The following is a 72,089-nucleotide window of genomic DNA, read 5'->3' as shown; positions in this document are numbered from 1 at the left end:
GTAACTTCGACGTGGTTGAGAAGTTCCGCCACTTGGCTGTGACCGCTCCGTGTGCGAGCGTACTTCTCGGGTTGGAAGCATCAGATGTCGTCAACGAGCTGTTAGAAAAGATTAAAGAAGCACAAGTTCAGAGAGAGTGTCTGGATTATGTGAAGAACCAAGACGGTGTGTCTTGGAATGATGATGGATTGCTTTTGTTCCAACGGAGGATTGTGGTTCCTCGAGGTCCGTTGATAGAAGAGGTTATGGCAGAAGGCCATAAGGGTCAGTTTTCTATCCACCCTGGTGCTACTAAGATGTATCAAGACTTGAAGAAGAACTTCTGGTGGCCGGGCATGAAGAAAGATGTTGCTATCTTTGTGTCCAAGTGTTTGGTTTGCCAGAAGGTGAAGATTGAACACCAGAAGCCGTCTGGTAAACTTCAACCTCTTAAGATTCCGGAGTGGAAATGGGAGAGCATTTCCATGGACTTCGTTGTGGGTTTGCCGAAGACTCAGGTTGGCTGTGACTCGATATGGGTCATTGTGGACAGACTGACGAAGTCTGCCCATTTTCTTCCAGTGAAGGTGAGCTTCACTACAGAGCAGTTGGCCAGATTGTATGTTCGCGAGATTGTGAGGCTTCACGGGGTGCCCGTGAGTATCATCAGTGATAGGGACCCGAAGTTCACATCTCGGTTCTGGGAGGCGCTGCAGGGAGCTTTTGGTACGCAGTTGAGATTGAGTACCGCTTATCACCCTCAGACTGATGGACAGACTGAGCGGACTATCCAGACCTTGGAGGACATGTTGCGGGCTTGCACGTTGGAGCAGGGCTCGGCATGGGATAGGTACCTTCCATTGGTGGAGTTTTCGTATAACAACAGTTTCCATGCTAGCCTGGGCATTGCACCCTACGAGGCGCTCTACGGTAGGAGGTGTCGTACACCTACCTGTTGGTCGTAGGTTGGGGATCGTGAGTTGTTTGGCTTGGATTTTGTCCAAGATACCACCCTGCAGATCCAGATGATCAGGGAAAAGCTGAAGCAGGCGCAGAATCGTCAGAAGAGCTACTACGATGTCAAGCATCGTCCACTGGAGTTCAGTGAGGGTGAGCACGTGTTTGTGAGACTTTCACTTGTCACCGGTGTTGGACGGGCACTCGGAGTGAGGAAGCTGAGCCCGCGGTTTATTGGGCCATACCAGATCCTTGGTAGAGTAGGACCTGTTGCCTTGCCTCTGAACCTGGCCAACATCCACGACGTGTTTCACGTGTCTCAGCTTCGGAGGTACATAGCAGATCCTTCGCACGTGGTGCAACCGGATGATGTGGAAGTTCAGGAGAACTTAAAGACTCCCGTAGGACCATTAAAGATTCTCGATCGTGGCGAGAAGCAGCTGAGGAACAAGATCATTCTGATGGTCAAGGTGCAGTGGACCGGAAGGACTCCTGAGGAGTGTACTTGGGATCGAGAGGACGAGCTTCTCCGGCAGTACCCCGAGTTTCGACCAGGTATGTTTCTGATTTTGAGGTCAAAATCCTAAAAAGGTGGGGTGAATGTAAGAACTCGCACCGTTAATTAAGGTATTTAACTAATTAATTATGCAAAATTAGGAAATGATTCCATAATTGACCCTAATAATTATTTATGAGGCTTAGAAATCGTAATAAGTGATTAAGAATGCTGAAAGTCACTTTTCGGAAGAAAAGTGCAGATACCGGTTCTGCTAGTCGGTATAAATGCGTGCCGAAAAAGTATCCCGGAAAATTAATGTAAGTGCATGATAATTACTAGAATGATATGTAGGACTTGTAAAACGAGTTTCAAGTCCAGATAATGAGAACTGGTGCTGAAAACCGGTACTGGCTTGGAAAAGCTCTTACCGGAAAAGTGCTCAGAAAATTATAAGAAAAATATGATAAATCTTAGAAAATTATGTAGTTTCATAATCCAAAGTTTGGGATTAAAATGCTATGCGTAGCAATTAAAGTTAATACTGTGTGATTTATGGCTAAATGGTTATAAATACCCTTGTTAAGGGCACAAAGCCCTAGGTTTTCTGTTGCTACGTGAATGCTGGAGTGGCTGGTCGGTTGCTATTGTTCCATTGAGCTTTCTTCACCATTTTGGAGATCAAGTGTCAATTTTGCTTGGTTTCTTCACCTCCAAACACTTGAGCCTTGTGTGAGTGGTCATTGTGAGTGTGAAAGGAGCACCTTTTTCTGAGTTGTGGTGGTTGTGGGAGCTGAGGTGTTTTCTGGTTTGGTGGCATTCTTGTTGAGGAGTATTGTGCTTGGCTTGTGAGGCTTCAAGGAGCTTCATTTGTGAAGAAAGATTCTTGCTTGGGTGGTATTTTTGTACACCCTTGAAGTCAGCACCTTGGGAGCTGATTGTGAGCTCCAAGAGCACCTCCAACCTCTGTCTTGAGCTTTGGTAAGCCTTGTCACCTTTGGTCTTGAGTCTTTGAACTTAAAAATGAAAGCTTGATTCATGTCAAGGCTTAAAGATGATAACTTGTTGTGTGGTAATGTTGAACACACCTAGAAATGCATGTTTAGGTGTTTAAAATTGGTAAAAACCCAACCTTGGAAGGATATCTTCACGAAAATGCAGAAACAGCATTCTGTCGTGAAATATCCGGATATCGGCCCGTGGAATATCCGGATATGGGATATCCGGATATGATATCCGGATATGGGATATCCGGATATGATATCCGGATATGTGTATTCGGATATGGGGTTTTGGGATATCTGGATACTAGATATCCGGATATGGGATTCTGGATATCCGGATATTGCATATCCGGATATGTCCAGTGAGATATCCGTATATTGCATATCCGGATATGGTCTCGAGGAATATCCGGATATTCTGGGATTTCGTAGAACAGTAGTTGTGCTGTGTGTACAGTAGGCTATTGGGGTTTGTGGTCCCTAGATTGATAAAGTTGAACTTCTGTATTTAATGGATTAAGCCAGAATCATGGGATTAAGGGCTTGTGGCTTTGTTAGAAGCTTTAAGACTTGAAAATGTAATGAAAAGGCGTTGTCTTAATATTGTATGCTTGTGGTGCATGTTGTTGATGTATTGTTGGTCCATAACAGATTGTGAATCTGCTTTGTTTGGACTTTGAGCTGTGGAATCTTGGCTTTTGGAGTTAGCTTGCAAGGTAAGCTTTTGTGTCCTCGGTTTAGCCATGTTATGGTTCCACCATGTCCCATGGGGGTATGGTTTATGCATGCTGTGTACATGCTTTTGGATATTTGATATGTTGATTGAACTTTACGTGTAATGGCTATGCATGTGTTGTTTCATCTTGACGGGAAGCCTGAGTATGTAGCACCATACAAGACGGTGTACCGGGGTGAATGCAAGTGGTACTTGCACGGTGTGTAGGTGATAGACGTATACCTGCACTGTCTCTGGCCAGTAGATTAGTATTGACACACATGGCATGATTATCTGCTGCATTGCTTTGTTTTTGAAATGATAAATGATAAACTGCTTTTGAACTTATATTGCACATGTAAGTGAGCTTGGGGTGGAAGATCCTTGAGGACTCACTGACTTACTGAGATTTCTAGATTAGAGATCTTACCCCACGTTTGGGGAATGCTTATTTCAGGATCAGGTAGTATGGGTACTGATGCCTCAGGCGGCGGGAGGCCGGAGCTTAGCTGATTTTGTTGTTTCTGCTTATTTGTTAGCATGACTGGATTTGGATGTTGTTTATGTCTTCCGCTATTTATGATGTGTTGTTGTTGAGACTGATGTTGGGCATGTTGCCTTATTTGAGTGAGCATGGGGATTGTCCATGACACTCTCTGTTAGTACTTGTAGTTTGGAGTTGTATAAACTGTTAGATGGTCCGGTCTACGTTGTTGTAGTTCCGTGACTAGAGCCACATTTATATTATTTATGTTATGAGGTATTTCAGTTAGCTGTTTTATTGCAATTACATACAGGCGATGTTTTATTAATTGATTATTAAGAAAGTTGGTAATGTTAATGACATCATAATTGAAAAGAAAAAGTAATTCCGCATTTTAATTAAGCGTAGCTTAATACGATATTATGATAACATTACCGGATATATACGGGGTGTTACACATATCATCCACAAACCAGTGGTCTCGTTGAAGTCTCTAACCGAGAAGTTAAGAGGATTTTAGAGAAGGTAGTCAATCCTTCTCGAAAAGACTGGTCTCTCAAGTTAGATGAAGCATTATGGGCTTACAGAACTACATATAGAACACCCTTAGGATGTTCTCCATACAAATTATTATTTGGAAAAGCATGCCATCTTCCCCTCGAACTGGAACACAAAGCTTACTGGGCAGTATATGCCCTCAACATGGATGAAAAGGCAGCAGGAGAAAAGAGACTGCTACAACTTGAAGAGTTGGAGGAATTCAGAGGGAACACGTATGAAAATCATAAATTGTACAAAGAGAAGATGAAGAAGTGGTACGATAAAAGGATCAGAAACAGAGATATAAAAATTGGCCAGAAAGTGCTACTCTTCAATTCCAGACTCAGACTGTTCCTAGGAAAACTCAAATCAAGATGGACTGGGCCATATTAAATTGTGAATGATGCAGGAAATGGAGCTTTTGAGATCCAAGGATCTGAACATGGCCGTTCCTTCAAAGTGAATGGACACAGGTTGAAACTATACAATGATGAAACCTTCAATGAAAAAGAGGAAAGTATACCTCTTTCTGAATCCACCTGAGAGGTAAGTACCATGTCTAGCTAAAGACACTAAACTAAGCGCTGACTGGGAGGCAACCCAGTGGATACATTTGCTCTTTAATAAAGAGCAAAGTTTTGGGGTGGTTACTCTTAACCACATAGCTCCCAAAAGGAGGGAACGTCTGATGTTCCACTCCAAAGTCCAAATAAGATACGTTCCATTCTAGGAACGTAGTTTTGGGGTAGTTACTGACCACACAATCCCAATCTTCTTTAAAAAAAAGGAGAAAACCCTCCTAGTGTTAAAATCTAGTTTATTTTCAGTATTGTTTATTTTAATTCCTTTTTCTTTTTCCGTTCCCTTGTAAATATTCTTTTTGCAATGAAAAAGACCCCTTTTTTTTTATCAAACTGCTTAGTACATACATTTCAGTTATAGTATTAAGGCTGTACAATTTTGAATGGCCAACAACATGAAACACAAAGTCACTGACTAATCATTCTTATTCTTCCTCTGAGTGCTTGAAATAGGAAAAGTGCAGGGAATTTAATCTTCAGATTTTTTAGGGAAGCTGATATGTGTGAACTAAAGCTGGTAAGGAACGGAAAAAGGCCAAACACTTACTTATGAGAGCGTTCCTGAGGTGTAACCACAATGAAACTTCTAAACTTGCCTTGATGCTGTAAGTACTGCTGAAGAACAGATGGATTCCACTGCCAACTCCCTCTCATGCAAACAAAAACAGAACCACACACTCACCTTCATTCCATCTATACTCACCAATACATCTTCAGGTCAATCAAAAAAGGGAAAGGAACAGATCCAAAAATGAACAAAAAGGACAGAAGAAAGAAAAGCAAAGGAAAAGGAACAGCCATTCAAAATAATTCAGAAGAAAATACCAGAAAACCTTCCTTCAAGGGAAGAAAAGGTGTTCCCTCAAACAGAAAAAGTCTAGTTCAAAGGCACAAAAGTAAACGTTCCTTGAACACATACTGAGAAAGAAACTTCCATAAGGAAGGGATTTCAGACAGCTTAGCCATTGGGGGAAGGTAGTGTTATGGCAAAAATACTATTGGTCACCTTAGGAATAAGGGGCCACTTCGTCCACTTTAAGGTTCTGTACTAAGTACCTGTTGGAGTCAAGGGAGCCATAGGAATATGAAAACTCGTGAGCCATCTAGTCCATGAGCTGAGGAATCAGAGTTGGCAGATAAGAAACTGGGACAAAGCCAAAAAGTGCTAAGTCTTGAGCATAGAAAATAACGGCAGATAAGAAACTGGGACAAAGCCAAAAAGTGCTAAGTCTTGAGCAAAGAAAATAACTATTTAAGAATGGATCAGTGAATCCGTTCCTTCTGTTAAACTGTTTTTAAAACCATCAACCTTGTTGTCTCTTGATTATAGTTATCGTTGTTTTATTATTTTTGCTTTATTCAATCTTGCATCTATAAAACTCCAATGATTATTATCACACCTTCTTTTAAACAGGAAGGATCACATATATAACGCAGCGAGCAATTGTTTGCCATCAGACTGAACTTACTGTTCCTGAGGAATGTTGTCAAGACAGTAGGGAACGTTTGACCAGACAATTCATTCACTAACTTTTTTTCTCATTTTCATTCTTTATAAAATAGCTTAAGACATTGTCTAGAGTTCTATCCTCGTGGGAACGATAATTTGGACCTTAATACACCCATTATTACTTGATGCGTGCACTTGCGCACTTGGGTTGGAAGTAAGGGAACGAATCTGTGTTCTATTGTTAATTAAAAATGGTACATTTTCTATCATTATGAATGATATTGTTTATGGTACTGCTACCTTAATAAATGGATTGTATGTTCTGGAAATGGGAACTGAAGTGCTCAAAATAGATGTGAAACGACCTAGGATGGATAATCAATCATATCTTTGGCACTATAGACTAGGGCACACAAATGAAACAAGAATGTCTAGAATGCATGCTAATGGATACCTAGATTCCTTGGATTTGGAATCCTATGGACAATGTGAATCTTGTCTAACTGGGAAAATGACTTGTCACACGCCCAAAGGGCTAGTGAGTTATTAGAACTCATTCACTCTGATGTATGTGGCCCAATGTCTATTGAGGCTAGAGGAGGATACTCCTATTTCATTACCTTTACGGATGACAAATCAAGATTTGGGTATGTGTACCTGATAAGATATAAATCCGAAGCTTTTGAAAAGTTCAAAGAGTTTAGGAATAAAGCAGAGAAACAGCGTGGCAAGATAATTAAGACATTACGATCAGACCGTGGTGGTGAATATTTGAGCCATGAGTTTCAGGATTATCTAAGAGAGAATGGAATTCTCTCGCAGTTTACTGCTCCTTACACACCACACCAAAATGGTGTCTCCGAAAGGAGAAACAAGACCTTGTTAGACATGGTTAGGTCTATGATGAGTGAGACTCAACTTCCAAAATCGTTTTGGGGATATGCCTTAGACACAACGGTATACCTTCTAAATAGGATACCGTCTAAATCTGTTCAGACCACACCATATGAGATATGGAATGGTAAGAGACCCAACCTGAGTTATCTCAGGGTTTGGGGATCGCCAGCTTATGTCAAGACATTGGCATCAGACAAGCTTAGTGCTAAGAGTACTAAATGTCTTTTTGTGGGGTATCCTAAAGGATACTACTTTTACTCTATGGATGAACACAAAGTGTTTGTATCCAAGAATGCTGAGTTCCTTGAGAAGGATTTGATCTCTCAAGGAGCCAGTGGGAGTAAGATTGATCTTGAAGAAGTTCAAGAACCACATGAACAGATTGAGGAACCCAAGTCTGATCAGCAGGCGACGTTCTCCGATGGAGAAGTAAACACACAACTCTGTAGGTCTACGAGGGTCATCCATCCACCTGAGAGGTATGGATTTGTGATTGAGAATCAACAAACCGTTGAGGATAATGAACCGAATAACTACGAGGAGGCAGTCAAGGATGTTGACTCTTCTAGTTGGCTTGAAGCCATGGAATCTGATATCGATTCGATGTATCAGAACAAGGTATGGACCTTGGTTCCTAAACCGCAAGGAATAGTTCCTATCGGTAACAAATGAGTCTTTAAAAGAAAGACTGATGCAAATGGCAACGTTCAAACCTACAAAGCTAGGTTGGTGGCGAAAGGATATCGTCAAAGACAAGGAGTTGACTATGATGAAACTTTCTCACCAGTTGCCATGATCAAATCTATAAGGATCATGCTTGCGATAGCAGCATATCACGACTATGAAATTTGGCAAATGGATGTCAAGACCGCCTTCTTGAAGGAGGAAGTGTACATGACACAACCTGAAGGCTTTATAATCAAAGATCATGAGAATATGGTATGCAAACTTCAAAGGTCGATATATGGGCTAAAGCAAGCATCAAGGAGTTGGAATATTCGTTTTGATGAGGTCGTTAGGAGTAACGGTTTCATCAAGAACGAGGATGAACCTTGTGTTTATAGGAAGGTTAGTGGGAGTAATGTTGTCTTCCCCGTGCTTTATGTAGATGACATATTGCTTATAGGAAATGACATCCCCACATTACAAACAACGAAAGAATGGCTTTCAGAAAGCTTCACCATGAAGGATTTGGGAGAGGCGGCCTTTATACTTGGTATAAAGATCTATAGAGATAGATCAAACAGGCTGCTGGGTTTATCTCAATCCACGTATATTGACAAGATGCTAAAAAGGTTTAGCATGGAAGGGTCGAAAAGGGGTTTTCTACCTGTCAGTCATGGGATACATCTTTCAAAGGCTATGTGTCCTAAGTCACAGCCTGAGAAGTAGGGGTGTAAATGGGCCAGGCTGGCCCAGCCCAGCCTACGGCCCGGCCTACATTGAGCCCAGCCCAGGCTCAGCCTTTCAGAAAAGTAGAGTAGGCTTAGGCTTATAAAAAAGATTTTTTAATAAATAGGCCATAGGCCAATTTTGTCAAGGCCGGCCTACAGCCTTGTAGGCTGGCCTATTTAATTTATTATAATAAAATAATAAAATAATATTTATTTTATGTGGCAAAGACACAAAGTACCAAATACCAATATCTCTTACTTTTTGTGCTATTTTATTTTATGAAAGGAAAACTTGTCTAATGTCTCCAAATTTTACATGCTGTTGTAGCTTAATACCATGGAGCAATGGGTACCTTGTTGGATTATGATGTTACTAATGAAGATCTTTCAATAATACTCTTCTTTCCCTTGTCTTGATGGTGGTTTAAAGATTTTTAGATGAATGACATTCTCTTGTAGACTTTATTTCAGCATCCAGTAATTGTATTTTTCTTATTTTTCCCATTTGTTGGACTCTATTCCTCTATGATATACATTCTAGACCTGAGGTATTATGTTGACTCTTTCTTGTTTGTCATTTTTTGCTTATGAGAAGTACTAGTGCGTGCATGAATGGAACTTTCTTTGCACTATACAATTATTTTTTTTTGCTTAGTATATATAGTGGGAGGCCTACAAGGCCTATAGGCCATGTCAGACTTTCTTATTTTTGAAAATAGACGGGGCTTGGCCTACAAATAAAGCCTTTAATAGGCCAGTAGGCCAGATAGGCTGAATTTTTTTTTACGTAGGTTTGGGCCAGGATGGCCAAAGCCCAGCCCAGCCCATTTACACCCCTACTGAGAAGGATCGCATGAGTGGAATTCCATACGCTTCGGCTATTGGGTCCATCATGTATGCCATGATATGTACGAGACCAGATGTCTCATATGCTTTAAGCATTACGAGCAGATACCAGTCTGACCCTGGAGAGGGTCACTGGATGGCAGACAAGACCATCCTTAAATACTTGAGAAGAACTAAGGATGCGTTTTTGGTCTATGGTGGGGTTAATGAGCTTACAGTGAAAGGGTTCACTGATGTCAGCTTTCAGAGTGACAAAGATGACTGCAAGTCACAGTCAGGGTTCGTATTCACCTTAAATGGTGGGGCAGTGTCTTGGAAGAGTTCCAAGCAGGAGACAACAGCAGATTCAACGACAGAAGCTGAATACATAGCTGCTTCGGAAGCGGCTAAGGAGGCCGTGTGGATCAAGAAGTTCATAACTGAACTAAGGGTGGTTCCAAGCGTGGATGAACCCATACAGTTGTTGTGCGACAACACTGGAGCCATTGCGCAGTTAAAGGAACCTAGGTCTCATCAAAGATCTAAACACGTGCTCCGCAGATATCACCTGATTAGAGAAATCATTGATAGGATGGATGTAAAGATGGATTATGTTCCCACAGATGATAACCTGACCGATTCTCTGACAAAGGCTGTTTCTCAGAGAAAACATGATAGTCATTATGAGGCTTTAGGTATACGACTTAGGTCTGATTGGCTCTAGGCCAAGTGGGAGCTTGTTAGTATTTGGGTTTCCTAGAGACAATCTTATGATTAAATAAGGACATAGATGTAGACCTTTTTAATATTGTCGCAAATAAATAAAAGCACTATTTATCTTGTTTCATAATTATGTCTCGATATTAATGTTAATATATTATGAATAACTTGATAAACCCCGTGGAATAAAATATGTATCTCTTGAGTATCTGTGATGAGATCACAATCATGAGGATTCAAGAATACCGGATGTTTATTCCTAATTTTATGTTCCTAGTCTAGAGATACTGAGAATGGGGTCAGTAATCTCGGGTAAGACTAGCACGACTTATCTACTTGTATATGGATACAAGGTATAGACCTCATGTGCTACAGATATGGAGATGTCTTAGCTAAAGTCGTGGGTGGACCTATAAGGGTATAGCTCGCACTGAACGGACCCTCAAAGAGACTCTATGAGGAAATCTCACAGATAGTATCATTAGAGTAGTCTCTATATATTTGGGTATGTCTTTCCTTAGACCAGAAGTTATCACTTAGACTGTGTTTGAGAAGGCATGCCTTGATTGTATACCTCGTCTACCTGAAACATGGAGACTCATAGGTATGCTCTTGGGCTTGTCCTGATAGGGCACATGGCTAGGGTAATAAGCTGAAGGAATTCGTCAAATCTCTGTGAGAGATTAGGTTATCCTTAAATCGGAGAAATCGGGATGACAATTACAGTGACTCGGGAATCTATGCATAGTAAAAGAGATCATAAGATGATATGCCTTTAGAGTCAGTAAATTGAAGACTCCCTATTTCATAAAAAGCTAACCCTAAACCGCAAGGGATGATACATTTCTTTACCCTAGGTTTTATGGGAAGGTAACCGAGACGAAGGGACAAACATACGGCAACCAAATATGTTTAATAGGATGATTAAATCATTAATCTAACTAGTTCTGTGGCAACAAAGCATTGCTAGTGCTCTGTGTTGTCATTAGATGGGTTGTGGGCTTATTGGGCCCAGGCTCATTTATGTCAGTGGCTATGTTGGACCTAATGGGTCACACGCAAACACCTAATTGTCTAGATACTCTAGCATTAAAGGTATTGGGCCTAATAATAGTTATTAGCCCAAGAAGTTGTTTGGAACTCCACCTAAAGGGGTGGAGGGCGCATGGATCGTTGTAATGGGCTTGGATAGTCCAAGTCATTACTAATTAATTTAATTAGTTAAATTAATTATCAAACATTTAAATTTTTAATTTTGGAATTGAAAATTTGAATTTTGAATTTTGAATTTTGAATTTTGAATTTGAATTTTGAAATTCGAATTTTGAATTTGAAATTTGAAATTTGAATTTAGAATTTTGAAATTTGAAATTTGAAATTTGAATTTTGAAATTTGAATTTGAATTTAGAATTTGAATTTGAATTTAAAATTTAAGTGTTTGAAAGTTTGAATTCAAATGTTTGAAATTCGAATTTGAATTGGCTATGAAAAGTTGTTTCATAACAAAAGGATAAGATGAGATCTTGTTGGAACATATCAAGAGGAAATCTTTTGGACATAATCTAAGAAGATTTGAGGTGCTGATTTGGCTGTTGGTTAGTCATCAGAATCAGCTCCAGAAGATACGATCTGTTGGGAGAATATTTGAGTGATTTGATTCAAGTTTGAATGCAACTACTCAAATGTATATGGTCATTATTTAGGCTATATGGGGCGCACCATATAACTGATTATATGATGATTTATGATCAGATATTTGATTAGGTTTTGAACCTAATATATCATAAAGATATGATAGGATGTTGTTGGCAAGATTTGATGAGATTTGATTTGCAACAAATCATATTCTCTCTCTATTTGATAGAGCGCCCTTTTGGAAGGGATTTTTATTGATTAAAAATCTGATTTGTTTTTAACAAATAGGCTCCTCTTGTGCGCCTCTTTATATATGTTCCTTCTAGGGTTTTTAGAAAACCAACCAAGTCATTCTCTTCTCCTCTCCTGCGCCACTTTTGTGAAGATTTCACATTGAAAGCTTCACTCTTTCAAACACTTTTACCTAGCCTTTCTCTTCACACAGTGTGCGCTTAGCAAGCCTCATTGTAGTGATCACTTGGCGGTTTCACAAGAAGGAGTTCTTGCACCTAGACGCAGTGGGTGGTGTGGATCAACGTTAGAGGGTCTGAACCCTTCAGACCTACCTTGATCATCATGAGTTTTCACGAACAAGGTAACATCATGCTTTCCTAAAGCATGATCTTGAATGCATGTGTGTTCCGCAATGAAAAAGTTTTGTTTTTCCCTCCAGCATGCATCGGCCTTCAAGGCCATTTCCAGCTATCACAAGATAGCATCAATGTGATCCTCTAAATTAGCTGGTGAACCACAGGAAGCTAGGGAATCTACAATTTTCTTGATCTGTAGTAAGTATTTGGATACTTCACCTTCTTTCTTGGTGTTCTTTAGTTGTAATTTGAGTTGCTTGACCTTTGCTCGTGTTTGTGATGAAAAAAATTCTTCAAGTTTGCTCCAAACTTGGAATGAATTCGAACAACCAACCATACGTGTGTATATTGATTTTGACATGGATGCTAGCAACCGTGACAGAAGCAGCTGGTCTTGTTGAGCATTGTGTGCTTTCTGAATATCTGAGGATGGAACTACCTTCTGCATTTTCTCCAGTGGAATTTACTCCAGCAGGTACAATATCTTGAATTTCTTGTGTGATGAATTTGGTTAAGTCATAGCCTTTAATTGTGGTTAGAGCTTACTGTTTGCAGGGCAAAAAATTGTCTTCATCCAGTTTGAAAGAGACTGGATTAGAAAAGGTATGGATAGAGTTTAGCGCAGATCTGTTTGTCTACATGGATCAAGAAGCTCTGATACCATAAAAGGTATCAACATCAAGAAGAGAAAGAAAGAAAGTAACAAGAAGGGGAAGAAGATGACAGAGAGAAAAGGATTCTATTCTCTTTCTTTTGATTGTAAAAATGACTTGATGATTTACAAAGTGAGACTCAATCTTTATTTATAGATTGGTCCACTGCTAAGTGACTTATTACAAGTTTCTTAGAAACAATAACTAACTCTATTTTGTTAAATCTCCTAATTGAATTTATTGGGCCATTCATTGGCCACTGGCTTTCAATAAGCATGGAACAATTTTAATTTGTTAAAAATACACAAGATTCCGATAGGGATGAGAATTGACTGCATGTAACTTTACCTTGCATTTTATTTTTAAGAAAAAAATTAAAGGCATTTTATAGGATTAAGGGCGCCATACTACGATTTTTTTTTATCATTTTAATAGTCCACTTTCAGTTGATTTTTCCTTGCTGTTTTATGAGCATCAAGCGCATGTAAAATAAAAATTTCTTGAGTTTAAAAGCAATTTATGCTAATTTTTACTGAAGTTTCTGTAACATTTCTTAGTTGTTCTAGCAAAAAAATTTATTTATTGTAATTTAATTAAATAATTACGTAAATATGACAGTTTAGAGAATATTTACAGATCTATTATACACTGTGATGCATTTTTTGGACGTCACATGTGACGTCCCAGTGAGGTGTCTTTCATGAAAAAGAAGACGCTCCAATAGAATGTCACATGTGACGCCCAAAAAAGACATGAGAGTTATCTTAGGCGTCACCATTTTACACTAATAAGATTGTGATCGATGATGTTGATTGGCAACCTAAAAAGTCTAATCAATGTAAGAATGCGTACTGCTGCAAAGCTTCTATGTAAATGTGAAGATATTTGCATATTTTTCCATGTCTACTTTAAATTCCTCGTTAAAATTTTTTCTGCTTTCCGTATAACTTCCTCTTATGCATATCTTATTCTTTATAATTTATTAGTTTTATGTAATTTTATCATCTATTCATTTGATTTTTTTTTTTTTTTTTGATAACACATTTGATTTTTTTAGTTTGTTTTATTTGTTACCTTAATTATTTTATTTCTGGTTTATGCAAAATACCATTAACCACTCGTTAATTACAATTTCATCCAGACATAGAAAAGATAACAATTAGAATCTTATAATTATTTGTGAATTAATTGTTTGCCTATTTGCGTGAGATCTGTTTCACACAAGCATTGGAGCATGTTGATATGGAGGTGATATATAAAACAGTTTTTTTTTTTTTTTTTCAATTAATGAACTGAGTTGATTTTTCAAAAAAAAAAAAACTTTACTTTATTGTTCGTACACGATTGTTGTATAAAAGAAAAATAAGAAACAAAAATTAAGGGTATTTTGATAATTTCATTCACATTCCCATCAATATTTTACCATCAATCAAACATAGCATCAGTCAAATTAACTCAACTTTTTCTGCAAAATTTTGTCCAACCAAACACTTTTTTGTAACTTAACCTGAATAAAAAAATTTCTACTAAATCCCTAACAATCTTTTTTTCTCGGTTAAAATAAATATCTCTCGTACGAAACGCCTCCTAAAAATATATCATACCCCACACTCGAAAGGAAAAAAACAGAGTTCAGAGTGTGCGACACTGTGCGTCCTGATTTTCTTTAATGAACTGAATTGAATTGGAAAACATAATTTAACTTAGAGAACTGAATTGATTTAATTTTTCGAATCAGTTTATAAAATTAGTTATAAACTAGTCCAAATTAGTTGAAACAGATCGTAACTTACACTGAATTGATTTAATTGATTTTATACAACAATCGTGTACGAACAATAAAGTAAAGTTTTTTTTTTTTTTTTAAAAATCAACTCAGTTCATTAATTGAAAAAAAAAAAAACAGTTTTATATATCACCTCCATATCGACATACTCCAATGCTTGTGTGAAACAGATCTCACGCAAATAGGCAAACAATTAATTCACAAATAATTATAAGATTCTAATTGTTATCTTTTCTATGTCTGGATGAAATTGTAATTAACGAGTGGTTAATGATATTTTGCATAAACCAAAAATAAAATAATTAAGGTAACAAATTAAAACAAACTAAAAAAATCAAATGAATAGATGATAAAATGACATAAAACTAATAAATTATAAAGAATAATATATGCATAAGAGGAAGTTATACGGAAAGCAGAAAAATTTTAACGAGGAATTTAAAGTTGACGAATGGAAAAATATGCAAATATCTTCTCACATTTACGTAGAAGCTTTGCAGTAGTACGCATTCTTACATTCATTAGACTTTTTAGGTTGCCAATCAACATCATCGATCACAGTCTTATTAGTGTAAAATGGTGACGCCCAAGTAACTCTGACGTCTCTTTTGTGCGTCACATGTGACGCTTTATTGAGACGTCTTCTCTTTCACGAGAGATGCCTCACTGAGGCGTCACATGTGACGTCCAAAAAATACATCACAGTGTGTAATATATCTGTTAATATTTCTCAAATTGTCATATTTGCATAATTATTTAATTAAATTGCAATAATTAAATTTTTTTGCCCAGTTGTTGTAGTGCCAAATTACTAAACTAATTTTTACATCCTAATTCGTTTATACAAAATTCTGTACAGATGGTGGTTGAACAAGTTTTCTTCATCATTTTGTAGTTCATCCTGTAATAGAAATTGGATTCTCTGCATCAAGAAGAGTCAAGACTTGGGTATGATTGAAAAAAATGAAAAAGAAAAAAAAATACATCAATAACAGGGAAACAGAAAATTATTTTCTCTCGTGATTATTTATTCACACTCTTTATTAAATAGTAATAATAATAATAATTTATATTATTTTCATTTAATTAATTTTATTCATATAGAATTTTAATTAATTGTATTTTATAAACAAATTGTAATTATTGTAAAAAGTAAATAGTTATTATTAATTATAACAATAATAATAAGGGTTTAATATTTCTGTTTTTTTGCTAAAAAAAATTGTCACACTCGTATAAAGGTAAGTGAGTCTCATTGTAAAGAGAAGTGAAAGAAAAAATTACTATAATCTATTTACTTTTATGTGAGAATGACAGAAATTTTTTTTATAAAAAATAAATAAATATTTTTAACTTAATAATAATTAAGGGAATAACATCTGTCATCTTAAAGTATATGAGCTTATATCATTTTAGATTCTAATCGTTGATTTTCGTTCATCGATGGTTACAATTTATTGGATCAAAATTATTAATTAATAATAAATTTGGCCCATTAAATTTGACCTAATAAATTATAACCGTTGATGGACAAAAATTAACAGTTAAGATCTAAAATGATATAAGCTTATATACTTTAAAATACATATGTTTTTTCCAATAATTAATAGTAGTGACAAAAAATGTGATGTTTTCAATTGGGCCTGGGTTATATGTTCTGTAAAGTGGCCCAATAGATCTCTTGCTTAGGGAAGAAAAAAGCGAAATGGAATGCGATTCTCCAAAAGTGAGAGTCATCATCGTTTATCTCAGTTTGCGACTTTCGTATTGATTTGTGCTGTGAGGTGAAAAATCTCAGGTTCTTGTTTACTTCTTTGTTCCAAATCATTAGTTTCTCTTGATTTGTTCTTTGTTTCTGATACCTAACATGAATTTTTAATTTCCAGGTTCATATTGATGGGTTGGGATTGCAATTTTTTTTTTTTTTAAATTCTTTTTGAAGTATTAACAGTTACTGACACCTAGAAAGCCTTGTTTTTTTGGGATAGCTAGATGATTATTAATTTGTCTTAGTTGAGTTAGCAATTATGATAATGTCCTGGTATGTTAGTATAATTCTTTTAGTTTGCTTTAAAATCCTGTAAATAGTTAAGCTTTCACTTGTGTTGTTCTTGTGTCAGCTATTTCCTTGTTTTAGGCCACCCTTGGTTAAACACTTTAACTGAGAATGAGAAGGTGTGAAATTTAGACAGGTTGAGCCATTTTCGCTTCCACCATGTGTAGCCTTAGTGTGTATGTGTAACTGTGTGTGTTTGTTAGTTTGATAGATATAACTAGATTCATTTCTGTTATGCACGTTAGGAGAAATGTGTTTGTCTGGAACTCTTGAATTCAATTTCTGTATTGTGTGGGGTTATGGTCTTTACGAATTACCAATGCAAGTGTCTTTATTCAGAATTTCCTACCCCCTTCATCTTTTTGGCATAGATGGGATAGAGTTGTTTCCTATGATTCAATGTGGGTGCAGCAGATGGATTATTATTACTGTTTTTCTTTTGTTGGGGGGTTGGGTATCTTTTGAGCTAATTTACTCTCACTCTCTTTCTTTCTTTTTTCATTTCTTCTTTTGTGATTTCTATAGGGTAGATTTCTTATCCCCCATTTTTGTACTTCTTTCTCTTAATATATCCTTTGTTTTATCCCAAAAATATTAAAATGAAATTCCAATCAGCATATGTGGCACTATATGTAATTCTGGTGGAATTTCTAGAATTATATTTATTACTTCACTTTGGTTGTTTGTATCATCCTTGTTGATTTGTTTATATTTAGTTTCCATTTGTCATGACTTTTACTGGTTCACTTTTGTAATCTATAAATGTTTGCTTTGCTTATTCAGTGGAAACCATTAAGTTGTGAGAACCATGGGAAAAGACGCAAAGTCAAAGGAGGCTGGAGGGAAGGGAAAGGGAAAACAGGCAGCAAGTGGAAGTGATGAAAATGCTTCTAAGGGCAAAGGAAAAGGTGCGAAAGGTGCAGATGGGCTTGGTACTTGCACCTATGTCAAAGGTAGAAAATTTTCCCCATCCATGGTAACGCTATCATTATATGATCAGTTTCTTACATTGTTCCTGTATTGGAATGGCAATTTTTTTATTATTTTTTTTGGCTTTTTATTCTGCACAGCAAGGCATATCTTATGTGAGAAACAAGGTAAGATCAACGAGGCATACAAGAAGCTGCAGGATGGTTGGCTTGAAAATGGAGATAAGGTCCCACCAGCTGAGTTTGCAAAGGTATTTTTCTTTTGGAAGTCATGCATTGATTTTTGTTCTTCTTTCTCTTTTAAAATCCTTATTTGGTTTCCTATTTATAGTGGGGGTTATTTGCCCCCCACAACCCTTTGTCAGTAACGTGAAGTTTGATCAATGGGATTTTGTTGGAAAGGAGGAGAAATAAGAATCTGTTCACTTAAAATAAATCTAGAGATATAAACATCTTGTCTTTTCAGTTGTTTATCATCAGTAATATTATTTCACTGACCTCGCAGGTAGCGCAAGAGTATTCTGAATGTCCATCAGGAAAGAAGGGTGGAGACCTAGGATGGTTTCCACGAGGAAAGATGGCTGGGCCCTTTCAGGATGTTGCCTTCAACACACCTATTGGAGCTACTAGTGCTCCTTTTAAATCAACGTATTTCTCTTGCTCTCTAATTCTTATTATCCCAATTCATAATCCTCACATTAGAACCTGTGCCCCTTCTCTTCTCCATTTAGGTAGGCCTGCTAATGTTTGCTTGGATGATGTTGCAGGCATGGCTACCATATTATCTTATCTGAAGGAAGAAAGAACTGACCACTGAATAAGAATGAAGTTGTATTTCAATGGCATTAGAGCACATAACTATTGTCTGCTTAAATGATTGCATGTTGCTTCCCTTCCTTTAGTGGTTGTGGTTGATAATTTAAATATACAGTTTACCATATGTACACTGATCTGGCTTTCTAATATTTCGATAATTGAGAGCATTGTATGTGAATGTGGATGGTTTTACTACATTTATGACGTTTATTAAACCCCCACTCTAGTCCTATTTTTAATCTATGGCGGACATGTGTAGTTTTTGGGGATGCATTCGCAAAGACTAATGCCTCTGTTTATGAGGGACGGAGTTCGGGTTTGTTTGAATAATTTCTATCCGGGTAAAGTTTTTTTTTTGTTATTTTGTACAAAGGAATCAAACCCTAGACTTCTTCCTCAACTCTACCTATTCAACTGTACTTGACTGCCAACAGTAAATTTATACAATATGAAAGGGGGGGAAAAAGGTGTGTGGTGGGTTCTTGAGAAGAAAAGGGTACTGGTAAAGTATCTGGAGGTAATAAAAAACGTGTGATGGGGTTATTCATTTAGGAAGGCTGAAGGCTTGTAATGGAACATCAAATTTTTTTCCAATCAATGAAGATTTTCATCAAGGTTTTGCATTGAGTTTATATTTTCTTGCTCTAATTATGAATGAACTAATAAAAGATATGGAGGAAGAGGTGTCATGGTGTATGTTATTTACATATGATATTGTGTTATTAGAATTGTGGTGAAGTGTATTAGAGTCCAAAAGATTTATGTTAAGTCAAAGTAAGATTGAGTATAAGAAATGTGAGTTTATTACAGGTAGATGGGAAGATTGAGATTTTGTGCATATGCTATAATAAGAGATACCTAAGAAGATTGATTTTAAATATCTGGCATCAATATTACAAATAGGGAAAGAGATCAATGAGGATGTAAATTATAAAATTAGAGGAGATCAGATGAAATGACGAGATGTATTAGGATTTTTGTGTGATCTCAAGATACCATTGAACCTTAAAGGAAGCTCTTATTGAACAACAATAAGACCTGCAGTTGAATTTTGGCCACCAAATAAGAAGCATAAGTATAAAATGAGAGTAGGAGAAATGAGAAGGTTAAGGTGGATGTATGGTCGTACAAGAATTAATAAGATAGAAATAAAGATATCTAACAAAAGATAGGAGTAATATTGGTGGATAAAAAGATCAACATCAACAAGACCTTTATTCCAAATTAATTGAGATCGGTGGTAGATGATCCAAATGAAAGATACAAAAAGATTGAAAAAAAGAAACATAAAAATAAAAATAAATAAATAAATAGTAATATATATATATATATATATATATATATATATATATATATATATATATATATAAAGTAAAAAAGAAAGGGAAAAGAAGAAGAGGACATCTACTTTGAATACCCCTTCATGCTCCTATGTGAGATTATTTGGGCATCTACTTTGAATACCTCTTCATGCTCCTATTTGAATAGAAGTTTGTTACTAAGAACATCAAGCTAAAAGAGGAAGAGGTCAACCAAAATTTCGTTGTGGAGGAGTTGGAGAACAAGACTTAATATTTTTTTTCTCAATTTTTGTTTTTGCTTTTTATTCAAGTTTATTGCGGGCTAATCTTAATTAATTTGAAATAAAGATAATGTTATGTTGATGTAGAAAGAAAATATTTCAACGACCTGATATAAGGTTCTTAGGTAAATTTCAACATAAAGATTGAGGATAATGTAAACAACCGTATCTTTTTGTATGAAGTTTACTACCAATTATTGACTAGAACAGAAGTGCTCAATCAAAAGATACTAAACCTCTTTTATTTAAATAAGTTAGATTAAAAAAAGTGGTAGGACATATTATGAAGAGCAACATATATTCAATTTCTAGATGATAAATTGTTAATGCAATTTTATGTTTTGAAATTTGTCTTTGTTGACAACCAAGCGTATAAACAATTTGAAATTTGAATAAGCTGGTTTAGTTGGTGACCAATTTGCCCCTCATGTCCAGGTAAACCATTTTATTATTATATGGATAAAGCGCAATAATAATAATAACGATAATAATCTCAGAAGTCACCTAACTACAATACCAAAAAATTAAAATAAAATGATGAATGTTCAATATTATTTGTAACATGAGAAAGCAATCAAGCATTTCAACATACTGCTTGATTTGAAAATACCTAAAAATAAAAAAATTACTTTTAAAGGAACTTTGACAAATCCATTATATTTCATTATCCCTTTTTTTACCTTATCTAAAAACGATTTGTTTAATTTTATTACGCAATTTAAGTCGGACCGTTGTTTATCAAAAGAGTAAAGATCCAAATTGGTCCCTGACAAAAAACTCAGTGCCCAAATTAATCTCTCACAAAAATAAATTTGTTAGATAGTCCCCAACAAAGTGAAACAGGACCCACATTAGTCCTTCTGTCAATCCAAAACTCACGGTGTCAATGACAGTGATGATGTGTCACTTTAAGTGACATGCTGGAGGCCACGTGGGTTGAGGAACGACGTCGTTTTGAGAGACTCATACACGTTGGTCAGTATGGTCCCTAACAGTTTTAACAAAGGGGACCTGTATGGTCCCTAACATTTTTATCGGGTTCCTTTTTAGTCCCTGCTAAAGTTCTGTTAACACCATTGCCACCATTTGCTATTAACACACCAGCAATGTCATTTCCCCTTGTACATGCTGATATTAGTCATGCATAACACAATCAACTTCTGCATAATTCACACCATGACATTCTTAGTTTAGTCTTTATACATTGTTCTCATTCCTTTTTTTTATCTCCATCGAGTTAATACAACATTTTGTGCCAATAAACATAACTTCAAATACATAAGCCATGCTACATACATTGCATGAACAACAATTCATTACACCAGCAAATCTCAACAGAACCACATTTTAAATTTCACTCCAGCCTACTTGCAAGATATATACATACTAGAAACACAACAATAATGGATCCAACAAACACCCTAGCACACCTACACACATGCATCATTTCCTTCTCAACCCTTTCAAAGTCTACCTGCATCTTCAATGATATGTCTTCAATCTTTATACAGTGCTCATTAATCTTCTTTTTGTGGTCATTCACCTCCAGCTGCAGTTCATCATTGAGCTTCATGTCCAAAAAGTTCAACTTGAACTCCATTTCAGCTACATTCAACTCCAGCTTGTTAATTGTCCAATCTTTCAGCTCCATGGTATCAGATGTAGCATCATCCACCCATGTAAAAAAGTTACAGTGTGACTTCTTTTCCTAAACCATATTCAACTATACAATTAATAACATTGACATTACAAAAATAACGCATGAAAAAATCAACCTCACCTTGAAGTTGGGGCACCCAAAAAATAATCCATTAGGGTTTCTAAGTGTCTTAGAGGTTGAATTTGGTTCAGGCTACTGTTAGAAAATCTCAACCAGCCAAAACAACTGGCAAACTACTGTTATTTCTAACAGATGTATGATTGAACCCAAATGAGAAAAACATGCTCTTTCTTCGTAGGTTCTTAAACATTATAAGCCAAACCATGCCACATACATCCAGCCCAACCAATCAATCAATTATTTTTTTATTGGGTCCAAGTTAATCTTTTCCATTTAAAATAAAATAAAATTGAAGGGATTTATTTCTTCAGTTGGGTATTCATTGTTTGTTCAAAAATAAGTATTTGGCATCATCAAAGAAATTGAAATAAAAATTGTGCTGTATTAATGAGCGATATTTTTAACTTTTTGATTTTCTGTTGAGATTCAAGTAACAATATATGTAGGATTTAGAAGTAAGATAAGCAATTTTCCAGTCTATAAAATAATATTCACACGATCTAATAATACCATAACCTACGATGAGTTAAGAAACCTTAAACATAAATATGCGAGGTATATTCTGATTACATTGAAAAGCAATACGTATGCTATAAACGGAATGAAAATTGTAATGTACTGTTTTGAATTTATTTCGAATCAAACATACGTACTTTTTGTCGATAATGAAATTTGAAGGCTCTGCGTGTCTTTGTGTCTTTCCCGCTTGAACGTACTAAGAGCAAGTAGTTATTTTTGTAATGTCAATGTTATTAACTGTATAGTTGAATTTGGTTAATAACATTGACAAAAAGTATATTTATGTACAAGGGGAAATGGGAACAATGTATAAAGACTATGTTATGCATGACTAATATCAGCATGTACAAGGGGAAATGACATTGCTGGTGTGTTAATAGCAAATGTTGGCACTGGTGTTAACAGAACTTTAGCAGGGACTAAAAAGGAACCCGATAAAAATGTTAGGGACCATACGGGTCCCCTTTGTTAAAACTGTTAGGGACCATACTGACCAACGTGTATGAGTCTCTCAAAACGACGTCGTTCCTCAACCACGTGGCCTCCAGCATGTCACTTAATGTGACACATCATCACCATCATTGACACCGTGAGTTTTGGATTGACAGAAGGACTAACGTGGGTCCTGTTTCACTTTGTTGGGGACTATCTAACGAGTTTATTTTTGTGAGGGATTAATTTAGACACCGAATTTTTTGTCAGGGACCAATTTGGGTCTTTACTCTTATCAAAATTTGTTTCACAAGTCACGATTTCACAAGTCACGAAGGCATTGACATTAAGAATTAAGAGTCCTTTTGGCCAGCTTCTTTACCTTAAACTAGTGTAACACCTGTGTATTGTACGGGAAAAAAAGAAATCGGCATTTTGGTCTCGTAAAAGTTAACGCAATTTTAAAATAAATTTTATCAATAAAATTTTGTATGACATAAACACCTAATTGTATCACGTAAGATATAAATAATAATCAGACACTTTAAAAATGGCAAAGTAATTTTTTTTTAAGATAAAATGAGCTCTCAATTACTTATGAAAGTCAACATAGGTTAGACAATGAGAGTTATTTCTGACAAATCAATTATCTAATAACAGCATAAATTGATGGATCCAATATTTAGTTATTTACCAACTTACGGAGTTATACCAAACCATTCCACTTTTGATTGTAAAAGCTTCAAGGCTATAACCTTTTATGCTCCAAAAAGCAACGACAGATTAAGATGGGTTATTAAGATGTGTTTGTTACCATCATCCACATTGATAAAAAGCAATCATTATAGACGCGACTATGTATTTGAGAGTTGGAAAATGTGTATTCTATATGAATTTAGCAATACATTTTTTTGGTTAAACAATTTGGTGTGAGTAGGCCCATTACAATAAGCATCAATAGGCCCATCAAAGCTATAAAAAGCCCAGAGCAAGATGAATGGTTTTCAATCTATAATAATTTGTAAATGGTTTTAGAGTAAATATCATTTTTCGTCCTAGCAAATTTCACGATGTCCAATGTAGTCTCTAGCAAAAAAAGGCCATTCGTAGTCCCTACTTTTTCAAATTAGGTCCATGTTAATCCTTCTGTTAGTTGAGCTATGACGGCGTCACTGGTGTCACTAACGTTTCTCACATGTACCGTTCAGTGGCTGACTCACGTTCCACGTAGGACCAAAAACCAAAAACGACGTCGTTGAGGACTTGTGATTTTTTTTCTTGTTCTTCTCTCTCATGCAAGTTCTTCCACTTGCAGCACCAAAAGCTGATGCGAGCTTGGGAGATGACGATTTATTCGTGGATTTGGTTCGTCCTGATGCGGTGCCTGACCTTAGAGAGATCATTGATCGAATGGTTAGGTCTGGTTACGAAAGGGAGTTCCTTCAGGTTTATAGCAGTGTTCGTCGTGACGCTTTGGATGAGTGTTTGGCTATTCTTGGTGTTGAGAGGCTTAGTTCTTGTTCTTCTTCTTGAGGATCCCTACTTTGAGACCAAATATACTATCCAAGACTAAAAAAGCCTAACTCAGCAACTCGACGGAGAACCCACCGGAGACAGGTATACCTGACTCTGTATCACGATTTTTCCGATCTTGAAACCCGGCACCACCGTAAAACCCACCCGGAGCTCACCAGAGTTAAAATCAGTGGCTTCCCCTGAGGTTGAAAGCAGTTGTTGTTCAACTGCACATTCCATGTACACCTCAGAGAACCTAGTGTTCTTCTTTACCTGAAAAATGGTAACCTCTTCTTCAAATGAAAATGCCAAACAATGTAAAGCCCACACGCACTTGGCCATCTCTGCAAAAGCCATGAAGAACTCAGAGTCTGGGACACCCCCATTGTTGAGTAGCTTCCTCTGGTTGAAGTTGCCAACCAAGGAGCACTCCATTTTAAACTTGTCAAAGTAGAGTTGTTGGCTATGGTGGTGGGGTTTCTCAAGTGACTAACTAGGCACAGTTAAGTTTGGATAGTTGAAGCCTTCAAACATTGTTATGCAAACAAAGGATTCAAATGCTAAGTATTGATGGTTTGGTGTGGAAAAAATTGCATCTGGGTGGATGAATCTAACGGCAGCTTCAAGATCCCATTGAGCAGATTCCATTTCACAAATCATCAACTTAACGAAAGTCTTGATTGATCTTAACGTGCGGTGGAGGAACTGGACGAAATGGAATGTCTTGGCCAATTTATTGCTCTTATTGTTGATTTCTGATTTGGGTTTAATGGTTTCCATCTCATGAGTCATGATGACACAAGGTTTGTTTGAAACATAAGAATTTGAGGGGATTGTGTCACAGTAAAACCAATAAAAGGAAACAACTTGGACTTGTGAGAGAAAATGTTTGCACCAAAAAGATTTTGGTTGGAAAACAGGCACAAATCTTTGACTATATGAATCTGAACTTTAAGGCTAGCATGGAATTATTTGGTCTCAAAGTAGGGATCCTCACGCGATTTGTTACACGCTCCGTCGAGATCATATTTTCTTCTTCTTGTTCTTGTTCTTGTTGTTCTTCTGGTTCTTGCCATAGGAATTTTTCTCTTTGGGAACCCAATTTGAGGGACTATTTACCTTGAATTTGTTCAAAGAAGCTTGGTCTGGGGCTGTTCTTCTTCTTTTTTTCTTTGTTGATTCTAAAGTTACCTTCACTTGTTGGGTGTCAACTTGAGCTGTCTGGTTCGAACAAGGTGGCTTTGGGGTTGGAAAACCAGAAGATGGTAGAAAATGGTAGTTGACTGATAAATTAGGATATGTTCCAGTGAGTCTGTTAAGGGTGAAGTTTTGGATCAGAAAGGAGGAAATGGGTGGAAGAAGTACCAGTGAGGTGGTGCTCATTACAGGAGATGGTGGTGGTGGTGAACTGTAATTGAATAGGTGGTGGTGGTGGTGAGGACCTATATTGGAAAGAAGAAGAAGAAAGAAAGAAAAAATAAAATAAATTAAAAGGTACTTAAATGACTCGTTTTTTATTCAGGTGAATTTCTCCATCGTGAGTCAGCCACTTAACGGTACACGTTAGAAATGTTAGTGACGTCGTCATAGCTCAACTAACAGAAGGACTAACGTGGCCTAATTTGAAAAAAATTAGGCATTACGAATGGCCTTTTTTTCTAGAGACTAAATCAGGTATAGTAAAATTTGTTGAGGACCAAAAAGAATATTTACTCGTGGTTTTATTATAAAAAATGAGCTCTTAATTACTTATGAAAACCAACATAGGTTAGGCAATGAGAAATATTTCTAACAAATCAATTATCTAAGAACAACATAAATTGATGGATCCAATATTCACCAACCTTCGAAGTTATACCAAACCATTCCACTTTCGATTGTAAATAGGAAGATTTAGTTTTTGAGGTAGAAAGCTCCATGATTAAGATGGATTATTACATAGGTGTTTGTTACTATTGTTTAAAAGCAATCATTATAGACGCGGCTATGTATTTAAGAGTTGGAAAAGGTGTATTATATATGAAATTAGCAATATTTTATTCGGTTAAACAAATTGGTGTGAGTAGGCCCATTACAATGGGCATCAATTGGCCCATCAAAGCGATAAAAAGGCCTAGAGCAAATGAATGATTTTCAAACTGTAACAATTTGTAAAGGGTTTTATTATGGGATATCCTGTTCTCTGCGAATAAAACAGACAACGATGAAAAAAAAAAGACTTTCATTTTACGTAATGAAGTAATGAGAAAAGCTTCTTGAACCGAAAGAATAGAGTTATGTACAGTTAGATATATCACGAAGCGATTGTCTATTGCAACTAAACTCATTATGTATATTGTTTTTTTCATAAAGTCTGCTTGGTTAAAAAAAATTAATCTCGAGTTAATACCTGTACTAATGAACGTTTACTATGTCATCGTAAATGAATAAATGACGAAAAAAACTTACTTGCCAATAGTGGAGGCAAAAAATGGAGACAGATTTTCTACATAACATTTGATAACATAAATTAGATATGAATATGATTATACGGAGTTTATTGAGGATAGTAATTTTTTCGTACCAGTCGATGGAAAGGATGCATTACAGTTTGTAGGGGAGGAATAAGATAAGATATCACTAAAACGACCTTTATTTCTTCTCCGAAGGAGTTTCTATTTCTGATGGATGTTTACTCAATGACGGTGTGCAAATGAAATCTATGTACATACGAGATGCTTCAACTGGTAGCTTTATAATAGCATTTAATGTATCAGATTATGAAGTATTTTCGTACTAGCAAATACAGCATCGATATACAACAACAAAAAGACAGCGATGAGTGAATTGAACATATGAAAATACCCACGAGTGGAACATTAAATTATTGGAACGAAGTCCAATTACATATTTGTCAACAATATTCCAATGTTACCATCAATAATTTGGTGAAGAAAAAAAAAGCTAACTACTCACTAGGTTGGAAACATCTAATCCTAAATAGCATTAAAACATTATTTTGGTAAAATGTAAGAATGCAAAATAGTCTGTAAAATACTTAATGGCAAACATCTTTTTACCATGCAGAACTTGGATTATTTTTTGCTTGCATGTGTTTAACCTCGAATCAATTGAGATACAATATAATTATATACCAAAATCAGAATACTACCATCTCAAACCATTGCAGAATGTTATGAAGGAAGTATTCCAACACACACTTAGACAGAAAGTGATATTTGTGCATTGGTTTTAGGGGTGTGCATGAAGCGATTCATAACCAGTTTTGACAAAATTCGAACCGAACCGATTTTAAATAGTCTGGTTTTTAAACCGAACTATTTTTTTTTAAACCAGTTTTTATTTATCCAAACCGTTTCAAAACCGGAAACCGGCTTTAATTCAAAACTGGTTATGAACCATAAATCGGTTATAAGTTTAAAACTGGTTTTATAATAACTTCAAAACCGATTTTTGATGAATTGTGCTATTTTTTTAAATAAAATAAAAGATACCTTTATTATTTTTGTTGAAATAAAATAAAAGATACCTTTATTATTTTTGTTGAAATAAAATAAAATACGTCGTGCCATCATCCAATTTAAATTAGATCCAAGATGAGCATTTTTTTTGAAATAAAACAAAAATCCAAGATTTTTGTTGAAAAAAATCTGTCATTTCTATTATTGAAATAAAACAAAAATGGCACCGCAGTTTTTGAACCTCCTCAGGAATGCCATTATTGGAAATTTTGGCATCAGTTTTGGTAAAATATAGTACATGATGCTTTTATTTGAGGAAGAACCTGCATTATGTATACAAGAAGCACATAAAAATGTCATGTTCAAACAAGATTGTTGTTTTCATAAAATGAACCTTCAATCAGTAAGATCAGACATCAGACAACTTACAATATGATAATCATATGACATTTTATTTATTTTAGTATGGTTTACAGTGGGATGTGTTATTCCAACACCAAAGTAGCAAGTTTAGGCCCTTGTTGCAAACAATCACAAATTCTTATTTTATTTTGTGCAGGCTTTTAAAAACAAGGTATATTGAGGTTCAGACTGGACAGTGGATACAAACTCATCATGGGCATGGACAGTAGCGGACCCAGAAAATTTTATTTATGTCTGCACATTTAGTGGGGTTAAATTTTTTTTAAATGCATTAAAAAAAATATATAAACAATAAAAGAAAAGAAAACTTTAAAAAAAATATGGAGAACTTATTTTTTTTAAATGCTTTTGCAAATCTACGTTAAATATGTTAGTTTTTCATCTCAAAACCGAATAAATAAAATAATTAAAGCTTGTTGGTAAGAATGTATTTGAATGCCCAATTTATATCTACATATTTATGTTTCTGTGTTTAGTCTCTACATAAATATTAGTAACAATGTCATATGAATAACAAAAGATTAATTAATAAAAGTGACAACAAAGTCACTCTTTAAATATTAGCAATGGATCAATTTGATGAACTTTAAGAAAATTTATGTCTGCAAGTGCCCACACTTGCAATAGTGTGGGTTCGCCTATGGGCATGGAGTAGTCAGTTGGAGAGTTTGATAGCATGTTTAAGTCTTTAGGCTTTTAAGAATTTAAAAAAAAAAATGAGTAAATACCATTTTTGGTCCCTAACAAAAAACACGGTCCCCACTTTAGTCCCTTACAAAAATAGATTAGTCAGTTAGTCCCTAACAAATTCAAAGTGAACCCATTTAGTTGAAATCGTGGTCCCTCACAAATTCAAAAAAGACCCATATTAGTCCGTCAAAAGGACTAAAATGGTTCACTTTGAATTTATTAGGGACTAACTGACTAATTTATTTTGTAAGGGACTAAAGTGGAGACCATATTTTTTGTTAGGGACCAAAAATGATGTTTACTCAAAAAAAATAATTAAAATAATAATATTTTATTATTTAAATAATTATTTTATTTATTTTATTTATTTTATTTATATAAACAATATAATAGTGAGTCTTGGAGGTGTCAAAATGGGTTAAAACTTGTGGGCCAGCCCCAAAGCCCTATATTTGGCCTGAACCCATTAGGGCTTTTTCGTTGAAAGGCCTCTTTTAGCTTTAACCCTGAAAACCCTATAATTTAGCTGGCTGGGTTAGACTTGGCCCACGGGTCAAACTTTTCCCTTCATCAAAATTTTCATTATTTAAAAAATTAAAAAAATTATAAATTTAAATATTTATAAATATAATAAACTATAAACATAATTTAAGTAAAAATTGTTGTTAATTTGATAGAAAATATAAGAGAAAGTGAAATATGAAAGAAAGAAAAATGAAGGGTAAAAAGAAAATCAAAGAAAGAATAAGATAGAAACAATTATGAGCTCTCGAAGGTAAGAAAATATTATTATATTCTTAATTTACAGTACCACTTTTTTATCTAAGATATGTCCTTATATAGGACTCTGAACATAATTTGGGGAATAATTACAATCCAACACACCATTAGTGTGATGGTTGCAGAATACATCAAAGGTTATAAAAAACAAAGAGTCACATGTTATGAACCATGTAAAAGGTCATACATAATATATTACAACATTCTTCCTTGGATGTATTCTACGATTCAACACACTATTAGTGTGATGGTGTTATAGAATACATCAGAGGTGATGAAAAATAAAGAGTCACATGTTATGAACCATGTGAAAGGTCATCCATAATACATATGAAATGTCATCCATAATATTTTACAACACTCCCCTTGGATGTTTTCTACAATTCAACACACGATTAGTGTGATGGTTATAAAATACATCAAAGGTCATGAAAAACAAAGAGTCACGTCTTATGAATCATGTGACAGGTCATCCATAATTCATGTGAAATGTCACACATAATATTTTACAAGGCGGATGTATTCTACAATTCAACACTCTATTAGTGTGATAGTTATAGAATACATCAAATGTCATGAAAAATAAAGATTTGTGTTATGAACCATGTGAAAGGTCATCCATTATATTTTACAACAAAAATGAATTTTCCAGCAATGGTATGTTTTAACATAGAATTTCATCTGCCCATCAATAAAATTAATAGTTTGTAACGATAGTAGTCGAAAAAAATTAATAGTTTTACTTTCAAATATATAGTATACCAAGAGCAATTATTTAATACTGGTCTTAAGATCATTTTTTCATTGTTACTTTTAGTTTTCTACTAGAGTTGTTGTATTCAATTATGGCTCCTAGTGAGAAAATATTTATTTGATGGCATCCTTTAATAATGAATTTAGTAAATGTAGTAACTAATTTTTTTTTACTTAATATTAAATTTTGTTTACATTTTCACTTGTATATTTGTGTGCAAATATTATTTTACTAAAAAAATTATAATTAGTAGAAAATATGTTAAGAAAGTTTGAAATATTTATTTGATAAAATATTTTTTAATGTATAGAATATGATAAAAAAATTATGAAATTATAATTTTGAATGGCCCACGAACTGGCCCTAACTAATAGAATTTTTAACCTGTGTGGACCTTTATTATTGAGATTTATTTGACCCTAACTGAGTTAGGGCTTAACGAGACTGATTTATCCATTTTAAGAGCTCTTGCGGACGTATAAACTTACATACCAGACATTATAAAAGAAGAAAACTTATGACATATTTTTTAAATTGAAATTTTTTTTTTATGCTTGAGTCTATTATATTTTATTAAAAGTATTAGGCTACGTTTGACCTGACATAACTATGCCCCTGATAAGTTTTCTCACGTATTTAGAACCTATCTACGAGTCAAAAAAATCAGAGACAAGTAAGATTGCTTTTACCACCACGTCACCAAAATTTCAGTGTTAAATATCGTTTTTTTTTTCTTTTTTTTTTAAGCTAGATAGATTTTTGAGTAAACACATTTTTTGGTCCCTAACAACAAATACGATCCCCACTTTAGTCTCTTACAAAAATAAATTAGTCAGTCAGTCTCTAACAAATTCAAAATAGATCCATTTTAGTCCTTTTGAGGGACTAATATGGGTCTTTTTTGAATTTGTGAGGGACCACGATTTCAACTAAATGGGTCCACTTTGAATTTGTTAGAGACTAACTGGCTAATTTATTTTTGTAATGGACTAAAGTGAGGACCGTGTTTTTTGTTAGGGACCAAAAACGGTATTTACTCTAGATTTTTTATTGGAGATAAGTTATTCTATCTTTCTTTTTTTTTTTGCCTACCACTCTAAAAGACCATTAAATGAGAATCTTAATTAACATTTATTTTTCTCTCTTATTTTTAAATTCTGATTTAATGGTGTTGGAGAGTGATATATAAAAATAGACAGAAAAAAGATTAGTAAAATAACTTATCCCTTTCTATTGATATATATTTTGTGTATTCCTTTTTATATAAACAAAAAAAATTGTAAGTTTGATGTTTGTGTGTTTTGTATATCTTTTTAGGGAAAAGATAGTCTTATGTCACCCAAGAGAAGTTTCCTTTCCAGCTGATACATCGATTTGGGTGCATTGTTTTTTTTAATAAATGGCTGGGACCCATGCTTTGTTGTGTCTGTGATAGGAAAATATTTAATATGGTCCAGGACCACTGAATCTTTTGGTGCTCCCTCTCACATCATTACTTTTTTCTTTTCCTTTTTACTCCTGTTATTTTCCCCCTTTTTCAATTTTACCCTCTTATTTACACTACGAGACCAACTAAAAAATGGTGGTCCGGGTTCACTATAAATAATCTCGTATGATAGAAGATAAGATATCTTCTATTAAATGAGACTAATCAATCCCATCTTTTTATTACTCTTTGTTATTTTTATTAAAAATTAATATTTCCCCTGCAAACCGAAAATAAAATTATTTGGTCAACACGTGAGAAAAAATGAGGCCGTAAAAGAGAAGAGAGAGAAAAGTGATCCCACCCACTCCCTTCCCTTTTATTACTACCCAATGTATGAGCTCAGAAGTCACATGCTACTTTCTACTTGATATGTCTATTTTCTTAACCGGTTATCAGTCATTCCCGCAATCCGCAGATGCTAATATATTATCCACTCAATAATTATAAAATAGTGATAGCACTGAGAAAGTTCTATTTCATGGTTTTCGTAGGAAACAACATAAATTTAAAATGAATAATTAATTCTATCGCACAACAAAATTTGCAACAATCTAAGCAAGTTTTGACAGTCATGGGGAACAAGCTAACCATAATTGTCTACAAGCTTAAGACCCCAGCTCATATCCTCACAGTGCCTTACATGTGGAACAAGTGCACCTGTGTCAGTTCCTCTCTTAGCCTTGCAATCATAGAAGGGAGGAGCATGGAAACACGGCTCCATTGACATGGCACGTTGACAAGGAGGATCAGGGGCTGTTTCATTCTCAGGTTTGTAAAGTATCCATGGTTTTAAACCTCCAAGCCCCTGCGCCACATAGCCAAAAGTAGACCATGAGCTAGTGACCAACACATCAGTTAAACTCAAAAGATACATTTCTGCCCAAGCTTTTTGGTTGTGCATCTGCTTCTCTGTTTGTTGATATTCTTCATGGCTTGGCTGATAAATGCCAACAACTTCTCCTGTCACGGTAGGATATTCCCAATACATGTCTCTTACTTTTTCAAAATAACCAGTGCTTAAGGATGTCATCAGCACAGCTTTTGAATTTGGCTTTCCTGATGAACTAATAATATCCTGCTTCCGGTCAACATCAGGCAAAAGATTCTCCTTCAAAATACAAGCTAAGATCTGATCCAATACATGTTGAAATGGCCCAGTTCCAGTGTCAAACACTCTAATCTGGATGCCTACTCTTTCATCAACATTAGCTAAATAAGCTTGATAGTATCTGATAACAAGTCCCCATACTTTGTTCGTGGGGCGGAACAGATATCTACCTAAGAAATGGAAAACTGTTTCCTTGTTTGGAAAGAGTTCACTCAGTTCCCGCTCAAAAGATGGCATCAAGAATAGAGATGGGATAAAGTAATTATCTGTTCTCACCACTAACCAAGGTACTTTCTGGAGAAAATGTTGGTCTTCATCACAGAAGAAAAGCTTATCCTGATCATCATAGTCATGGGCTAGATGAAGGTAGATAAAAGGTGACACAGTGGCATTTGTAATTGATTTATTTTTCAGCATTTTTCCATAACATTGAGCAGATTTCTGATTAAAATTATTTAATTTACTGTTAAGAGGAAAATCAGGAGGAAGAAACCAGGACACATCTGGAAATGGTTCACAAAAGAGATCGATCATATCAACTCCAGGATCAACCAATAGAACACGGTTTGTGAGGAGAGCATAAAGAAATGCAGAAGCTAAGGTCAATATCCTATTTCCTAACCCACTATATGAAATCCATACTACATATTTACAAGTTGAGGACTCACTTAAATGACCAGACCTAAGATCTTTCACCATTTTTTCATAGGATTTAGTAGAAGGTCCACATTCTTTGTGGAGAGCTTCGTATTTTCTTAATCTAGAAATGAGGTAAGAAGAAGGATTTCCTGATAATCCTTTGCGATATGCGACTGAATGATACCTACTTAGACAAGATCTTTCATCAAACCCAGCTGTTAGAAGGCCACCGAGTAGTTTATCATTTAGCAACTCAATAGAATCAGAGGCATTACTGTTCAAACCTACAAGTCAGAGAAGATGAAATCCATTATTAGACCATGAATGGAGAGGAGGAAAAGCAAACATCTAAAACAAAAGGATACAGGAAAAATCAGACAAACAGAAAAAGCAACTTGGTATTATAAAGCTCCCGTTCTGCCCAAGATCCAAGGAAGGGTTATAATATGTAGTCTTATCTTGAATTTGCAAGAGGCTGATCACATGGATCAAACTTATGACCTCCGGATCACATGGCGACAACATTAACTGATGTGCCAAGGCTCCTCTTCGGATCACAAGTTCATGTTTTGATTTTTTTTTTTTTTCTTTTTGTTTATTTGGATTTTTTCCTTGTTGTTTATCTCAAAAAGAAGAAAACAAAAAATGCAAAATATGAAACACAAGTTGATTAAATGCTAGCAAAGAGAATCAATTGCCCAAATTGGAAAACTCGTGCCTAAAATAATAGCCATTCGTTCTCTCAGTTTTCACTTTTATTGTTATTATTTTTATTCTTTATTATTTTGTTGTTGTCATTTAAGTACCAAACTTAAGCCCTAGCTCTCATATTCATTCAATTATGCAATTGCAAATACTATATCAAACAAAACTAAGAGAAAACCAACAAATGCGTAAACAAGAGAGGACAGCACCCAAAAATCAACATCTTACTTCAGTAATAACCAACTCAGGTTGTACATTCGTCATTCATCAGTAACAAATCTAACTTAGCATCAACATGTTCATCGGCACTATGACCATTACATTACATTAAATAAAAAGATAGGGCCACACAGTTACTAGGATCTAAGTTTCAGAAAGTGTGTACCAAATTAAAATCACAAATTAAGACCGAATCAAAGAAAGTCCTGAAGTCAGATCCACAGATCAGAAAAGAAAAAACAGAGAAAGAAAGAAAGAAAGAAAACCTTGTTGAGTTTGTTTGAGTTGCAGAATAGAAGTTGTTGTTGTTGTTGGAGATGAATGGGGCACAGCATCGTGACGAAGAAGGAAGGAGAGTGAGAAAAGAAAGAGAGAAACAAGAAAGAAAGACATGAGGCGCGTCAAACTGAAAAAGGAGCTTTTCCTTATGGAAACTGAGGAGGATCGACTGTCCAAATCTGAGAAGCTTTCGTCGTCGTGATTCCTATGAAGCCTCTTCATGTGAACTGCACTGTCGTTTCACCTCCCAAACCCGCAATGGATTTGGTTGCGATGCTTTGCTCTTCCACCCAAACACGGTCTTATGCACTTGCTATAAGCCTGTAACAGTGTTCAAAAATTGGTGTGACGTGTTCACTTGAGGGTTTTCAGTTACTTTGTTTATTCGGTTTTATACATTAAAAAAATATTAAATATATATTTTATATGAAAAATATAAAAAAATTAAATCAATTTAAAATATACTTAACATAATTTATCTATCTAATTATGTCCACAGGTTAATATTAGATAAGCTAATCAAAGTATAAAAATATAAAACACATAATACAATAAAGTTAGTAGTAAAAAATTATATCATCAAACTTACATCATCTCATTTCACGTATCTACAATAACATGTGAAAGAATATTTCTTACCTAATAGAGAACGGCGGAGGAGAGGCGACAACTCGACGAATCAACAATAGAGAGAGAAGAACCAGCACGGCGAAGGAGAGAGAGAGAGAATGTCGAAGAGTATAGGAGGAACCACTACTACGGCAGAGGAGATCACCGGATCAAGAAGACTGCATCTAAGTCTCGGAGAGAAGAAAGTTTCAGATTTCAAATCTAGTTTAGATTTAGGCAACGCGAGTTTTTATTTTTCTTTGGACACCAAACAATATTTTTCGTGTGTAATTAAAAACAAAAATACAACAACCTCTTCTGATCCCTCTTACCCGGGAGTCACAGATTCAAGGAGAGTCAGGGGGTCAACTTGCATACAGAGTCTAACTACTAAGCTCAATCTTAAATACAAAAAAAGAAAGAAAAGAGGAGGGATCAATGATGGGATCTATCCCATAGTGGGGCGTAGGGCTGTGCATGGGTCAGGTCGGGTCAGGTTTTTGTGCCGACTCGACCCAACTTGGTTATTGTAGGTCAGGTATTTTGATCTGATCCGCTTTAATTTGATCCAAGTCAGGTCTGACTTGGTTTGGATTTTTTTAAACTAGTTCAGAACCGGGTCGGATCTGACCTGAATTGGTTTCTGAAGTGGGTCTGACTTGGTTCCTGAAGTAGGTCAAATCTGACCTAACCTGTTTTTGACTTGGTTTCGTCACAAAATTTCGTCGAAATTTTTACGTTGCAAACGAAAAAAATTTCGTCACAAAATTATTTTTTCGTCAGAATACTTTTTGTCAAAAAAGCGACGGAATTTTTTCTCTAATGCTATCGAAATTTAGTTTACGTCAAAAGTTTTGACGAAAATGATTTCCTCAATCAAATGTTTTAAACGAAAAAAGAATTCAGTCAAAAATTTTGACGGAATATTTTTCGTTCAAAATTTCGAATAGAATGAGTTCTGACGAAAATTTCGACGGAAATTGTTTTGAGGGATATGTTTCATTCGAAACTTTCGACGAAATTTAGATTCTCTAAAGAATTTTTGACAGAATGTTTTTTCCATCAAAATTTGTTATCGAAATATTTTTTGTCAAAAATTTTTACGAAAATTTTTGACAAAAATGTGTTCCGTTGAAAATTTTGATGGAAATATTTTTTATGAAAAAACTTGACAAAAATATTTAGTCAAAAAAATTCGATGGAAATGTGTTTCGCTAAAAATTTTGACGAAAATTTTTTTTTGTCAAAAAGTTTAACGAAAATGTTTTCGTCGAAAACTTTCGCCGAAATTTGAATTCTACAAAGAATTTTGATGAAATTTTTTTCCGTCAAAAAATTTCTATGGAAATGTGTTTCGTTGAAATTTTTGATGAATATGTTTTTTTGCGAAATATTTTGACAAAATTTAGATTCCGTAAAAAAGTTTGACAAAAAAAAAAAATTGCGAAGAATTTTGATGGAAATATTTTCTGTAAAATATTTTGACGTAATCGTTTACATTAAAACTTTTCTTTTAATGTAATTGTGATTTTTTTTTCTTTATTTCACATAATGGGTATAGGTCAAGTTTTGGGTCAATGGGTCATTATTAAAACAAGTCAGGTTTAAAAATGACTTAAATAAAAGTGGGTCAGTATTTAAACCAGTTAAAAAAAAATAGATATTTATGGGTCAAATTAAGGTCAGATCAAGGGCAGGGCAAGTGAACCAATTTTTTTACACACCCTTGAGATTTTAAATGACCAGGTTCAACAACATTTTGGAGATTCCTTCCATAATCAGAAAGACCACTCATCGCTACATTGAGTTTTCAATTATTGAAATGAGTAAGATACTGGTTAATAGTTTATGATTATTAGTATGGGGAAAAATATGAAAGTAAAATGGCTTTGAAGGCCGTAGCATGTCAGAAGGAGAAACAAAATTTTTCTTATGCGGAATCACACATGCAATCAAGAATCATGCTTTATGACAGTATGGTATGATGTTACCTTTGTTTGTGAGTTCAAAACTCCAAGACGATCAGTGTTAGGTTTGAAGGGTTCAAACCCTCTAACGTTGATCCACACCACCCACGTCAAGATGCAAGAACTCTTCTTGTCAAGCCACCAATTGACCACCACAAAGAGGCTTGCTATGCGCTCAATAGGTGAAGAAGAAGGCTAGGTAAAATGTGTTTAGAAGAGTGAAGTCTTCAGCATGAAAACTTCACAAGAGTGGGGAATGGATTGGAGTAGAATTGGCTAGGTCTTTTTCTGAAAACCTTAAGGAGAACTTACCCCTAGTATGCGCACAAGAGAGTGAGAGAGTTAGTGTATCAAATCAAAATTTTTACTTTACTTATAATGAAAGTGGCGCACAAGTGAGTGAGACAAAGGTGGAGTTGTTGCAATTCAAAAATCCCAACAACCTCCTCTTTGAATCCTCATAAGACTAGGTCTTTATCTAGTCAAAATTCTGAACCAATGGTCATCATATGACCACCAATTCATGCGCCCCTATTCAGCCCAAAAAGGGTCCGATACATTTGAGCTGTTGCATTCAAGTTTAAACCAACTAGCTCATTGATTCTCTCAACAACCAAATCTGATTGGAGATTGTTGGTTTGACAAGATATGACAATCATCTCGCACCAAAATGGCGCCCCAAATCAGCCCTTGGAGATATCCATAGATCTTCTCTTGATACAAGAGATTTGTTCCAACAAGATCTCATCTTATCCTTTTGTTATGAAACAACTTTTCATAGCCAATTCAAATTCGAATTCAAACATTTAAATTCAAACGTTCAAACATTTAAATTCTAAATTCAAATTCAAATTTCAAATTCAAATTTCAAATTCAAATTCAAATTTCAAATTCAAAATTCAAAATTCAAATTCAAAATTCAAAATTCAAATTTTAAAATTCAAATTTTAAATTTCAAATTCAAAATTCGAATTTCAAAATTCAAATTCAAATTTCAAATTCAAAAATTAAAATTTAAATATTTGATAATTAATTTAACTAATTAAATTAATTAGTAATGTCTTGGACCATCCAAGCCCATTAACAATACCATGCGCCCTCTCCCTCTTAGGTGGGCTTCCAAACTTTATCTTGGGCTAACAACCATTATTAGGCCCAATACCTTTAATGCTATATCATCATGACATTAAGGTGTTAGTGTGTGACCCATTAGGTTCAACATAGCCATTGACATAAATGGGCTCGGGCCCAACAAGCCCACAACCCATTTAATGACAACACAAAGCACTAGCAATGCTTTGTTGCCCCAGAGCTAGTTAGATTAATGACTTGATCATCCTATTACACATATTTGGTTGCCATATGTATTTTTTTTCGTCTCGGTTACCTTCCCATAAAACCTAGGGTAAGGAAGCATATCAACCCTTGCGGTTTAGGGTAAGCTTTATTCGAAATAGGGAATCTTCAATTTACTGACTCTAAAGGCAGATCATCTCATGATCTCTTTCACTATGCATAGATTCTCCGGTTTACAGATAACCTAATCTCTCACAGAGATTTGATGAATTCCTTCAGCTCATCACCCTAGCCCTGTGCTCTTTCAGGACAAGTCCAACAGTATACCTATGAGTCTCCATGTTTCAGGCAGACGAGGTATACAGTCAAAGCATGCCTTCTAGAACACAGTCTAGGTAATAACTTCTGGTCTAAGGAAAGACATACCCCAAATATAAAGAGACTACTCTAATGATACTCTCTGTGAGATTTCCTTATAGAGTCTCTTTTGTGGGTCTGTTCAGTGCGAGCTATACCCTTATAGATCCACCCACGACTTTAGCTAAGACATCTCCATATCTGTAGCTCATGAGGTCTTTACCTTGCATCCGAATACAAGTAGATAAGTCGTGCTAGTCTTACCCGAGATCACTGATCCCCATTCTCAGTGTCTCTAGACTAGGAACATAAAATTAGGAATAAATATCTAGTATCCTTGAATCCTCATGATCGTGATCTCATCACAGATACTCAAGAGATACCTATTTTATTCCAAGGGGTTTATCCAGTTACTCATATAAAATATTAACAGTAATATTGAGATAAAATATGATACAGGATAAATAGTGATTTTATTTATTTGCGACAATACAAAGGTCCACATATGTCCTAATCTAATTAAAAGATTGTCTCTAGGACATCCATATACTAACAAAATATATTAGTATAATTTCCAGCTTAATTTGTAATAATTAAATATATTTTAAATTATGGAAAAATATTTTTGTTAACTTTTTTCTGTCACACTGACATAAAAATGAATGAATCTCATTATAATGAGAAAAAAGAGAAAAAAAAATAAATGAGATATAATAAAACCGACTCATTCTCATGTGAGTGTGGCAGAAAAAAAATTATTCAGCAAAAATATTAAACCTTTTAAATTATATATTGTTTAATAAATAATAAATTAATATATTTAGTAATTGAGTAATAGGATAACATGTAAATTTTATAACATTTAATAATTATATATACAAATAGGGACAAGATCCTTTGACATTAAATCTTAACCATTATTTCGTGAATCTAATGATTATATTTTATTGGGTCACACTTATTAATTAATTATTAATTTTTAATAAATTATAATTGTTAGATTGATAAAAATCAACGATTAATTTAACACCTACACCGATGTCAAAGCAACATATCTCATAAAAATGTTTAAACATAATATGATATTCAAAACGACGCCGTAAAATCTTTATTATCGTATATGTCTATTTTATTTTATTTTTTATACAAAAAAGGTTTCAAACCGATTTAATTGGTTTTGCATCAGTTTGACTGATTCTATTAATGATTTTTTGTACATCCAATCTTTTAGGTCATATAAATCGGACACATTATAGGTTCAGTGGTATTTTAGTGGAACTGGTTGGTTTTATTAACATATCAGTATATCACCGTCAGATCTGTCTTTTAAATTTTTGTCATGAAGTCCTTTAACAGATTATCATGTAACCACATTAGTTCTCCAAAAGATGTTAACCTTGCGCAGATCCATCCTATAGACTATGAAAAAGTGGTTTTGATGTAAGGGAAATCATACTCTATCATTAAATGTGTGTTATTTCAACTATGTAGACTATCTCGGTCTTTTAACCATAATTGTAATGTTATAACTGTCGTAATTTATATCCAATACTACAGAACAACAATATTTTCTTGCTTTCAGGCCACCTAAGAATTTTCTACAACGCACCCACACAATTTGGGTGGTGACACCTCTAAAAGCAAAGCAATATTGCCATAAACACCATACGTCCATACCAAACATAGAAAAATGGGTAAAACAATCATGTTCAGTTCTCAATATAATTTGATTGACCCAAATTTTTAACTTTCATTTTTACCCCCTACCGTACTGACCTTTACATCTGAAGGTTACTTCTGGTTTGTGAGATATATGTTAGTACCACTTTTGTTGTTGGAATGTCTCTGAGTTTGTTTCCATTCAGCTTTTTTTTTTTTTCCCAACTAAAGATGAGATGGGATGAGAAAAAAAAAACCTAAGCAGCTCTGTTGAATTTTGCTTGTACAATTAAACAAGCCTTTAAGGATGTTATGAGAGGCTAGAAGGCCTTGGCAAGTAACTATAAACTTTAATGCTTCTGATCAAATGCTCAAGAACATCATATATCAATCATTAAAGAATGATTATTATCTGCAGTCACAAATTTACTAACCCCACTTCCCACCTCAATTGAGCTGCAGCCAGGAGCTCTTGATTGTTTTATCTTATTCCTAACAATCATCTTCTTATTCCACATGCCTTTATCGGCATAAATATTAGACATGGCAACACTATCACCCACATAGCCAGGGTCCAACTTGAGCAGCTTATGCCAAACTTCTGCAGCTAGCTCTAATTCACCATGGAGGCTGCATCCCCCCAACAAGGTTCGCCAAATCACCATATTTGGAGGCACTGGCATCTCCATAATGAATTCATAGGCTTCTTTCAAATGCCCACCTCTGCATAAAAGATCCACCATACAACCAAAGTGAGGCTCTCTAGGCTGTATACCATAATCTTTAGTCATACTTCTAAAATGGCGCTTTCCTTCCTCAACCAACCCTGCATGGCTACAGGCCATCAAAACTCCTATGAACGTTACATCATTAGGAACGATCATATAGGTGCAGGAACTCCAGCTTTTCTTGTCCCTCTTTATGTTCATTTCTGAAAAAAGTTGAAGAGCTTCATGTGCTTGCCCATGCCGTGCATGCCCCACAATCATAGACGTCCAAGTTGTGACATCTTTGTTTCTTGTGCTATCAAACAACTTCCTGGCAGTTACGATATCCCCGCATTTAGCATACATATTTATGAGAGCATTATTCAAACACAAATCTATGTTCATCCCTTGTTTACACCGAATAAAAGCATGGATCCCTTCACCCATTTCAAGTGCCCCAATATCAGCACAAGCAGTTAGAGCAACAGTTACAGTGACTTGATCAGGCTCCACATTGTTCATCTGCATCAGTCTAAACAGTTGTAAAGCTTTGCATGGTTTGTGATTCTCAACATAGGCAGAAATCAAAGATGTCCAACATATGATGTTCTTAGATGGTATTTCGTCGAACACTTGGTGTGCGTCACCCAGGTTCCCCCGTTCAGCATACATTTTGAGAAGGGATGTTTGGAGTTGAACTATGGCTTCGTATCCAAATTTTATTATAAGGGCATGCAATTGTTTTCCTTGCATGGAGGAATGTATCCGATTGCAGGCTTTAATGGCAAACAGGAAAGAAAAGCTATCAATGGAGTTGAAAGTGGCTCTTTTTCTAAGGAAGGATCTGAATAGTTTAACCACTTTGGTGTGGTTGTTGCATTCAAGGTACTTCCTGAGGGTTTGGTTTGGCTTTGGTGGTTTGAGGCTAATGTGGAACTGAGCTTTTCGATGCCACATGGACATGGGGGCATCAACCAATTTGTTCGCACTCTTTTGAAGCAAAGTGTTGAACCATTTGAATTGGGTCATGAATGATCAGTGTCATAAATTCAAGTTCATCAATGATATGTAGTTAATTAACGAGTCAACACCCTTTACACACTCTGTTGGGCAACGATTGTTAACAATCCAATTGCTAATCGGCTTCAATCAGCCACTTGGTTTTGATATCTTTTCATTTTTTAGACTTTATACACGTGGCAAACTCGAGTTTCTGGGAGAATTCATGAATTTAGTTTCGTGACACTTTTGAACATTCATTACCCAATATTTGTGGTTTTTTTTTCCACACTTATAACCTTTTACTAATAATTAATTATCAAATTGATTTTCATTATAAACTATTTTAAAAATTTAACCCCCTCAAAAAACAAAACATCAATCTGCCCATGTTTGACCGTTGACCGCCAAGCCTACCCGAATACACCCCTCCCTACTCGGGTATTTTTTGAAATTTTTTGTATACCCGGATAGGGAGAGGTATACCCGGATATTTTTCTTAATTTTTTGAATTATTTACCCGGGTAAGAATGAGTGTACCCGGTTAAATCTTCTTCTTATTAACCCACAATGATTCAAACACATATTGTGCCAATGCCTGCGGTTCCTCGAAAGCATTTTTAGATAAGTTAATTAGGTAGATGCTTAGTAAAAAAAAAAAGTAAAGAAATGAACACTAACGTTGTTCATGGAAACCATAAAGAACGAGAAACAGAGAACGCGTGGCAAGTAATTAAGTAATGACTCACTAATCACTAAAATAAAGAACATTTACCTGGGTACACTCATCCCTACCCGGGTAAATAATTCAAGCAATCAAGAACAATACCCGGATACACTCCTCCCTACCCGGGTATACAAAAAATTTCAAAAAATACCTGGGTAGGGAGGGGTGTACCCGGGTAGGCTTGGTGGTCAACGGTCAAACAGGGGCAGATTGATGTTATATTTTTTGAGGGGGTTAAATTTTTGAAATAGTTTATAATGAAGGTCAATTTAGTAATTATTTATTAGTAAAGGGTTATAAGGGTCAAAAGTCCAATATTTGTATTTTGGAGTCGTAAAAGTGCAAATTATTACTTTAAAATTTATATAAAAAAACAAAAACAAAAACAAAAAATGTAAGAAGGCTTAAAACTGGTGTTATCCTCAAATTGAAACGTTTGTTCATAAATTCTTCCCAATAAAATACAGCCACTATGAGATAAAAGTTGGTATCTACATACTCTTGTTCATTTCATTGAAATGTTGTCAATAAATAGGTTCAGAATTAGAAATTATAAATAAATTTGAATTTGCGACAATCTATAACCAACTCATAAAATTACAACTTCTAACAAAACGTAATGAGCTCCTATTAAATATAAAACGCAATCAACTTCTATTACATTAAATTCAAAATTCAAAATGCACAAATCCTATCTACTCTAAATTGTATTAACTCTAAATTGTATTAAATCCTAAATCAAAACGTAATACTCTAAATTAAATTCAAAATATTTGCTCTAAATTATATTAAATTTTAAATGAAAACGTAATACTCTAAGATTAAATTCTAAATTCTAAATTCAAAATATGTAACAGCAGCATAACCTCCAATACTCCCCATCAAGTTAGAGCATGTAAGAATGAAATGCCCAACTTGGGAAGAAAACCATGGAACGCTGAGTGTCCAAGAACCTTTGTGAACAAATATGCCAGCTGAGACTGAGAACGAACATGTGCTATAGCAATATGACCCGCGGAAATATGATCCCTAACAAAATGACAATCAAGCTCAATGTATTTAGTTTGCTCGTGAAATATTGGATTAGCAGCAATGTGAAGTGCTGCTTGATTATCACATAAGAGATCCATAGGACCAGAATGATTAACTCCAAGGCTCATGAGAAATCCTTTAAGCCAAATCAACTCTGAAGTAACCGCAGCCATGGCCCTGTATTCAGCCTCTGCTGAAGAATGAGCCACGGTGACTTGTTTCTTTGTTCTCCAAGATGGGAGAGTGACCAAGCATGACAAAATAACCTATAACAGATCGCCGTGTAAGGGGACATGATGCCCAGTCTAAATCACAATAACCATGTAACTTTAAATCACTAATAAAAGGCAGCAAAACACCCTGCCCATGACTCTTTTTTATATAACGCAGAACACGAGTAACCTCATGAAAATGTGTCTCACGTGGTGCCTACATGAACTATGATAAAACATGAACTGCATAGCTCATATCCTGCATCAACAGCGGCTAAAAATGCTCGATTTATAAGTGTAGGAAATCTTATATTTATGCGGAAGCGGTTTAGGACCTAGTACATTGGTATGCTGACCGAATCATCCTTGTTTCACAATTACCTCTCGGTGCGCAGGTCTCGTGTAGAATCTTCCCTTGTAGGATTCCTCTTCACGAACAGCTCACCTCAGCGCCGCAGCACGAACAACCTCCTTGAAGCTGGACTGTGGCAGATCTTCCAAACTATCTCTCGAGGAGGAAGGGGAAGTGTGTGGGCACTGATTAGATTCAGAGCTTGCCTCTTTCTCACAAAAAAGACCTTGGAGGCTGATGACTTAAGAGGTACTATTTATATGGGTTCCAAGAAACCCTAGCTCATTGGGCTGTAGGTTCCTTGGGCTCTTCTCATACTAATAACCCATTTGGGCTTTAGTAAAAGAGCAAACCCAACAATCTCCCACTTGCTCTTTTGGATACAAACTTGAGTCGTAAAACCCAAGATCATGTAACCCATAAGTCATCATCTATCCGAAAAATACCCCATCCCTTGTCTCAAGCTAGCTTGGGGATCTACCATCTGTTATTAATCAAGGCTCCTGATAATCAACGAATGATTATCTAATTCGGTGCTACTCCACTAAAAGCCCGAACTTGAACTCCAAGATTAACAACACTTATAACATGAATATGCATCGCCCCTTTGTAGAATGTCTATAATTGATTGACAAGTTTTCTGTAACTCAATCAATTATTTATTCCCTTGACTATGATAGTTTCTTTAATGGATTACATGCACTGGCCAGTGTCTTTAATATCCAAGTACCGAAACATATCAAGGGGACATATCCTACAAATTCCATGTTGTTTATCTCATAAATACCGATAATCAAATAATCTCACTCCCAAAATACCGAGTTATTGGCCGTCAATAGATCGAACCTCACCCGTTGGTAAATCAAAGAATGAAAACTATTTGATTACCTATTTATAATAAACTCAGGATTAAGAGCAATCACATAACTATAGTTAACTGGAGATTTGATACCTTATGACAGGAAAAACAACCTTAATCAAATCTCTCCTTGATCCTTTCAATGTGAATGTTAATTCACACCAATATTTTCCAATGATTCGGACAAAACCATTTCATAAAATATTGCAGCCTAAATAAAGTGCCCAACTTTATTTAACAGCTGTGAATCCATTCATCAATTGTGAGAACATATGATCATGTCCTCCATGAACGTATCCATATGATCATATACTCCACAATTTGATCCGGACCTTTATGTTTGTAAATAGTGCGCAAAATAAATAAATAAAACCTTATTTATGAAATTCAGAAAATTATTTTATTGTTTCATGGTCTTACTCCAAGAGCACAATGAAACCAATAACTCCCACTTGCTTAATGCAAGTCTGGGATCCTCTTAAGACCCAAAGAAGTAACATGCCTCTCGAACACAAGTTCAGGCAAACTCTTAGTAACTGGGTCTGCAAGATCCACCTCTAATGCTATCTGAGTTTAGTGAAAAACTCATAGCTCGAGGTTGATTTTCTTGAGTCAATATCGACTTGAAATAACTGAATATTTGAAAACTCAGCTTTTCAAGACTCCCACTAGAATATACCAGCATATAATCTCTCGTTCTCCAAAGATACTTGAGTACATGCTTAACAATAATCTAGTATTCCTCTAGGTTCAAAATGGTACTATCTCACTACTCCCACTGCGTGACAGATGTCTGGTTTAACGCCCAACATGATATGCGTGAGTCTACCTTTGCCAAAGCATAAGATATCTTGCTCATGCATTCATCCTTCTTAGAAGTCTTTGGTCACTCCTTAGGAAGATGAATTCCACATCTGAGAATTATAATTCTTCTCTTAGAATTCTCATGTTGAATTTTGGGTTTTGTCAATATAAGTAGCCTGAGGTGATGCCAACAACTTATTCTTCCGGTCTCATAAGAGTTTTATACCAAGAATATAATTGGCTTCCCCAGTACTTCCATACCAAAACACTAACTTAGCCAACTCTTTATGCTTGATATTACCTCCATATTGTTTCTAATAAGGAGCATATCATCTACATAAAGTACCAGAAAAGCTACTGTCTTCCGTTGTATCCTTTACATACAAATACACATCATTCATCAAGGTTCTCTCAAAATCAAAATTTTGATAACCTGATCAAAACTGATGTTTCAAGACCTGGATGCTTGCTTAAGTCTATGAAATAGACTTTCACAACTTGCATACCGTGTGTTCCTACCCATTTGCTATAAACTCTTTTGGTTGTTGTATGTAGATATCCTGACATCCAACTCCCAAAATGAAATCTCATAATTGAGACTTATAGCAACTAAGAGAATCTGGATAGACTCAAGCATGGCGTCTGGCAAAAAATGCCTCCAAGCTAGCTTTGAAGGTTTTCACCTTTCTGTCATCCTCTCTTTGCCTTTTATGTCCACATGCACCTTGTGGATTTTACCCCTCTTGGTGTCTTTACTAGGACCGAACAGAGTTGAAATACAAGTATTTCATCTCATTGTTCATAGCCTGAGCAACACTTGATCAACAACATCTTCTAGTGCATTATCGTAACTAGTAGGATCAATATCACTCAACAAGAGACAACTTGAGAGTTAACAAGGTTTTCTCCCACTACGAATATACTGCACTAGACCTTGTGTATTTATAGGTAAAACAAAGAGTGGGTCAAATGATGGATCTTCAATTTCTTGAGGATCCGTTTATCCATGATATTGTTCCTTTACATGTGATACTAATATTTCTACTAGTTTCACTTATATATTATCATGTTGAATTTCCAATCATGGTTCTCTTGTTTGTTCACTTAGAGATATATCTATCCCCTCTTGAACAATCAAGGGAACAGTGGATGAAGCTTCTAGAGATTCTGGAAATTCTTGATCTGAGATAAATCTCATCAAGAATAACCTAACTTAAGAGCTTATAATTTCTCATCTAGTCCTCCTCCTTTAAGAAAATCATGTGAGTTCTCACTTAGATTATCTTGTCCTTAAGACTAAATAAGAAATCATCCCTAGTTCTCTTAGGGTAGCCAAAAGATATGCACTCCTCCATACAAGATTCCATCTTATTTGACTGCTGTTGTAGGACGTGTGCCGTAGCACCCTAAATCCGAATATGGTTTGATCTGGGCTTGCACCCTTTCCATAATTCTTTAGGTGCCTTTACAACAAACTTTGACGGAATCAAGTTAAGAAGGTACATTTCCTTCTCTTAGGCATCTCCCTTGAACAACATTGACAAAGATGAATAACTGAACATGATCTTCACCAAGTCTAGAAATGTTTGATTTTTGCATACTGCAACTTCATTCAACTAACGCGTTCTTAGAGTTGACAGTTACAAAAACTATCCCCTCTTAAATCAGGTAAGACCTGAACTTACCAGACAGGTAGCCAACACTTTAGTCAGACCAAAGTGTTTTTGATTTGAACACCTACATGCTTTTCTGCCTCAGACTAAACCTCTTGGAAATTTTCAAAAGCTTTAGACTTATAGCGCACTTGGTTCATCTGTCCAAATCCAGAGTAAACATTCATATAATGAAGTACTCATCACCTCTTCTGGTCTGAACGCTAAGTGGTCCACATACTTTAGTATGTACCAGTTCCAGTTGAATAGTTGCGCAAACCTTCTTGGCCCTTGTAGGATTGCTTGGCCACTTTACCTTCCAAATAGGACTAACACGTAGCTGTTAGTTAAAAGATTATTGAACTTTCAGTCCCTCTTTTAACTAAAACATGTTTCCTACTTGAGATAACATGACTCAATCACAAAGGCCAAAGTTATGTTTCACTTCAAACTTTTATTTCTTTGGTGAAATTTCTTGTTCATCATCCTTCCATTCAACATAACAAATTTAAAAAGGTTATAGGACATAGGTAATAAAGACTATTTAAACAATGTACCAGAACAAACAAGACGAAGATGAACTTCGAAATGTAACTGAGGAATCAATTGCATTGTCAACCCATGTTTTAACCAAAACAACTAACAAAAATTGAATTCCTCTTGAAATCTGGAACAAATAAACAGTCACCCAAAACCATAGTCTTATAAATAACTTGTCCTACTGCAAATGCAGACACAAGTTCCCATTTTCAAGCTTAAAATATCTATGTCCATTGCTGACAGGCATGCCATGTTTGAACTACTACAAAGAGTAACAAACATAATCAGTGATTCATGAATCAATAATTCATTCACTGATCAGGCCTTGATATGCCCATGTCAGGTTCTTTTCATCACCTCTGGGCAATTTTTCTTTCAGTCTGCACTTGAAGAACTTGCCTTGCGGCTTCTTCATAGCAACTGGTTTGACAACTGATAACCAAGTCATTTTGTTCTTGTTACCACCCTTGGGTTTCCCTTTGGATTTAACAAGACTCTTAGCAAAACCTGCACCGACTGCATTCTGTCTAGCAGAGCTGCTAGACGCAGCAAACATGTCATTAAGAGTCTGAAGCATTTTTACTCCACTCTTAATCATGTACACTTGCTTCTGCAAGTATTTGGAAAGACTGACAATAATATAGCAGCGAACTACCATATCTACCTATGGCCCTCGCATTGTCAGGACAAATTTTAGCTTCCATGTTTTAGAACAATATCAAAAATTTGCTTTTCACTTATTCATAGTTGGTACTATCTAGAGGTTTTCGACTCAAAATCATTTCTAAGATATTTTCTGAAAAACATATAAAGCACACGATTACAAACAAATAATGCAATAAACAAACGAAGTGCAAGTAGATTCTCATAACTACTCTTGTTTATTGTTAACAATCCTTCAGTTTATCTTTACAAGGCTTACGATGGGCAAGTCACTTGTAAAAACCAAAATTGTTATTTGGGCCTTCAGTGCCATTGCCAGAGCCTCGATGGGAGGGTTAACAATTTTACCAAAGTTGAACGTAATTAACCATTGTTTAATTTCAAAATTATCCTTAGTGTCTAAGCATTGCCGACGATGGGCCGTACAATACTTTACTAAAATTTTGAAATTATTAAGATTTAATCTAGTGAAATCTGATTATCCTTATCCGATGGGGCTTCAGCGATAACCATTTCACTAATAAACCCACAAATGGAGCCCGCAGGTTTTAAAATTAATTAATTTTTAAAACCTTCACCCATTCAACATTTTTGTTTGAGAATTTTCATAAGCCCTGTCGAATTCATTGTTTAATTTCAAAATTATCTTTAATAACTTAGTATTATCGACGATGGGTCGTACAACACTTTATTAAAATTTTGAAATTATTAAGGCCCGATAAAATCCAATCATGCTAATCCGTTGGGGCCTCACATGATTATTTTATTGATAGGCCCACAATGCGCCTGGAGGTTAAATTAATTTCTTAATTTAAATCTCCTCCCATAATTATTTAGGTCCAATCTAATAAAATCCAATCATGCTTATTCGATGGGACTTCACATGATTATTTTATTAATGGTCCTTATAATGCGCTTGAAGGTTAAATTAATCTCTTTATTTAAATCTCCTTCCATTCAACATAAGCAACATTTTCAAATTTCCAAGAATTATTTAATTGAGAGTATCCTTTGTTTGATTTCAAAAACTATATAAGTAAGAGCGCCGATAAACGTGCACTAAGCTTAACATAATTTTGAAAGCATTAAGGTCCTGAAATCCGGTCACTTTACGTCAGCGTGTGCTCCAAACAATCATGATACATGAATGTTGTATGCAGCGTGTGTTATTCCATGACCATTTCAGAAAACCCACAAATTACTAGCAAAATAAAAGAATTCTCTTAGGAAATTTTCTCTAATTATTTTTCTAGATTTAAATCATCTAAATAGCTGACTTAATTATTAATCTAGATTGCAACAATCATAATAATTATCATTTATGAGGATAATTTGAAATCAAAATAATTTCCATAACGATTATTTGTCTTGATGTTAATTATCCAAAATTAATTAATTCAATTATTAATCTAGATTTTTAATAAAAATCATAATAATTATTAATTAATTTCTTAGGATGATTTAAAATCAAAATAATCCCATAATAACTATCATACTAGTCGCTGAAGACATAATAGCTATTATGCTCATGCAATCATACAAGTTATGCAACAATATGGCACCACCTAGTCTATATGGCATGTTATCGCAATAAAGCATGTTATCAATCATATAATTTATACCAATCAATAAAAGCATTAAATAATAAAATCTAATTACTTTAATCCATGACATTCCTATTTTAAAGAAAATAAAAAAAATGTTACAACTTTGGAATTCAACTTTCGCCTAGCCCACAGTATCTGTCTCAAGCCCCTTTAGGGTTTCATGGGCCCAAAAGCCCAAAGACCCAATCCTTTGGCGAGAAACCCTAGGACGCGAAAGAGGAACCCTAGCCGTCAGGTCTGCCGCGCCGTCACCCGAAGTCAAATCAGGCTGAAACTCCAGGGGAAGGACCGCCACGTAGAGACGAGTGCACAGCCGCCGGAACTACCCAAAAAGGTGGCCGGACGCTCCCTCACTCTCCCATTATTTTCCGGAGAGTGGCGGCCACTCTCATCTGCTTGTGGGGGCGCGTGGAGGAGCGTGAAGTCTCCAATAGCGGTGATCCACCCACCGTTGCGTTCGTCTTTCCGTCCTCTTTCCAACCATATATAGATCGTCCCGTTCCGAGATCGGGAAGTCCTTGAAAAGTCTCCGACAGTGATGACTGCGCATCTTCCTCGCGATTTCTCGATGTTGAACTTTTACAAAATATTGAAAAAATACACAGAAATTCCAAAAATAAACAAAAACAGCAAGGAGGAAACCTAATCATATGGGATTAGCCTCCTTGTTACAAATCGAGAAATACACGAGAGACCCTAACCATGGATTAAAGCATTTTTACCGATTAAAATTTAAACTTTTATGAAAATGAATTATAAAATACACATGCTAGATTCATACCATAATCCTAGAACCCTAGGTGCCACATTTCAAGAAGCAAAACTAATTACATGAATAGTGAAACTAGATTCACATACCAATGTACAGCCAAGGCTCTGATACCAATTGTAGGAAATCTTATATTTATGCGGAAGCGGTTTAGGACCTAGTACATTGGTATGCTGACCGAATCATCCTTGTTTCACAATTACCTCTCGGTGCGCAGGTCTCGTGTAGAATCTTCCCTTGTAGGATTCCTCTTCACGAACAGCTCACCTCAGCGCCGCAGCACGAACAACCTCCTTGAAGCTGGACTGTGGCAGATCTTCCAAACTATCTCTCGAGGAGGAAGGGGAAGTGTGTGGGCACTGATTAGATTCAGAGCTTGCCTCTTTCTCACAAAAAAGACCTTGGAGGCTGATGACTTAAGAGGTACTATTTATATGGGTTCCAAGAAACCCTAGCTCATTGGGCTGTAGGTTCCTTGGGCTCTTCTCATACTAATAACCCATTTGGGCTTTAGTAAAAGAGCAAACCCAACAATAAGACCCTTTGATGAGGTTCGATTTATAAGATAAACAGCTGCAAAGACACTTTATTCCCAAAACTCAATCAGCAAGTTTGCCTGAAACAACAACAACGCACGAGACACATTAAGTATGTGTCTATGTTTTCGTTCCACCCTTCCATTCTGTTCTCATGTATGAACACATTATGTTTGACTTTAAATGCCCATATATGTGTACAACTTGGTTAAATTATTATTTTTAAACTCTGTGCCATTATCAGGCCGAATCACCTTCATTATTTTTTAAAATTGAGTCTTAATCATGAAAATAAATTTTCGCAACCTGGAAAAGGTTTCACTTTTATCTACAAGCATGTATACCCAAATACATCTACTGTAATCGATCGACAATTGTCAAAAAATAATGAGCGCCAAAATAAGTTGAAGTTTTATAAGGACCCCATGTGTCACAGTGAATAAGATCAAAACATGCTTTAATGTTACTAAAACTCAAAGGAAACATACTACGAACTTGTTTGGTTTGATAACAAATATCACATGCCTTATTTTGATTTTCTTTATTCGAACTACTAGAAAAAGGAAGCAGAGAAACAACTTCATATGATGCATGTCCTAATCATACTTCTGTAGTTTCCCTAGTGCGAACAGCAGCAATAGATGGTTGCATAGAGTGAAACATATAGACCCCTGCTCGGTTGTCACCTAGTTCAATCGTCTGGCTCAACATATGGTCCTGTAATACACAACCCTTGTCAGAAAAGATTACATTGTTGTTTGTTTCTTTCAATAATTGGGACACAAAAATCAAATTGCACCGCAACTGTGGCACATATAAAACATCATGCAAAATAAAAGATGAATCAAGAACCACATTCTCACGTTGCTCTGCTAGAACCATGGTACCATTGGGAAAACTCATAGGAAAAGGTGATATAGCCCTCATGTCTTGCATCAAATCTTTCGAACCTGTCATGTGTTATGAAGCTCCACTATCTACAAGCCATTGGAAATTAACAGACTTACCCTAAAGTTTGTCATTTGATTGAGGTGGATTGACTAAAGCAACCAACTTTGTAACAAGATCAGTTGTAAGCATAGTATAAGCACCAGTTTGCTGAGGTTCTCCCACGGTTTGAACAGCGCGGACCCGTTGCGTCTGGCCATTTGTTTGCACAACTCGAGCCTGTTTGTAGTTGGAACGACCCCCTGATGAACGACCCATTCCCCTTCCACGACTGCCTCCTCTGTTAGAAGGATATCCATTGATTGTCCAACATCTAGAAGGATCATGATTAGTCTTCCCACAATGAAGACATGGGATTCATTCACGATCTGCTTGTTCTTGTGGTACCATCCTCCGATTGTTTCTTTCCCGAGAAGTTATATTAGTCTGAACAACATAGCTAACCACCTTAGCTCTCGCATCCTTTTTTCTTGACATATCCCGATGCGTCTCCTCCTAAACCACAGCTGCATAGGATTGATTTAAATTAGGAAAGGTTGGGTAGTTGAGAATCTGAGTCCTCAACGCACCAAATTGATTATCATGCAACCCCATAAGGAATTGGTAAACCTTTTCCTTTTCAGCTTCATCACTATTATAAATTGACATGGCACATTTGGCTCTACACGTACAAGAAGGTTGGTTTTTGCTTGCATCTATCTTATCCCAGATAGCCCTCAGACGTGTGTAATAGGTGCTAACATTGATTCCATCTTGTCTGATATTAGCAAGATTGGTGCAGAGTTGATTTAGTCATGGTATATTCGCAACTGAATATCGCTCTTTCAGGTCTTCCCAAAGATCCTTTGTCGTTCCAAAATACTGACTTTGTAATCAACACATGCAAAAATGAGTTCTCGGAGGAAGCCAAGATAAAGTCCATTTCAAGTTTCGATTGTATTTCTGATAGACTTCTTGTTCTTATGCTCTGTAATTCAACAATTTGGTCTGTATCTTAACTTCCCTTTATTGTTTTCTACACTTAGACTTTGGTAAGCAAGGAACATGTCCTTTTTCTTAATGAATTTCTTGGTTTCATTTTCTGTTAACATGAATAACTAATTTTCTTTTCTGGAATTATGAATGGATTGAGGAGTATCCATTAATTAGAATAACTGTTATAAATGTTATTGTTTTTAAATTAGCAAAATTCTTTTTGTTTGAGGGCTATGAGAATGGTTCTTAAACCTTTTGTTCATGGATCTTTGATTGGGAAATTGAGATTTATGAATTTTGTTAATTGATTGCTTTACGATTAGGGATATTTTGGAGTAAAAGTTGAGAATTTGACTTACACGAATCTGGTTTAACACCAGGGAACAAGGTTGATTGGATTTGAATTCTGGGTTTGGGAAAATTCTTGAAAAGTGCTATAGAACTTAATTTTCAGCAGGAAAGTGCTATCTATATCAGGTAAAATGAAGGGATGCGAAAATAAAAAGGGAAATTCATGAAATTTAGAATTATGATGCTTGATTCTTGATTGTTAATTGTTGTAAAGATACTTGAGTTACTTGGTGTGCTCAAAATTAAATTTGGTGTAGTGATTGAATCTTTAGTTGAAGAATTAAATACTTTGAATTTCAAGAAACTAAGATAGAATAGATAGAAGAAATTAGATTCATTGTTTCCTGTGGTTGAACTTGATCTTTTGATCCATATTCTACAATTGTGATTGTTAGCACAAGACAAAACACATTTAAAATTCTGAAAATTCCATTTTAACAAGAACATTAGTTTATATCCATTTTGCCTCCATGGCAATCAACTCCAGTTTTCTCCAATAAAAGTTTAATTGCATCATATGTCCTTCCACTTTTCAAAAGACCATCAATTAAATAGATAATTGTAAACATGTTGGGTGTAAGTACTACATCGAGCATCTCCATGTGCTATCTTAAAGCCTCTTTGGTGTTCCCAACCTTATAGTGTCCATCAATCAAAGCAGTGTAAGTTACCACGTTAGGCACAAGATATTTGATTACCATTTCTATGTACAAGCCAATTGCATCATTTATGTTTCCTTTCTTGCAAAACCCATCAATCAATTTAGAAAATGTTATAACATCGAGTTCTATTTTTCTTTTATTCATTTGGGAACACACCTCAATAGTCTTCTCCATATTGCATGTTTTACAGTATCCATTAATTACTACATTGTATGTCTCAGAATGGTAAGGATCCCTACTTTGCCCATTTTCTCCATTAAATCGTTAGCTTTTTCTAATCTACATGAGTTGCATAGATCCTTTATGAGTATATTGTATGTATAAACATTTGGGAAGATTTTGTACCTTTCTATTGCTACATGCAAATGCATTGCTTCAGGCAAGTTCCATGCCTTACAGTAGCCATCGATCCAATAATTTTAAGTATATTATTAGGAAAAACACCAATTTCGAGCAATCTTCAATCCCCCACCTTGGACAAAATATCTATCAGAGTAGCAAAACTCACAACATCAATGTGCAATCCCTGCAGTAGCATATCATGATAAAAGTGGAAAACTCGTTTAACACCATTCATCTTGCAATACTCATCCATGTGAATCTTATAAGTATACAAATCGAGGGTCACCTTAGATTCCCTCATCAACCTAAACACGACCTCTGCTTCTTCCATTTCACCCTCATTGCAAAAGACACATATAAGAATATTGTAAATCACAATCGTTAGTTCAATCCCCCTTTCAACCATTTCATCGAACACCTTATATGCATTGCTAAAATCACCTTGTTTGCAACAACATCACATTAAAACGCCATAGGTCATAATAGTAGGAGATAATCCACGCAATACCTTGTCCCTATACACCTCCCACTCAGAATCACAAGCCTATAACATGGGTAAAGAATCTAGCATTTTATACACCCACAAGGCTTCTTCTACGACACCCATTGTAATAACACGTTAGAATGTGGATGGCGGGGCTTTTTTATCCTTGTAGTGCAAAAAATGAAATATAACACTTTATTTTTTTGGCAAACTATTTACCCAACTAATGCAAGGGAAACGCCCATGGAAAATGTGTGTATTTAAGTCGTGCATCGCCCATGTGCATTCTTTGTAAAATGATGACCATGAGAGTGAGAGAGGGATGTTTAACTGATTAGTATTAAAATATAAAAAAATATTAATATAACGGGTCGACCTGTAAAACTTTCAGGCCAAATTTATCCATTAAAGCCTGAAGCCTTTTAGTTAAATGGGCTATGAGTTCAAGTTCATGTTTGAATCCATTAAAAGACAGGTCGGGCCCGTGGCCTTATGACCACCCTTACTCCTAGTGTCTTCTCTTTATTCTTTCTATGCAATTGCGGTCTTCGTGATAGTTTTTTTCTTCAAATAGTTAGAAAAAGATACTGTGTATTTTAATTTGGGGAAAATTAAAAATAAGTTTCAAATTCAATTTTTTTATTTAAGTAAAAACACAAAAACTTATATTTGTACTATGTTTATGTTTTTATGCAATATTTTAACCCATTTTTACACGAGAGTATTTTTTCTTTTAAGTTTTTACACTAATTTTTAACCATAGATATTCGGAACTATTCAATTGATTCGGATTTCAGAGTGATTGGATATTTTAGTTGACATTTTTTTTTTTTTTTGTACAGCTAGTTGACATCTTGATTTTGCTTGAATGAGGAAGATCTGCAAGCGACGTGGCCTCCTCTCTATCTCTACCCAACTATCTCTCTCCACACTCTCTCTTTTTCTATTGCACTTTTTACCTCTCTCATGCCACTCGCTTTCCACGTCGCCCTTTTACCTACCCCACGCCCTATGCGCACAGCGCACCCCCAAACGGGCCCCACGTTAGTCACTCCCAGCATCTGATTAAGGAATAAATTTTGGTACTACTATTGCACCAAGATTGCATCTCATCATCAACGAGAGCATTACATATCACAGGAGAGAAAAAAAAATTATCAGAAAAAATAAAACTTTAGCTTAGTAATATTTTTATTATGGGATGTACTGAATCTTTGGTGCTACAATAGCACCAAAGATTTGTTCCTGATTAAGTTCCAAGTTTACACGTCAAAAAGCTGAGGTTGCAAATTGCGATGCCTTCCCTCTCGCGGAGTCCTAAAAAATATCATCGAAGCTCTGCTAACGTGCGCCGTCAAAACGCAGCCGTTTGATCCTCCCTTTGTTCTGACAGCGTTGTCGTGTATGTGACGTTGCGGTGTTTTGGATTTGGAGGGCAACGTGGAGCGAGCAAGTGGAGGATTGTGATTTTTCAAAATTTGATGGCACATCAGTGGTTTTTGCCAAGTGGGGGTTGTGGGAATGAGGAGGGTTTTTATTGAAGTTTTATAGCGTTGGCGTTTCGATGGTGTTGTATTAGAAGCTAGGGGTTTTTTTTTTAATTGGGGAGTGATTGAAGATTTGTATTTTCATTTTTCATTTTTCATTTTTCAATTTTGGGTATGGAGCCTGTGGTGCTTAATTTGAACAGAGAAATTGGTGGTGGTGGTGGTGGTGGGAATAAGAGTGGTGAAGGTTTCATTGATAGAAGTAAAGTGAGGATTTTGTTGTGCGATAACGATTCCAAGAGTTCCGAAGATGTTTATAAGCTTCTTTTGAGATGCTCTTATCAGGGTATGAAGTCTAAACCTCTTTTTTTTTGTTCACCCCTTTTTCAACTTGCACTTCACTTGGACGTGTTTCTTTGATTTATGTGCATAATCTTTGCCGTGCTTATATTATGTCATTTTTTTTTTTGCCCATGCTTGGGTAAAATATCTAATTCGATTTTGTTGATAGAAAAAGGTAACTGGGGATCTCTGGTTAAAAATCATTTCTTTTGAAACTCAATTTATATTCTCTATGCTAATATTTGATTTCAATGAATGATCGGAACTATCACTTTTTGCTTTTTCACCTTTGTGGCCAATTCTTGTCGAAAATAAGGTCAAGAGAAATAATTGGTTGCAATAAGCTAGCCTTAATTAAGACCTTGAAGGGGGTAGTTGCTTGGTGCAACTTTTAGATACATAAGCATTCTAGATTGTCGTCAGGTGTTTTGGTTTTGGGGTCCAAGTTGTTTTTTTAAATGACCTTTATGCATGGAGAAGTTTTTCTTCTAAGTGAAAATACCTTCCAAGTGGAGATTTTAGTGAATGCTTTTGTGATTCCTACTGTGTGATGCAGTTTGGCTTGTCTGATTTAAAGGTTATGCAATTTTTGGCATTCTCCCTGTGATCATATGTAAACCTCTGGTTTTTCTATGTTTCGCAGTTACTTCAGTAAGGTCAGCAAGACAGGTAATTGATGCACTGAATGCAGAGGGGCAGTATATCGATATCATACTAGCTGAAGTTGACCTTCCGATGAAGAAGGGCATGAAGATGTTGAAGTACATAACACGGGACAAAGAATTACGCAGAATTCCTGTTATAAGTAAGCTTTGGTGTTTTTTATTTTGCTAAGAAACTAGTAAGACTCTTGAATTTAAGCAAATTATTTTCTGCTCCTCATCAATGTTTTGAATATCTTGTTTTGATAAGTGATGTCCGCACAAGATGAGATATCCGTTGTTGTTAAGTGCTTGAGACTTGGAGCAGCAGACTATCTAGTAAAGCCTTTACGCACTAATGAACTATTAAATTTGTGGACGCACATGTGGAGAAGGAGGCACATGGTTTGTATTGCCCAACTTCATATATATGGATGTTCCCCATTTTATGTTCATTCATCCTAATTATTCGTTTTCTGCCTACTGTATGTAAACTTTGGGCAATATGAAATGGGTGCTGAGTACCTAATTATCTGGAGGTGCACCTCTGTTTCCAGCAGTCAGCTTTCACCATTACAAACATTATATTTAGAAAATCAGATTGTGAGGATTTAAACCTCATGTGAGCCAGAGTTTGATTGACACATGAATGCTCTTTAGTTAAATGCATGATATTTTATACATAATTTTTTTTATATACTTAAATGAGTAAAATATATATTTAGCATTTTTAAAGTTTCTTTTGTAAGTTTTTAGGTTGATCTGACTAATCTACCAACAGTTTTCTGGGTTTCTGATTGGGTCAGTCGATTCATACATTATATTTTGATAACAAAACCATTCCACTAATATTGTATGAAGCTATAGGATTGGGAGGCACATTGCATTCCAAATATCAGGCTACCTCATCTCTGCAGCAGTGTAGGGGCGAAGGCAAACACTTAGATACTAAGTTTTAGATTTAATTAAAATGTTCAAGAAAGTATCAACTTTATGTCTGTTACCGTTAAGTGATCAAACAGACATTAGATACTAAGGTTTAGATTTAATTAAAATGTTCAAGAAAGTATCGACTTTATGTCTGTTACCATCAAGTGATCAAACAGAAATCAGTTATAGTTAATAGTTTCATTTCGTATGAAATTATGTTTCATGACTTTGTCAGATGGTAAGAATGTGGATTTTGGAAAGAAATAGTCGACCTTGATTTATCAGGGTTTCATATGCAAACACTTTACATGGATCAAGCATACGATATAATGGAATATAGAATATTAGGGTGGCCCCTCCTCTTTACTCTAGCTTGATTTTGCTCTTTGCATATGCACATTCACATGACACTTTTCTCTGGATCTTCCAATTAATGCTTAGACCTTCCCAATTTGAATTTTTTATATCTATGCTGGCAGCTTGGACTTGTAGAGAAGAACATCTTGAATTATGATTTTGATCTGGTAGCATCAGACCCTAGTGATGCCAATACAAACAGTACCACCTTGTTCTCCGATGACACAGATGACAAGTCCAAGAGAAGCACCAATCCAGAGACACGCTTCTCAGTCCAACAAGAGCAAGAGGTGAATTTAAAAAAGCATTATTTAAATAATGTAAGAATGTAAGTATGCAATGGGATCAAGATGATCACAATCACTGAGCTTGTGCACCATTGCAAAACTTTAAATTTAATTAGGGTGCATTTGGATGCTTTTAAAGAAACTGCTTTTATGATATATCATTTTGATAGCTCTTTTTTTGCAGAAGCTATTCTTTCCAGCTTATGAAAAATGCACTAAAACTGCTTTTTCCTGAGTTTCAGTTTTCATTTAAAAAAAATGACTTACTAATTATTTTAAAAAAAATTAGACATTTTCTATTTCAAAAAAATACTTTTTCCTTAAGCACAAACAAACAGGCCCTTAATCCTTGAGGAGATAATTTTATTATTCAACTTTGGGCTTACTTTGCACAGAATGTGAACGTTGAGATTGACATACTTTAAGTTTTCATATTGCCTTTCAATGTAAAAGAGACTTCAAGTTCAATGCTGCTCTAGAAATTGAATTATGAACCCCTAGAATTTATAGGTATTAAAAATTCGTGATTCTGAATAAATGCAAATGACCATTTTTAAAAGAACTTAAGCTATGATTCAGACTCAAGTCATAAACAAATTAATACCCTAAACTCATTTTAAACAGCATGGATATGGAGACCATGAACAAATCAAGAAGTTAATGAAGTAATACTTTGAAAAATGTTACATTCACATAAATTGATGATATAAAAAGTGGCAACTATGTTCCCTGAAAAAGCAAATAAAAGAATCACAACTGTGTATAGAGCCGTTGGATTACATGTGGATGTGTAGAAAAGTGGTGGTGAGTCCCCTCAACAGATCCAGAGGTAACCCTGTAGTGCAGAAAGGGATGTAACTATGTAAAGTTTTTTGTGTGTCTAAATGGGTGTAGAGTAGCAGTACTCCAATGCCTTTTTCAGCCAGCTACCGGTAGCAGACATTATATAGTTGCTGATAGCTACAAATCAGAGATGATGTAGTATGTGGTTATTTATCTATATAATTTACTGTTTCAGTCTGCTATTGCCATTGCCCCTGCTGTTAAGGAACTTCCAGATGCTCGTGCATTAGAATATCGGCCTGATGTGCATGGAATTAATGACCACAGAACAGGTGGGCTCCTCTTTTTCGTTTGACTTTGTTTTTCTAAATCAGAAATTATATAATAATTTTTGGCATTAACATTGAAGTTATGCAGTGTAATGCCCAACTAGTTCTTATTTGTAAGAATAGCTTGGTTTGAATACAATAAAATGACACGTGATGATAAATATTGGTTTTCCATCCTTTTCTTACCTTCTTTTAGCCAATTTTGGTCTGTAAAAGTATTCTTTGTTCATGTAACAGAATTACTTATGGTAGCTTGCCTTCTATAGCTCCCTAGTTTTCAATTCTGAAAATGTCTTCAACATGAATGGGATTTTTGAGTTCCTGAAATTGAATAAAGTTTTAATTGTGAATACCCTGTTTCAGTTCTATTATTTTTCTGATTTTTCCTTAATCTTGTAGGACTTTTTTCATCTGGTCCAAAGAAGACTGAACTAAGGATTGGGGAGTCATCAGCCTTCTTCACATATGTTAAAGCATCAATGCTGAAGAGTAATTTTGAAGAAATTGTTTGTGTTGACAACAATGCTGCTACACGTGTGAGGATGAATGATATTCATCAAGCATGTGCTCAACAAGGGGTTAATGACCTTCAAATACGTGGAAATGGAGAGACATGTGAAAGTCAATCGCAAGAAGACTTACCGAGCAGCAATAGTATTCCTGATTCTTTCTCTATTGAGAGGTCTTGTACTCCACCTGCATCAGTGGAAATTTCACAGCAAAAGCATTACAAGGAAGAAAATTTACATCAGGGTGTGATGCATCCAAGAAATGGGACTTATTGTTCTGAGCTTGAAGTATCTGGCATGGCTGCCCAACATGCTTATCCATATTATATTTCAGGAGTTGTTAATCATGTTATGATGCCTTCATCAGCACAAGTGTATCAAAAGAATATCCAGGACCTGCAGAGTCATGCTAGTTCAGCTATGATTGCACAGTACAATCATCTTCCCCAAGGTGGTCCTCATGCAACGGGGATGACACCCTTCCCATATTACCCAATGAGTGTATGCTTACAACCTGGTCAGATTCCTACACCTCATTCATGGCCATCATTTGGAAGTTCAAGGTCATCCGAAGCAAAATTAGGTAAAGTTGATCGGAGAGAAGCAGCATTGATGAAGTTCAGACAGAAAAGGAAAGAGCGCTGCTTCGATAAGAAAATTAGGTATGTCAATCGGAAACAACTTGCTGAAAGGCGGCCTCGTGTGCGGGGACAGTTTGTCAGGAAGTTGATTGGTGCTAATGTGGATCTTAATGGACAACCTGCTTCCATGGATTATGATGAAGATGATGAAGAGGATGAAGATGATCAGGGAGCAAGAGATTTTTCTCCTGAGGATGCCTGAGTATGTCAAAATGCTATGTTCACCAAAAGGATGAAGGGCCAATCTGTTCCTTCCTGCACTAACATGTCCTGTCAAGGATCTACCTCTGTTCCTTGCTTTAATGAAAAGTTGATATCTCAGCGTTAATTGATTAGCATGTGTTCTTATTTGTCAGGGTTGCTGATCCAATGTGCTACCACATCATTTATAGTTAAAAACAAACTCTTGCTGTGTCATTTTTTGAATACCACTTCCTCAAATGATGTGTCCTATACTCCTATATATAGAGCTCTTTCAGAAGGTGGTATACCCACCTGCTGGTTATGTCCAATGCGGTTGGAATTATCATGCTTGTTTTATTGAAACTGTTGGAAGCAGGTTATGCTTGCCTATTTTTATGGAGAAATGTCAAGCCACCTTAAAATTGTCATCAGAAGTGAGTTATTAGTCTAAAATTTTACTTTCGAACAAAATTTCACAACTATCCAAAGCCTTTCCACTCCCAAATGTTTTTTTTGTACAAATTGTTGTGTTGTTAAGCTAATTTAGAATGTTTAGTAGCCTTTGGCGAGTCTGGTTTTTAGCTTCGCTTTAAGATAAGGTGAACTTTTTTTTCTTCGTAATCAAGATAAGGTGAATTTTAGTCAAACGTATTTTTGTAAAAAAATTTATCATAAAAAAAATTTAAAGCTTATCAGTTTTTTTTTCAATTTTTTTTTAAATTATTTTATCAAATAATTTGTTTTTAACTTGATCTTTAAAATAACTTTTAAGTTTAAAATTTGGGATTAATATTTATTTTTTAAAGGATATAGAATTGTGTTATTTTAGTTAAAATTATTATTTTATGATAAGAGAAACAGTTACACAAAATAAATCATGGTTGGAGAAAGTTAATGATTTTTTTTTTAATATACATGTTAAATAAAAAATAGTAGTTTTAATTAAAATAACTGTCTTTTAAAAGGATAAATATTTTTTCCTTAAAATTTTATATAATCATTGAATAATTTTAAACTTGTTTTTAATTTTAACTTAAAAGAAATTTTGAACTTAAAAAATACATACCAAATAAGCTCTTAAACTAAAGCTTAAAAGTAGCTGGACTCTGGGCTTTAATTATTATTATTAATATTTGTCCAAATACTAATTTACAGTGATCTAAATGCAAATACTATTTGTACTTAAAAAAAATGCAAATACTATTAGTTTTCAACTGTGAGAGCAACGATTAACCAAATCACGATTAACCAAATCAGTTTGTTCTGTGTGTCTACTGACGAGGAAAAAGGTGAATATTCGGAGTTTCGAAGTAGGGATTATATACTAATAAATGTGAGTTTCCAAAAAAATTGAATCGAAACATCAGATTCTGCCGAAGATGCTAATGCAGGCAACAAATGTTCCCTATTTAAGTCAATCATCTCTTTCTTTTTTTTGGAGTACAAAGGAAAACAAAACAACAAAAGGAGAAAAACAAAAACAACTACAGCCTACAGAGTCTTGGGCTACATGTGCCCATTGCATCTCTACCAACTTTTAACAATTGAATTTGGGATTAGTATTAAGGGAAATAGGTGAGAGAACTATTGCGCTCACAACTCTTCAAACATAGTCACATTGTTCGGCAGCAAACACCCCAATCTGAGATGTAATTAAGCCATAAAAAAAGAGAGCAGGCTAATGAGTCAGCTTAAAATATAGAATTAATATAATTGCAAGGACCAGAGCTGTAGTCACGGAGCCAACAATCCATTTGTTCCTGCTCATCCTTCTTGACATGGCCGTCAAAATCTTCTTGCTCTTATTAATGTTATCATCCACTCCATGGATCTGTATGGGAAAAAAATATAGCATTTCAGCCTTGACAGCCTAATTGGACTAAGGTATTGGAAAAACCAGATCTAACAAGCCTGAGGTCAGATTGATTTCACATAGGAAAATGCATTTTAAATAGTGAAGTTCTTATTAGTAGTGCATCTCTAGTTGAGAAGATTACTTGTGTATCAAATGCTAAATCATCTGGATTAAAGAGGGCCAATAAATTATTAAGTGGAAATAGGAACTGGTAAGTGGTAAAACTTACTGTCTTATGGGCATGGAGTAGAGATTGTCTTTGTTGCTGCAAGTCTTGGAGGATAGAGACACCAAGCTCCTCTGTCTCCAGCATTGTTCTTCTGCTCTCCTTTATTCTATCAGTTGATTGATTTAATCTCTCAGTAGACATCAAAAGTCTTCCCTTTTGATCATTTGATACCTGTCCTAGCATCCCACAAGTAGTGATGAGAATGCATAATTAATATAAAGAGGCTAAAATATTCACATGTATCCATTTGCCGTACATAAGCAGCATAGTATTGAGATGCAATGGAAGCGATATTGCTAATGTCTAAAAACAAAGTTGAGATTCAAAATATCTATATCATGCAATGTCTCTCGCTCCCCACCCCATAAAAAAACATAACCGAGTTCGGTCCATTTATATGTTTTTACGAAGGGTTTTATTAATCTCATGTTAAAGGAGATAAGTTATCTCATGTCATAGAGATAAACTTGTGGGCTCCACCACCTGAAAAATAAAAAGAAAAGAAAAAGGTGGCACAGTTATCGAAGGCTGTGTAGGAGAGAAATTTACCACATGTAACATAAGAGTAGTTTTTTCCTTTTATGAATGTATATTGGCATACTTTGACATGAGACTCAGTCCATTTATATGTTTTTATGAATGTATATATTGGCATACTTTGGCTTGAGACCAATTCGCAAGTTTCACAACAAAAGGCCTTTAGAACAATAAAAGTTACCAGCCAATCCTGATCTCAGATCACCCAACTAGTATCTTCTTCATCTTCTTACATGCGTATTAGTAATCTAAGCTCACGGTTCAAAGACAATAACGTTGACACCTATTAATATCTGAGGAAGGATGGATAAGAGAGATACCGCCAGTGTATCAGCCCTTCCTGACTCCAACAACTCATCTCGAGCAGTGAGGTTGACATTAGCTGACGTGATCACCTTAACTTCATTTTTCAAATTGTTCAAATCAGTTTTATATTCCCTTAACTTGGTAAGAAGATTTGCCTTGATACTTGGCTGCAAACTCCTAGCCTCAAGGTCCATTTTCCGAATCTGAAAATATTCAAGCAGGAATTATAATAGAGTCAAACATCAGGAGCAGGAGGAGGAGAAGAGAAGTCCTATTATACCAATACATCAGCATCATCTAATCCAGCTTTTATTTCAGAAAGTTTCTGCTTCTTCTGTTCTGCAGCACATAATGGTAACGGGCAAGTCATTAAATGAGAAAAGATGACTAGTGATATAATATCTTGTCATCCTTATTTTAAGTCTGATACACTTGATCATTCATTACATTCACAATGCAAACCAATATTCGATAACTGTTGAAAGCAAGTGTAAAAAAGAGATTCCATTACCTCCATCAAGGGCAGAAGCTGCAGTGCATTGGCGAGAAAGATTCGCCGATAGCTCACAGTATTGACGCTCGTACCCTTCAAATACCCCACTCATCGTTCCCAATTTCTCAACCCCACCTGTCCCAAATTCCAATCAATCAGATCCAATACAAATAACAAACCCAATTACTTAAATGTTGATTTCATTAAATAAAAAAAACATAAACTTTTGTATATTTTCGTCCCTCCAATACATATATATATATATATGTAAATCGAATCTCAGAAAATAATGAGCAATTTAATAAAAGCGACATTTCATGCATGTGAAGTGGTGAGAGAGGCTAACGGAAAAGCATACCGGGGAGTGATCGGAGAAGTAGTGGTGAAACCAACGTTACTCTCCCAAATATGAGGAAGGAATCGAAGAAGAAGAAGAACGAAAATAACAAACATAACAGTTGGTTGGATTTCACCGAACTAGGTGGTATTTACGCATGTGCCATGGAATTATTGTGTGTACATTTCTGACCTTTACTTTAAGACTTCATTACATAGGTGCATGGCAATCAAAAAACGCGATTTAAAACTGCGTTTTTATGTTTTTACCCCTTTTTTTTCCCATTAAGATAGTTTTACTAATATTCTAAGCATTTTTATTTTTTTTATTGTAATTTTATATTGTACTTTTTTTATCCTCTTTTATTTTTAGGTAAAATCTCAATTTTAATTACTTTGCAGTGTCATTAGTTGGTATAACTTGACCTAACTGATTAAGACAATTTTAAAAATTTATTTAATGAAAAATATTAAAATAATATTTTAAATTTGATACGTTGACCTATTGTATTATATAATATAGAGTTTATTATTTCTTTTGTTATAAGAATGATAAATTTATCTCTTATACAAACATAAAGATTTATTTTAATGAAGAAATTTAACTTAAATTTTTAAGATAATATGTTTTTAATTTTTCATAAATATATATAATTTTTTAGATGATTGTTAAATAAATAATTCATGATATAATCTTTCATACTTATTTATTAGCATAGATAAAAATTAGGATGAAAAGAAAAGATGGCTAAACAATCTCACAAGAGGGGGTGAATGTGTGTTACTTGAAATTCAAGAAACAATTCAAAAATCAAATTTTTAACAAGTATATAACCAAAATCAATTCAAACAGAATCTCAAGTTCAAGACCAAGCCTAAGAAGAAGAAGGGCAAGGTCAAGAGAAAGGAGGAGGCTAAGGACTCTGCTATTGCTGTATGCTTCCATTGTTAGAACGAAGGACAATGGAGGAGGAACTGTACATTGTACCTTGCCAGCCTCAAGGGAAAAAAACATGGTGATGCTTCTACCTCAGTGTGTTCACTAAAGAAATTAATTTTTCAAGTGTAGATTCAGCTTCATGGGTATTGGATATCGGATGTGTGTAAAACCCCGTATGCATCCAGTAATGTTATAATTGATTATGATATTAAGCACAATTACAATCACAACAGTTCGTTTAAAAATATGGGAAAAACTTTCTTTTTTCTTTTTGTTGTCGTTCACAATTATTTTCGCACTTTAAAAATGTCTGTATTAACAATTTGCAAACTATGATCGCAACTCAAATTATTGTGGAATCATAAATACTATTGCTTAACATCATACAACGTCTATTCAAATGTTCTATGTGGTTCCCTTAAACCAACAAAGCTAAAATACATAATTTGATGTTTTACCAACTTGAGGTACACTCATTTTTACCAAAAATGCATATATACTACATGTTCATAAATTGATATCTTTTGATATGTTAAAATAGACTCTTCTAGCTTTCCAATGAGGTATCACACGCATCAATTTGAGTTCTATGGCTCCAGATACGCCAGCCGTAAGTTAATTTCTTAAAACTATCAATACTGCACTATCAGGTTCACTAACATCCCTCACTGTTTCTGAAACTGCAGTCGTTCCACTCATGTTTTTTCTCCCAAAATTTATATTTTCTAGCAGACACCATAATCTTTAATTTTATGTATCATAAGCCTAATTTGGATAAGAAATGAGAGAGATATGAATTTTTTAAAAATGTATACAGAAGCTATATCATCTAGCATAGAACAAGATAGTCTGCCTTCAATCAAAAACTGGACAATTTCTACAATTGCAAATGATAACAAATTTTATGACAATATAGAGGACATCCTAAGATTTAAAATAAGGTATGGTACGCTTCTATTGGACCACTGTGGAGATAGATATGATCTCTCAAAGTTAGGGTAAAATACATTATTTTTCTAAAAAAATTTGCATGGTCTCCTTTGTTTTTACAACTTTTCTCCACTTTATTCAAGCATGTTCCATTTATCAAAAGAGTACCTAATTGACCAAAAGGTGACATCCAAAGGATCAACATTCCTTGATGCACTTACAACCATAACATCCATCAATTCAAATTATGTCTCTTTACTCAATTTACAATTCCATCTCACATTATCAATTCCTCTTATTACCCTGTCATACACAATGTCTCATTTATCATCCATTATAATTATACATCATCAATATCTTAAAAAGGCATAAAGTCATTCCATCACATACATCAATATTTACATATACAAGATCCTTCAATGATACAATTAGAGATATTACAACTAGATAAATACAACTATTAAATAATCAACATAATAATCTAATTACTTAGACACAAAAGCATGAACAACCCGAAGCATGTCCACAACATCATATACAAGACCAATGTTCATGCACTAAGTCAATGATACAAAACAAGCAACTATTACGTGCATCAATATAATATCTCAAAATACCAATTAATCCTTATACACTCCTATGTATATATCAAAATACTCCATATGCTCGTATCCACACTAAGTGGCTTCTTGACCAAAGCTCCTGAAAATCCATATACTCATAGTGCTTCAAGTTGTATATCCACACTTTGAGAGTGTATATTAATTTCCAAATATTTCCCTCCTTATATTCTTGAGTTGAAAGGGTTGTGATACCCATTGTTTGAGAGGTAGCCAAATACCTAAGTAAATTTAGAGTGAATTGTAAGAATGCCAAGTACCCGTAAACTTGGAGATTGTAAGGTATCCAAGAACCCGAAGTCTTGGAAGATTGTAAAGGTTTGTCAAGCACCCATGAAGCTTGACCATTAGTGAAAGAGTTGTTCGAGCGGCTTCAGTCTGGACGTAGGTCATAAGTGGTGATGACCGAACCATGATATATTGTGTTTGCAATTCTCTAAACTCTAAACTCTTTATTTCTAGCACTTTAATTGCTTCTTTGATATCTTGTATGTGCTAGAATAAGTTCTATAATTTTGATATATTATATATTATAGATTGTTTGAATATATTGATTAGCTTTTCATATATCAAAGTTTGCTTGAAATGATTATTTAGAAACTAGAAGGGGGCTTTTGCGAAAATCTTGTAATACTCAAGTCACCCCCTCTTAAGTATGAAAGTCACATTCCTAACATTTTGCCCCTAGACGTATCTGTCTCATGGATATCTGTACTTGAAAAATGTTCCCCACACGGGATGAGATTTTGACAAATCTCAATAAAACAAGGGGTTCTCAAGGATTCCTCCACTCCAAGCTCACTTATAGGTATAATAAGTTCAACAGAATACTAAAATGCATAATGCTGGATATATATATCATGGCATGTGAGCAATAACAATATCTATGGGCCAGAGACAAGTATGATTTACACACGTCTGCAGCATACTAAAAACATAAGGGATGCCACCTTATGCCCTACACCCAGGGATGCCGCCTGCACATGTAGGTAACTAACACATCCACATATATATCAACACATTATGCCTCAAATCATTTTCAAATGTCTCAAATATACAACAGTGCATAAAATCAATTATAAAAACATACTATGCACATTGTAACAGCCCATTGTACACCGATATTGTTAACATTGATTATGATATTAAGCGCAGTTACAATCACAACAGTTCATTTATGAAAATGCGAGTAAACTTTTTCCTTTTCATTACGCGAGCATTTAAAACAATAATAAAGCGTAATGAATAAAAGCTGTGACCATAACTGAAAACTAAAAGCGAAAAAATTTGAAACAAATGTTTAACTATCATATAATACTTCTCTCAAGTCACTAAGGGATTCCCATAAACCAACTTAGCATAAATCTCACTTTTACGATTTTTACATAACTGAACATGGTTCAGTAATCTGGATATTGTGAGAGATCCACATGCTACGAACCTCCCATCTTTTAGTATGTTATTCTAGACTAATTATCTTTCCAAGAAACAATCACACGCTCCATAAAGTTCTCGTTTGCTCCGGTTATCATCGTTTGAAGTTGGACAAGCAAAGCTGCCAGCCAACCTCAAACAGGGCTCCAAACAACTTGTATTCTTTCAACGATTCTGAACAAACTACAACACCAATTACTCTCAAATTTTTATACAGTAAACTAGACACCTCAAGCTTCAATTTTACATATCATATGCCTAATTGACCAAGAATTGAGGCAGGAATAATTTTCCCAAAAATGGCACCCGACAGCCCCATGTGCAGGGCACTTCAGAACAGTCCTCACTCTTCTGCCTCTACAAGTCTGCGTACAACTCCAATGGCTATAAAATTTTGACACAACATAGTTGTCACTATAAGCTTCAAAATTATGTATGGAACTTCCCTATTGGATGCCTGTGGAGGGAGATATGCTCTCCTAAAATCTGCCATTTCTAGAAAATTCGACGACATCTCATTTATTTATTCAACCTATCCCACTTTATAAAAAGTGTGTTATCTATCATCAAGGGTACCTAATATTCAAGGGTGGTTGATAGCGACTCGGCAAGTGCACCGATCGTGAAAGTAATAAAGTCGGCTCAATTCCTTATTACCATAAATCTATGTAATCTTGAAAGAACTCTAGTTCCCCGATTATTCCCCAAGAAAACATGCATTAAGATCAAGAATTTCAAGATTGCATAATTAACCTATGCCTATTCCTAGATCACAAGGATTGTGACAAATTATCAAGTCAGGGTTCATGCACCAACATCCCTATTGTCATACAATTCCCCAAAATCATTCTATAAGGAACAAACTCATAGAAAGCAATAAAGACAGATAAATTTTTTCAAATATAAAAAGAACAGAATTCGGAGACAATTTAATTCATAAACATAACGATTCAATTGGGTTCCATCTACCCTTAACTACATAAAAGACTACTCTAGCATACTGAATTGAAAAACAATAATAAAGAAAAGAGAACCCCAAGCCTCCATTGGTGTGATGTTGACTTGGTTCCTCAGTGTTCCAGCGCCCCGCAACAGGATTCCTCCTTCCGTCTTGGTGTAATGCTCTGGACTTCTGTATTGGAGTTGCTTCCAAGCTCCTTATTTATAACCATTGAAGTTGTATCCTTCATTGAATCTCCCAATGAATCCATATCAGATTTGTAATTGATTCTACAATTGTTTCCTCTTTGCATTTAAGATCTTGAAGATTGGTTGACAGATTTGAGCTTTGAATCTTTGTTGTGATCTTCCATCATATCTTCCCATGGATTTATATCTATTCTCAATCAAGATTGATTTTTTTTCACTTTGTATTTTTGTAAAAATCTGATGCACATCTTGATAAAGATATAAAATCTCTTTTGGGATTAGATTTGGCAGTGCCTGGACGTTTTAGCGTGATGTTTGTGCGCTAAAACGTTCTCACAGTGTGTTGCTGTCTGCCTGTAGGCGTTTTGGCGTGCTGATGGGCGCCAAAACGTCCTCTTCGAAGGGTGTTTTCATGCTGCTGGAGCATTTTGGCGTGCTGTTGGGCGCCAAAACGCTCTAGTCCTGGGAGATATTGTGATTTTCTTCATTTTGAGCGTTTAAATGTGCTTCTTGGACTTAAAACGTCCTTCTTCAGCTGGTATACACTTGAAATATTGCTTCTTTGAGGTTTGAACTCATCTTTTTGTATTTCTTTGGCTCCAAAAAGCCATAATAGATGTCAAAAATCCTTTGAAATAAGAAATATGACAACATGTTAGCAAGATATTCAATTATTGTAGCTTTGCGGTATAAAACCCTAATTTCCATGCAATTCATGATATAATTCAAGTATATTTAAGCCTAGAATCATGGTAAACCAAGGGTTTATCAGTGGTACT

At 35.2% G+C, this 72,089-nt stretch overlaps 5 protein-coding genes and 1 pseudogene across 6 annotated transcripts; 2 read left to right on the top strand and 4 right to left on the bottom strand.

Moving 5' to 3' along the window:
- Positions 1-16,378: 16,378 nt before the first annotated feature.
- On the top strand, positions 16,379-18,747 carry LOC133315377 (uncharacterized). Of its 2 annotated transcripts, none has more exons than XM_061516982.1 (5): positions 16,379-16,505; positions 17,547-17,716; positions 17,834-17,943; positions 18,198-18,340; positions 18,460-18,746. In XM_061516982.1, the coding sequence occupies exons 2-5, from the start codon at positions 17,572-17,574 to the stop codon at positions 18,500-18,502; spliced, it is 441 nt and encodes a 146-aa protein (XP_061372966.1). In that variant the 5' UTR covers positions 16,379-16,505; positions 17,547-17,571; the 3' UTR covers positions 18,503-18,746. The 2 variants fall into 2 exon arrangements, with proteins under 2 accessions (XP_061372966.1, XP_061372967.1); XM_061516983.1 differs by having other exon boundaries at positions 16,400-16,491; positions 18,460-18,747.
- A 13,704-nt stretch (positions 18,748-32,451) lies between these two features.
- LOC133315375 (galactoside 2-alpha-L-fucosyltransferase-like) lies at positions 32,452-35,118 on the bottom strand. The gene is made up of 2 exons (XM_061516980.1): positions 34,871-35,118; positions 32,452-33,964 (listed from the first exon to the last, which is right to left on the bottom strand). Exons 1-2 carry the CDS (start codon positions 35,103-35,105, stop codon positions 32,517-32,519), a joined length of 1,683 nt encoding a protein of 560 aa, XP_061372964.1. The 5' UTR covers positions 35,106-35,118; the 3' UTR covers positions 32,452-32,516.
- A 6,033-nt stretch (positions 35,119-41,151) lies between these two features.
- Positions 41,152-42,507, bottom strand: LOC133315371 (putative pentatricopeptide repeat-containing protein At1g74400). The gene has a single exon (XM_061516973.1). It carries the CDS (start codon positions 42,505-42,507, stop codon positions 41,152-41,154), a length of 1,356 nt encoding a protein of 451 aa, XP_061372957.1.
- A 12,443-nt stretch (positions 42,508-54,950) lies between these two features.
- On the bottom strand, positions 54,951-55,989 carry LOC133315370 (pentatricopeptide repeat-containing protein At5g61400-like; annotated as a pseudogene).
- Positions 55,990-57,333: 1,344 nt separating this feature from the next.
- LOC133315372 (two-component response regulator-like APRR1) lies at positions 57,334-62,887 on the top strand. Its single transcript, XM_061516974.1, has 6 exons — positions 57,334-57,825; positions 58,465-58,626; positions 58,734-58,867; positions 59,872-60,039; positions 61,055-61,151; positions 61,548-62,887. The coding sequence occupies exons 1-6, from the start codon at positions 57,654-57,656 to the stop codon at positions 62,498-62,500; spliced, it is 1,686 nt and encodes a 561-aa protein (XP_061372958.1). The 5' UTR covers positions 57,334-57,653; the 3' UTR covers positions 62,501-62,887.
- Positions 62,888-63,950: 1,063 nt separating this feature from the next.
- On the bottom strand, positions 63,951-66,333 carry LOC133315376 (vesicle transport v-SNARE 13-like). The gene is made up of 6 exons (XM_061516981.1): positions 66,260-66,333; positions 65,920-66,036; positions 65,689-65,747; positions 65,423-65,611; positions 64,566-64,736; positions 63,951-64,312 (listed from the first exon to the last, which is right to left on the bottom strand). The coding sequence occupies exons 2-6, from the start codon at positions 66,011-66,013 to the stop codon at positions 64,160-64,162; spliced, it is 666 nt and encodes a 221-aa protein (XP_061372965.1). The 5' UTR covers positions 66,014-66,036; positions 66,260-66,333; the 3' UTR covers positions 63,951-64,159.
- Between the last annotated feature and the right edge of the window lie 5,756 nt (positions 66,334-72,089).

This window comes from Gastrolobium bilobum, unplaced genomic scaffold, assembly GCF_033153095.1.
Source record: "Gastrolobium bilobum isolate Gb01-03AN ecotype WA unplaced genomic scaffold, APGP_CSIRO_Gbil_v1 utg11851, whole genome shotgun sequence".
NCBI lineage: Eukaryota > Viridiplantae > Streptophyta > Magnoliopsida > Fabales > Fabaceae > Gastrolobium > Gastrolobium bilobum.
The sequence above is the reverse complement of the archived record's forward strand: the minus strand, read 5'-3'. Positions and strand labels throughout refer to the sequence as shown.

Coding starts and splice junctions, on each gene's coding strand:
- LOC133315376 (XM_061516981.1), bottom strand. CDS start 66,013: ATGAGTGGGGTATTTGAAGGGTACGAGCGTCAATACTGTGAGCTATCG. Junction 65,612..65,688: donor TAGATGATGCTGATGTATTG/GTATAATAGGAC, acceptor GAATATTTTCAG/ATTCGGAAAATGGACCTTGA. Junction 64,313..64,565: donor TACTCCATGCCCATAAGACA/GTAAGTTTTACC, acceptor TTTCCCATACAG/ATCCATGGAGTGGATGATAA.
- LOC133315372 (XM_061516974.1), top strand. CDS start 57,654: ATGGAGCCTGTGGTGCTTAATTTGAACAGAGAAATTGGTGGTGGTGGT. Junction 57,826..58,464: donor TTTGAGATGCTCTTATCAGG/GTATGAAGTCTA, acceptor TATGTTTCGCAG/TTACTTCAGTAAGGTCAGCA. Junction 58,627..58,733: donor ACGCAGAATTCCTGTTATAA/GTAAGCTTTGGT, acceptor TGTTTTGATAAG/TGATGTCCGCACAAGATGAG.
- LOC133315375 (XM_061516980.1), bottom strand. CDS start 35,105: ATGAAGAGGCTTCATAGGAATCACGACGACGAAAGCTTCTCAGATTTG. Junction 33,965..34,870: donor ACTCAAACAAACTCAACAAG/GTTTTCTTTCTT, acceptor TCTGACTTGTAG/GTTTGAACAGTAATGCCTCT.
- LOC133315377 (XM_061516983.1), top strand. CDS start 17,572: ATGGGAAAAGACGCAAAGTCAAAGGAGGCTGGAGGGAAGGGAAAGGGA. Junction 17,944..18,197: donor CACCAGCTGAGTTTGCAAAG/GTATTTTTCTTT, acceptor CTGACCTCGCAG/GTAGCGCAAGAGTATTCTGA. Junction 18,341..18,459: donor AGTGCTCCTTTTAAATCAAC/GTATTTCTCTTG, acceptor ATGATGTTGCAG/GCATGGCTACCATATTATCT.
- LOC133315371 (XM_061516973.1), bottom strand. CDS start 42,507: ATGACCCAATTCAAATGGTTCAACACTTTGCTTCAAAAGAGTGCGAAC.